This window comes from Protopterus annectens, chromosome 3.part0 (assembly GCF_019279795.1).
Source record: "Protopterus annectens isolate FY-2018-M chromosome 3.part0, PAN1.0, whole genome shotgun sequence".
Taxonomy (NCBI): Eukaryota; Metazoa; Chordata; order Ceratodontiformes; family Protopteridae; genus Protopterus; species Protopterus annectens.
Window position 1 is genome coordinate 752,162,063 of NC_056731.1, and position 72,089 is coordinate 752,234,151.

The 72,089-nt window shown below is 37.2% G+C and overlaps 1 protein-coding gene across 1 annotated transcript; it reads right to left on the reverse strand.

Annotated features, from left to right (window-relative positions):
• Positions 1-28,362: 28,362 nt before the first annotated feature.
• On the reverse strand, positions 28,363-36,429 carry LOC122796924 (extensin-2-like). Its single transcript, XM_044065691.1, has 2 exons — positions 36,339-36,429; positions 28,363-30,623 (listed from the first exon to the last, which is right to left on the reverse strand). Exons 1-2 carry the CDS (start codon positions 36,427-36,429, stop codon positions 28,363-28,365), a joined length of 2,352 nt encoding a protein of 783 aa, XP_043921626.1.
• Between the last annotated feature and the right edge of the window lie 35,660 nt (positions 36,430-72,089).

Sequence of the window (72,089 nt, forward strand, 5' to 3'; positions counted from 1 at the left end):
AGTAGAACCCAAAAGCTGTGACTACAGGGGACATCTGCAAATAATGTAACAACTGACTGCATCAACTTAGAACAGACGTGCAATAAATACAGCCCTATTGCAAATATTAAGACATATTTATTTAGAAAAACACAATGTTGCTTAACAATTTATTGGCACTGCTGTTTATTATTTGTGAAGTCTACACACAATATCTACCCATAAAGTGGGATACCTCACCCATATACTTTTTGTTCCTGGAGTGGGAGGAAAAGACAGCATTATGTGACTGAAACTGGCCTGGTGGCAGCCTTGAACCATAGTATGAGTTGAGCAATACATTATTCAGGCCATTAATTTTACATTCTATAGCTATTACAGTTTAATACATAACTGCAGTGACATTAGAACAGACATGCAATGAATACAGCCCTAATGCAAATACTAAGACAGATTTACTTAGCAAAACACAGTGCTGCTTAACACTTTCTTGGTACTGCTGTTTATTATCTGTGAAGTCTCCATGCAATATCTGCCCATAAAGTGGACTACCTCACACATATAACTTTTGTTCCTGAAGTGGGAGGAAAAGACAACATTATATGATTGGAACTGGTCTGGAGACAGCCTTGAACCATACTATGAGTTCAGTAATGCATTATTCAGGCCATTACTTTGGCATTATACAGTTATTACAATTTTACACTTGACTGCATCAACCTTACCGTACACGTACAATGCATAGAGCTCTAGTGCAGTTATGTTATAACACCACAATCCTGCTGTACACCTTTTCGCTTACTGTTATTGGTATTGTTTGGTGTTTATTGCAATACAGTTGTTGTTGTTCATTTATTGTACTACACGTCTAATTGCCCATTTATTGCACTACAGTTTGTACTGTTTGTTCTTTACTGCAGTACAAATTTTTATTCTTTATTGCTTATTGCACTACAGTTAGCATAATATATCTGTACTTACCACACTATTGGAGAAACTGGCCAGGCGCCCGGCATGGGACTGGATGTTGAGTGCCCTCTCAGCTGCAGCTGTTGGGAGAGAAGCACCTGATTATACATACTCGTTTTGCACAGATTCAGCTTGCATTTTAGTAAAATACTGGAAGAAATGCTTACATATGTTTGGGGCATGCCCCGTCCTTGCCTCTTGGACAGAGGTGTCCAAAGTTCCCCTCTTTTGTTGACAACACTGCTCACCAGTGCAGGAGATACCAGTAGCACTAGTAAGTTCCCTAGTCAACCAATCCCAGATCTCATTCTTACACTCTGAGCCCTGGTTATTGCCCTGGAGCAGCCTAGGTTTATAACTGGATATCAGGACCCCCCCCAGAAACCCTAGACTCCTGCACACCCCATCTCTGTGCCCGAAAGTGTGCACCCTTTCCAACACCATCTGGCATACTGTCAGTTAGATGGACTCCAATGAATGCTGCAGAATTCCCACCTATTGCATTTAATATAGGCTGTTTTCCTGTCCTTACACATAAATCAGCAGCATTCAAAAAAATGCCACTGTGCTTAGCATTCCACAAACCAACTAAGCGGAGCAGAACATTATGAAAACTCGCACAACCAAGGTTTTAGAGATGCTTAGCAACACACAAACTGAAGTGGCTGTTAATCATGTTTAAGTGGTGCTTAGCACTGCACAGCTCTTCCAAATGTAAAAGTTATGTTTTTAAATTAAAGAAAAATTTAGATTACATTAAACAAATGACATGTCTGCTAGGGAATCGAACCCAGGACCTACAAAGCTTCAGGCCATCACTCTACCCATTTAGCTACTTGGATAGTATGCAGACTAGTGTACCTTCACGTATGTTACTCAGCTACCATGGTGCACTGTGCAAATGGGCTTAAACAAAAGCAGAAATAAATAATTACTTACATCAGGTTTATATTTTTAGATGTGTAGCAGGTGTCTGATGTCTATGTGTAAGCGTGGCTTGGTATTGCTGCTCTTCGTTCCGCTTCATGCAAACAGACATTAAAAAAAAGAAAAAAAAAGCATTAAAAAACAGATTTCATAACTAATTACATCCGGTTTCTATTTTTAGATGTCTCTAAGAAAATAGAATCCAAGATGCCATCAACGTATTAGGAACTTGCATTTAATAGAAGCGTAAAAAAAAAAACCTCACTGTACAAACTCAATTAACAGACATGCAATTTTTAGATGTCTTGCAGGTGTCAGCTGTCTATGTGTATGTGCCGCATGGGATTGTTGCACTCTTCACCATGCTCACAAACAAAAATTACATTAAAAAAATCAACAACAGTTAGACATTTAAACACAAGCTATTAATTCACAGCACATTTCAACTGCAGCAGGGAACATTTCAGGGAGCTTCACCATGTACATAACATCTGACCAGCCTCAACATTTCTGCCTATATGGATTCAATATCACTGTTACTATGCTCTTCATTGGTAGTGCAGCACCATTTAATATGGCATGTGCACTACCCAGTGTGACTGTGTGCTGCTGTACGGGTACATTCATTCCCTCCATTCTCTGGGGAGGGCATTTTTTTAATTTTTTTCTAGTATAGTAGTTCAAAAAAGTATGTACAAATAAAGTATTCTATCCGTTTGACCATAATATAAGAATACTAAAAAACTCAAAAGACTGATATATAATAAATAAAATCATTAAGAGCTTCCTTGGTATCCTTCCATATAAAAAAAAAAAAAACAAATCATCCAGGTAATTGTTATAAAATCTAAATGACCCTTTAAAAGCACCATTTAAATGAAATTCCCTCTCCCATTTTACCATTATAATGCTGGAAAATAGTGAACCAACATTGGATCTCATAACCACCCCATTTAATTGCAAGTACATTTTCCCTTCAAAAGAGATAAAATTTTTTTTCAAAATAATCTTTTGTAGTTCCTCATACAGGCTAATTTTACTTTGTTCAGTGTTCTCTTCCTGTAAAAAAAAAATCACAAAACCATTCAATACCCTGTTGGTGTGGAATTATGGAGTAATGTTCTTTCACATCTACCATAAGCAAGAGGTCACTGACCCCAAATTCTAGATGGTTCATCTTTTCTAAAAAATCTCAGCACCTGTTTTTTTTCGTTTAAAAGATGGATACTTATGTATTATTGCAACCACATTCCAAACAACCCAATAATATGTAAGTAGCAATAACCATAGCTCTCAACCTTCCCTTTCTAAAACAAGAGACACTACCTCACGTAATCATAATCATAACTCTCAACCTCTTAGCTCAAGGAATCTGGACAAAGCCGTACATAATGGCGGGATGAAGGCCCAAAAATAAGGATAGATTTTAAACAGTGATCTTACAAACTTAAAAAGTTGCTAGAATAACAAGGCTTGTGTTAAAATGCATTTTGTAAATTATATGAAGTCTGAAAATCAAGTGTATGTCATTATGGAGTAATTTCATTTCTTAGATAATCCAAGAGATTAGCCAGAAAAACATAATTTTTATGAGGAACAGATAAAAATTTTTGAAACAAAAATCTGGACATTCTGCAAAAATGTGTACAGTTATACTATAGGTAGTGGCAGAGTGTCTTCTACTGACTCTGGTACTGCAACTCACACTTCCACTACCAAAACACCACCACGACTGTTCTGCAGTTCTTTGCAGCCAATTCACCCCAATACCTGTCTCACTGTTTCCACTACATTAACTTGTTTCCTTTCTGCTGTCATTGCACTCCATGCTACATAACTGGACTTTATCTGTTGAATGTATCATTTCCCCCTGTGCACTTGTGTGACAATATTGTACTCCAAAGAGTGGAATGGAAAAAATGAGGCAGAATGAATGTGGTTACAATAATATGTAAGTACCAAAAGATGTTTTAACTTTTGGTCCAGGAATTTCACACGTGAACTGGTAAGGGACCCCCTCCCATCCACAGTTGGTTTCATGGATGGATCTGTAATACTTTTATGCATTTTGGGGATCCAAAAGTAGCTGGGAAGATAGGGGAAGGCATAGAAATATAGTTAAAGTCATCAATAGTAATTTTGCCTTCAGTAAACATATAATTTAATATCCCTTTAACTTTTCTATGGGCCTGATTCAACTCATAATACTGGCTTAAGTATAGGTGTCAGGCCTTAAAATCCCTCCCATCCTTCTAATATATTCATTTTTTTCTCCAAAATTACCACACTACCCCTTTATCTGGTATTATGATCCTTAACTGTCATCTCCTTAACTCATCCAATTTTTTCTCTTCATTCTTCATGGTATTATATTCATCCTGTTTGAAACCTCTGTGCCCTAATGAGGCCGTAAGATCCATTTCACATATTTTTTCATATGTTTGCAAAATGGGGTGCAATGTTGGGTTATAAGTGTTGGCTATCCTTAAACCAGAAAACACAGATGAAAAAACATTAAATATAAGGTTAAAATTCAATTTATGTGTAAAATGTTTCAAGTTCATAATAACTGTAGCAATGTTTGTCCTTCTTGAAGGGACAAAGTTCATTCCCTTAGACAGTAAATTAGCAAGTTCAATATCAACTGTAAATGAAAAAAGTATAAATGCTAAAGTCACCCACATCATTAATAACTATGTTGGGGTAAGCTGTAACCAAATATCTAGTTTTCTCTACTAGTTCCATAGTAGGTTTCATTGCCAAACATTTGTTCTGCATTTGGGGGAATGTGCATAATAAGATTGCCTGCATTGATTCTGCCTCAAGGGGGTTCGTACATCTGTTATCCACCATTATCCCTTCTGATTCTTTTCTTTCAATCTATATAACTGCTGTAATGGTGGAAAATCTGATGTTTGGTTAACAAATGGCCTTTCAGGATCATTCGTCCTTGTAGGATCATTGTGGGGTGGTGGGTAGGCCTTTGTAGGTGTCCATTAGTGTTCAGCCCATCACCACTAGTTCTGTTACTCCATTGCCTTCATATTCCCTTTGTGGTTGCCCTTGGAGGCCTCTGAACTTCTTATAACCCCAAACCTGTGATGAGGGTGGAACAGGGTAAGCCACCCCATTAGCATAGACTTTGCAGTCCCTGTTAAGCTTTCTGTTTTTTCTCTCCTTTATTTTAACAAGCTGGTTGTCAATATGAGAAAAAATCTGTAAATGTTCCCCTTTATAAGAACTATAATTGATGTCATTGGTAATAGTATTATCTAAGGCAATGGTGTCTGCTGTCAAACCTTCAATATCCTTGGTGATATGTTTAATCCAAAATTAAAAAGCTTCAAGTAGAAAACACATATTTTTTGGAATGCATAAAATCCGATATAGTTCCAAAAGGGTTGATGTTTTGGAGATATCTGTTGGGCCTGGAAAAGGACTCACCTCTTTATGAGGAACTATTAGCCCTATTTAACTGTCAAGGGTTAAAATACATGGAATGTTTGATTAAGCATAACACCAAGGTTATTAAAGGCTTGACAGCAGATACCATTGCCTTATGACACTACTACCAACAACTTGAATCATAGCTCCAATAAAGGGGAACATTTACAGATTTTTCCCATATCAACAACTAGCTTGTTAAAATAAAGGAGAGGAAAACCAGAAAGCTTAACAGGGACCACAAAGACTCTGCTAATGGGTGGCCTACCCTGTTCCATCCTCATCACAGGTTTGGGGTTTTAAGATGTTTGGAGGCCTCCAAGGGCAACCATACGGGGAATATGAAGAGAGTGGGGGTAATGGAACTAGCGGTAATGGGCTGAACACTAATGGGCACCTACAGAGGCCTACCCACCACCTCCATGATGATCCTACGAGGACGAATGATCCTAAAAGGCTATTTAACAACCCATTGGATTTTCCACAATTACGGAGATCCGAGAGATTGAAAGAAAAGAATCAGAGGGGTCAATGGTGGGAAAAAAATGTATGAACTCCTCGTGGGAAGGAATCAATGGGGGCAATCTTATTATGCACATCCCCCCCAAGGCAGAACGAGCTTTTGGCAATGAAACCTACTATGGGACTAGTAGGGGAAGCTGGGTATTCAGCTATGGCTTACCCCAACATAGTTACTAATGATGGGGGTGACTTTAGCATTTATAATATTTCTTCATTTACAGTTGATATTGAACTTGCTAATTTACTGTCTAAGGGATTGAACTTTGTCCCTTCAAGAAAGACAAACATTGCTACAGTTATTATGGACTTGAAGCATTTTAATGAAAATTGAATTTTAACCTTATATTTAATGTTTTTTGTCTGTCTTTTCTGGTTTAAGGATAGCCAGAACTTATAACCCACCATTACACCCCATTTTACAAACATATGAAAAAATATGTGAAATAGATCTTAGGCCCTCATTAGGGCACAGAGGTTCCAAACAGGATGAATATAATACCACAAAAAATGAAGAGAAAAAGTTGGATGAATTAAGGAAATGACAATTAAGGGTCATGAAACCAGATAAAGGGGAAGTATGGCAATTATGGAGAAAAAAAGAATATATTAGAAGGATGGGAGGGATTTTAAGGCCTGACACCTATACTTAAACCAGTATTATGAGTTGAATCAGGCCCAGAGGAAAGTTAAAGGGCTATTGAATGATATGTTTATTGAAGGCAGAATTACTTTTGATGAATTTAACTATATTTCTATAACTTTTCCTATAATCCCAGCTATTTTTTGGGATCCCCAAAATTCATAAAAGTATTGCAGATCCATGTAAGAGACCAACTGTGGATGGGAGGGGGTCCCTTACCAGTGCCTGTGAAAATTCTTAGACCAAAAGTTAAAACATCTTTTAAAAGAAGAAAAACAGGTTTATAAAGACAGTTGGGGATATTCTAGAAAAGATGACCCATCTAGAATTTGGGATCAATGACTACTTGGTTACGGTAGATGTGAAAGACTTTACTCTGTAATTCCACACCAACAGGGTATTGAATGTTTTTGTGAAATTTTACAGGAAAAGAACATTGAACAAAGAAAAAATAATCTGTATAAGGAGCTACTGGAGATTATTCAGAAAAATAATTTTATTTCTTTTGAAGGGAAATATACTCACAATTAAATGGGTTGGTTTTGGGATGCAACATTAGTTCATCAGTTGCCAACATTATAGTGATAAAATGGGAAAGGAAATTTATTTTAAATGGTGCTTTTAAAGGGTCATTTAGAGTTTATAACAGGTATCTGGATAATTTGTTTTTGATATGCAATGACACCAGGGAAAGACTTACTGATTTTATACTATGCATTAATCAATCTACTGAGTTTTTCTTATTTACTGCACAGGTCGAAAAGGATAGCATACCTTATTCAGACATACTTCTTCAGAAAGACTATGTAAAAAGGACATATAGGTCTAAGGTATACCAGAAGCCCACCTTTTCTAACACTATTCTCGACTATTCTAGCATGTACCCAAATCATCAAAACAAAGCTATTGTGAAGGGACAGTATGTGAGAGCAGCTAGAATGGTTACTGAGGATGAGGACTTTATTAATGAATGTAAACTTATGAAAGGGATTTTTTGAATAGGGGTTACCGTAAAGGTATGACTGAAATATTAATGAATGAAGTAATTGAAAAAAGAAGGAAGAACATTTTTACTTCCATGTTATCATTGCAACATTGGGTAAATATTAGGGACAGAATGGTAGGAGAAGTTACTCCCTGCCCTTATCAGAGCTCCTTTATTACAAGCTTTAGCTTGGATTGTGAAATTATTAGGTGGGTGCTAAATAAAAATTGGATTATTATGAAGGAGGATGTGGACCTGCACACTAAGATGGGTGAACAACTTATGGTTGTATATAGGAAGGGTAGCAGTTTTAAGAATTTACTTGAAAGACCTATAAAAGTACATGATGGTAAGAGGAATGGCATGAGGAAGTGTGGGCAATGCCACTATTGTAAATGGATTAACATAGGAGTCAAATGTGTTATCGCTGATAGGAATTTTAGCATCAAGGGTAAATTTAATTGGGAAAACCCAGGGGGTTGTTTATGTAGCCCTCTGTCAAATATGTAAATCTTTCTACATAGGGAAAACTGAGTTTGAACTTAAAGTGCAAATCTATGAGCATTTATATGATATGAAGAAAGGGAACAATAGTAACACTCTGGCAAAACATCTAACATTACATCCAGAACATGATTTTAAATTTGTCATCATAGAGCAAGTATACCCATCAAAATGGTGGGTGCTTGGTCAGTACAGCTAGAAATAAAGTAGCTGTATTGGCAACTGATTTTTGATGCTTTTAACCCCTGGGGTTTGAATGATAATTGTAATATTACATGTTTATTGAAGAAAAAAGCACTTGAAAGATAAGTAAAACCTCATTGTTAGGGGACGTCCTTTTGTGTCCCATTCCATCTTTAAGTGGATGATTTATTATGCTACTAGGAGGTGCCTGATAGGCCCTGGCACTTTTTAGATGTTTTATTTCACCATTGTACTGTTTGATTGGGTAAATGGGATGATTATGGTTTAATTCAAGCACTATTTTAACTAAGAAGGGTAATGACTGCTAAACCTATTTTTTATGGTATTTATTAGGTAAATTTGTTTGTTACAGTTTTTTAAAATCGACCATGGTGTTACATAATATTATCTCTGGCCATAACATCCTGTATGTGCTCGATCCTGCCTGATCTTGGAAGCTAATCAAGGTCGGGCCTAGCTAGTACTTGGATGGGAAACTGCCTGGGAATACTAGTTTACCTAAAAATGAAAAGGAATTTTATGCATTTATTTGGGTTACTAACCAGTTTCTTTTACAGTTTTTTTCAAATATTTTATATGACTGTACTGCATTTTTGGTAGTCCAGATAGAGTATTTTTAGTAGAGAGTATTTGATTGCATTTTTTATGTAACAAGATTTGGCTTTTAACAGTATCAGGCTTTTTATAGTTTGTCTGGATGTGGGTATTTGGTGTGGGATTTTTATGAGGCTTTAAGGCAGGCTATGTGACTTAGAGAAGTTATTTAAGATGGTGTACATTGTTTTTTTAATTATCTGATGAAGTCTTGGGGGTAACCAGGATGAAAGTGCTTATTTATTTTTTACAGAGCTTTGCACATTTTAAAGACCGAGTTGGTTTATTAATAAAATATACATTTTAAAACTGTTTGGAGGTGCAGTTTACTTCACTGCAATCAATCAGTGGAGGTTAGGAAAGACTGGGAAGAGAGAAGTTGGATAAGAAATTCATAAAGAAACAATGGGAGCATATATGTATGTCTCCCAAATATGCAACAAAGTCTAGAAGATTTAGGATCTTTGTTTGGAAGTGTTTACATAGGTATTTTTATACCCCAAATAGACTCCAAATAATTTTTCCTCAGGTAGACAGCAAATGTTGGAGGTGTGATGGGGAAGAAAGAAATCATTTGGAACATAGTTTCTGGGAGTGTAATGAGCTGGCAGACTCTAAAGATTCCCTGCAGACTACTCTGTCAGATATACTGGATGAGCAGATTGGTGTAACTAAGGAAATTTTTTTTTTGAGCTATGATGCAGAATCAGAATTGCCTAGACATAGTAAGGCCTTGCTGAGTCTAATTATGGTAGCTGCCAAAAAAGCAACCAATGACTTTGAGAAGCCATTTGTCTGCAATAATCTGGTCCCACAATGAAAGATGTAGATTCAAAGAAAAGGCAAGAGTGCCAGGGTAGGAGGGGGAGAGAGAAGGAGTCCGAAGAGGTAGATTGTCATTCGGACTTAGCAGCCTATCCTTGGTTTACTGAGGCTTCCTCTTTCTTTCTGGGGGCTCTTTGCCACGGCTTTTTTAAAATTAGGTTTTTGTCACCTTGTGGTTTAAATTAGTTGTTTAAAAATGTGGGGCTGAGGTGGAAGGAAGTTTTATTTGCCTTAGAAAATGAAGGTTAGAAAATTGTGAGTCACCCTTCATCAAACATTTTAAGTACCTCACCTACAGAAGGGTCAAACAGAACTTCTTTGTCCAAGACAGAATTTAAATTCTCAGTTTTACTATCTTCAAGAAGATGCTGAGAACGTAGTTAAGCAAATAATCTCAAGACTGCCCTGCAGGCAGCAGTTCTGGTGATGGTATCAGAAGCATCATATGAATATGTCAAGGCATGTTTTACTACATGAGAAGCAAAAAAATAAAGAAGAATTCAAAGAATTCTTCACCTTTGAAGAGGGAAGGTTAACAGTTAACTTTTTTTTAAATTTTCAAAAGACAGAAGTAAAATGTTAACATGTGATCTTGGTGTTTTGGGATTCTGAATATTAAAGTAGAAGGAAGAATAATAAACTTTCTTCTCAGATTTGTCAAAAATTCTCTTATCCTTGTCACAGGGAATAGGATTAGCATTAGCAATTTGTCAGGCCAAAACAGCTGTGTATAAAGAATTCAAGGCAGGTTCTGCTGTAGGGTGAGAAAACATGCATTTATGGATCTGAGGCACTGTATAGCCTGTCGTATTTTCCAGGGGCAGGAGGTTAACTGTGCAGTAAAGTACGAGCTATAAGAAAATCATTCTCTAGGGCAGATGACAAACAGCTGCAGTTTTAGGAACATCCAACTGTAACAAATCATAATACATTGCTGGGAAATTGGAATTTTGTTCTGCTCATACAGAAAGACTTCTTTCACTTTACAAAAAGTCTCAGAAAAAGATCTTTTGGTGAGAAATCGATGCGGCACTTTCCTCAAAATTAGAATCTTCAGGTTGAGAAGAATTTCCTGAGGCACAACATTCTCGCTCCAAATCCCTACTGTTCTGAATGAAAATCAGAATCAGAAAGTGAGGGAACGTTTTCTTTTCTCCCTGAAGATGTAGCAGAAAGAGAAAAAAACAGAAATTAGTATTCTAGCAACCCCCCCAGCAAATCTTCTCTGTCTATAGAAATAGAGACAGGAAAAGGCACGTTTTTTGTTTCTTTTCTTTTTATTCCTGGAATACTCCTTGGAACAAAACAGCTTATAGCAGGCAGACTAACCCAGGCTTAGGCTCCCTTACCCAACTATCTGAAAGGCCTTCAGCAACCCCCCCCCCCCAAGCCTGACAAGAGTGGTTCTCCTACAGAGGGTTTCCCTACAGCTACAGAAGATGTGTCTATTCCCTGGTCCTTAATGACTGTAGATGATTTGCCACAGGGACCAGGGGTGGGGGAAAGATGAGTGATCTGAGGAACAAAAACTGGACACAGAAGAGTGACCCATCATCAGCTGAGGCACAACTGATATCCACAAAGTCTTTGACTACTTTCTTCCTCATACTAACAGAGGAAAGAAGAACAAGGAAGAGCAGTAACTGTCCATAGATTCAGCCTAGGGTGAAGCACTGAAGATTGGTAGCAGAGCCTGAAGGAGTCAATAAAATCTTTAAACAGTCAAAAGCAAGTTCAGGTAAGAAAAAAAAAAAAACACTAATAGTCTACACAAGCACAAAGTCTTGCTGCTGATACATAAAACCTAAACAACCTGTAGGAAAAAAGTAAGAATTTGTTTACACAAGCATTTACACAGAACATTCCATTAACAGAAAATGGCAGTCTTAAATTAAAAAGTTTCTCAGAAAAAATGTAACACGTTTTTACAAAAAAAAAAAATGTTTTCCTTTAACAAAATAAATTTAGTGGAAGATTTTCCCCAAAAAGGGATTTATCTGCCTAGTCTTGTAGGATTGCTAGCCAAATGACAATTCCACAGAGCCCCCTGAAAAGTGTTATTTGATGGCAAGAAAGCTCTGTGATTTTGGTGCTTTAACTGTTTTTATATTTGGAGCTCTGCTCAAGCTCCTGGCAGATAATGCATGTGGAGGGGCATCTTTAAGCTTTGTAAAGCCGGATGATGGCAAGAATAGACCCCAAATAGCTTAGACTACTGTAACAGGGATCAAATATTGAACATCAGGAAAATTCTAACCATTGCCATCTTGTGGTCACGGGTTTATGTCGTAGACAATTTAAGAAGGAGTTGTGTATACTGTTAAATATACAAAACTGGGTGATCCCTCTGGGAGAAATGCTAGGGTAGAGAAGGAACTTTTTCTGTACCTGCCAGATACTGATAAATCTAGGATTATTAAGGTCACTGATACTTCAAGAGTAGTCTCAGAGCCAAAGCATGGTCAAATGGGGCCCTAGGCAGGGTAATGGATCAGGGCTCCTCCACAGCAGCCCCCCTCCAGCAGCACCCCCCCCAGCTACTCCAGTATTTCATTACGTGGCTATTTCTCCTCATTTACCATAAACACTGTTTAGTGAATTTTGTGAAGGATATGAAGTCTGGAACTCAAATGCCCATCATTATTTAGTGAATTCTGTCCTCATAGATTTGTCACAATAAACCCCAAAATAACACACATTTTATGAAGAACAGACTAAAAATATGAGGCAAAATATGGACAATTGACAGACACCCCCCCCATTTTTACACACACACACACACACACACACACACACACACACACACACACACACACACACACACACACACACACACACACACACACACACACCTACCTACCAACTTCTTACATACACACATACACATCTACTTACCTACATCTTACATATATACACACACCTATCTACCTAACACTTAAAGAAACACACACACACTCACACCAACCTCTCATTTGACCATTCATGGTCCACATTTCAAACATCTTCTGGCATTCAGATTCCACATGTGTGGAAGACGAAGACATAGACAGCAGGTCGCACAGATGCAGAAGATGATAACAGGTATCACACACTTGTTGCATTTGTATGACTGGATGGAAAGGACATTTATCTTAATGAACACCCTTAAAGAAAAAAAAAAGCCAGTCAGGGCCCTCTCCCAGCCAGTGGGCCCTAGTCTTTCATGGACCATCACAGAATTTCTTCTGGCAGTTAAAAAACACTGCTTTAATGCACCATCTTGATTGTATTAAATTATATTCCTTATATAAAAATAGCACCATGCGTTAGAGAGTGTTTTAAATTTGCAGGTTTGAACATTTTTTCAGTAAGCAACAAAACATATAAACCAATAATTACAGAACATGTCAAACACAGAAGGCCACTCAAACTTCTGTGAATTTAATCAAAATCAGTCAATATACATAATCTCTGCAGAAGTAAAATTCATCTGAATTATTGCATATTAAAGAGATCTATAACTAATGCAGATGCTGCTGTTGGCAAATAACTTTACATTTCAGTGTTTTATGTATAGATTCAGTGTCTACTACCCTTAAAGAATACATTGCCAGTGTTACATTTAAAAAAAAAGGTAAGCTAGCAATATTGCAACAGGGAAAGGCTGTCAAACTGGGAACATATTCATAGTTAGTAGGCATCTCATCCAAAGGAGGACACACTCAGGTGTACAGCATCACATACCCCCTTAAAGGGCATTGAAATATCAGCACTCTATCTACATGATCTGGGAGTAGATCCCACAGCCTTCTGCAACAACGGTAAGTAAGCTACCTGCTATGCTACTAACTCTGCTTTAAAATTATATAGCACAAACACTGATGATGTCCATTTACTAAACAAAGCAGCTACACATTGAAAACAGACTTAGCATGAGCAACAGTAAACTTCTTTTCCCTTAAAACTCAACATTCTGTGAAAATCCACAGAAACTCATTCTGTGAAAATGTATAGAAACTCAATAGTCCTTGAAAATGTACTGAAGCTCAACAATTCTTCATGACAGTTTGGTAGTTGTAGAAGATTCAGGCTTTAGTCTTCTATAATCAAGGTACAGAGTTTGAGCCTGAATAAGTTAACCAACATGCTATCCCTAACCTGGGCATTTTGTTTACACATGCACGCGCACACACACACACACACACACACACACACACACACACACACACACACACACACACACACACACACACACATGCACACACTTCTTCTAACCACACACACACACACACACACACACACACACACACACACACACACACACACACACACACACACACACACACACAGACGCACACACACACTTCTTCTAACCTGTCTGTGTTTGCTTATCTTTCCAGACCATAAGGTCTCTGCTTTTACTTGTTATCCTCTATAACACTCAAACAGACATCAGTCCCATGCTCTGCTTTAATGTACTGTGTTTGCTTCTGATGCACAGACACTACTAAGCATACAACAGAGTGCATCCTTAAAGAAGAAATGTATTGTGATTACAAAGGCTCCAATGTGCTGTGCATGTGACTGATGCACAGACATTATTAAGGACCTTAAAGAAAACATGCATAGCAAACATAAAGTGGGTGTTTAAAAATGTAACATTTGTGGCAGCTCCTTGGCCTGTGAGCCCCCAAAAGCCAACCATGGGCCCCCCAAACCAGTGGGCCTAGGTCACCTAATGCTGGAGCTGGCTCGGGGGGGGGGGGTCTGTAGTATACTTCTCAAGAATTCTGGACAAAACCAAAATTAGTGGGTGGGCATATTATCTCTATTTCACTTTAAGAGTTAATACAACACGTTTTGCATCAACATGCATTTTCTGAGCCATAAGAAGTATACAAATCTAATGTCTGGCTTAATTAACTGACTGTAATCTTCCACAATTTACCAGAAAATCAAACATTTAATAGGAACAGGGAAAAATATGAGGCAAAATAAAAATGGTTCTGTAAAATCAGGGACAGTTGAGTGGAATGCTGTGCAGTATAAGTTCTACTAGTTGTATCTATCCATTAAATCAGCTACTAAATCAGTGCATCTGAGCTGCACTCTTTGCAAGATACTGGCATGTGGCCAAGACCACTGAACCCATAAGATGCATGCTGATTTGATGTCAGTGGCGTGATCTTACCAGTAAATGCTAATGAGGTTGATTTTAAGAATAAAAGAGTATGTACACTGACAGGTTTGAACAGTGTTAGTAATTGGGATAAGACAGCCAAGTAAAAGGATATTAGTATGGCTGGCAGGGCCCTGATTTCTTACGTTGCATAGTCCCCTATTTGTCACTTTTCAAGATCTATTGACTCTGGAGGTGTATGCAGCAACAATACAGTATTTTTAACCATTCAAGTAAGTCAGACCTGTACTTAATGATGTCAGATGGGTAAAATATTCTTGATGACAGAAAAGACATAGGAGAGTCAAATTAATATGTAGGTGTCTTGCAAGCATGTAAGCCCCTCCCCCATGGATGCATGCATTAATATTTTTGATTATTGTATTAATTATGGGCTTTTGAACAAAAGCTGCTACAACATTTATATTGTCTTAAATTATTTTGTTTAATTCATTGCACTAATCAATAACTGAATTCATTAATTGGGCTGGATTGTATAATATAGTCTAAACATGCTATATTTTAGTACAAGTTGCATTGTAGAAGTCTATTGCATTTTAGTAATTTATTTTTGCAGTACCCTCTTTACAGTCTCCAACAGTAAAGGACTTAACATTTGTCAGGTCATATAGTCTGCACTGTTGAAGTGACGATCAGAACCATCTAATCTTCAGCATCCATTGCGTAGTCATGTATTTTACTATGATACAGTCTCCTCTACAAGATCAGAATGTAAAGGATTTCAACATTTAGTTAAAAATTGTTACTCTGGCATTTAGCACAGAGGGCTAAAGCTCCGACTTGTTAACAAGCTGCTTCCTGTGGCAAGGGAGCAGATTTTCAAGTCTTCCATCTTTATTTAGTTACTGGGTAACAATGAGCAAATCATTTAACCAGACAGAGCCTTGCAGCAATTGAGAATTTAGGCTAGACTTCTTAATGGTCTCCAGGACTGCACACCTAATAACTATCAACCTGTTGTTATTTGCCAGCTATTCCCTATCACATAGCTGATCTAGTTCAGGAAATGTTATGGTGAAATCCTCAGCGCATCATTTTTTATTGTAACATAGGCAATTTATTTTTCAAGGGCAGGAGGCACTGCATTTATAGATGAAGCACTGAAATGCAAAGTTTTTTGCCAGCAGCAACCACTGCATTAGTAATCATTCTGTTTAATGGGGAATTATTCAGATGACTTTTATTTCTGCAAAGATTGTACATATTAAATACTGGAGTACTTTCCTGTGGTAATTTTTATCACAATCAGATGTGATATGTACACAGTCAATAAAGAGGATGTAATTGTTGAGTATAGATATTAGTGGATTACAATGACAATAGTCTGGGTGGACTTTTATGGATGAATGTTCTGAAATTGATACTTTTGTTATTATTGGTTCAAAATATTTGTTCCACTGCTTAGTGCAAAAAAAGTTCAAAATTACAAATTTAAAACACACTCTTAACAAATGTTGCTGCATTAAACAAGAAATATGATTTAACAACAGGAAGGTGAATCAAAGTACACATACATTTATGCATAGTTTTAAAAATGTGAGCAGGGAGCCTATGGTTTGAAAACAGACCAGGGTTCAAGGTACCCTTAATTCACCACTGGACAAATGTCATTTTTAATGAATGTGCATTTCAAAGCATTTTCAGTGAATGTGAGTTTCAAAAGAAGAAAAGTTTATCGTTGCTTATGCTAGGTCTGTTTCCTGGGTGGAACTGTTTTGTTTTCTTTAGCAAATGGAATTCAGTGTTTGTGTTATAAAATTTGAAATAAAAGTTTTCAATTAAATAAAAATTTCTGTAATCATTGAAAAAATAAATAAGAAAATAGCACGTATACTGACAGGTTTGACAAATAAAACCAAAAATAAAAATAAAAGACGTGGAAAAAACAGCACAGTGACAGGAAAGAGAACCAGCTTTATTCGTGACTAAGCGCTTGTGTATATAATCAAATGTTTTCAGAAGTGTTAAAGTCAGACATTTTGAACTCCCCTTTGGACAGGAACATTTTATTTGGGGTTTTTGCTATACAGGAGCAGTGGGATGAGAGGACTAAATTAATTTGGGGAGTTTTGAAGATTTCTCAGGTTTCCAAGTTCTTTTCCTGCAAACCCTCTACTTCCTTTAGAAGACAAAATGAGCAAACAGTGTCTCCTGCTAACAAGTAGATACCTAAGAAGAGATGGCAGGAGGCATAGCCGTCCTTAGGAATAGCTCAACTAGGCGGCCGTCTAACTTTCTCTAGCAGGTGTGCTTTTCCAGTAACCTGGACAGTGTAGGTAGACCAGAATGGGGGCAGCAGGTGGTGTGGAGGGGCACTGTGGAGTTCTTTTGCCTAGGGCACCAGTTGACCAAAAGCCAGTCCTGGCAGGAGGATACTAGTAACAATCCCAAAAAGCAAACAGTTGTTTTATTTTCAAAAAAGGGGCAGGCATTCTTCTCAGAATGATTATGCCAGAATCTCTGTCACATTCCTCCCCCCTCCTTCTGTAGCATCTCTGTCTCTTTAAATGAACCTAACCCTCATTGCTGCCTTTTAGAAGCTTAGTGCCTCAGACAAATTTATTTATTTTATATTCTATTTTAAAATTTTTGACCGGGCTAGTCTAACTGGATATATGTCCATTTTCAGTAGAGGCTCGGGGAGATAAGCTCCGAGGAAACAAACAAAATCACATATACAAAAATTAATGTATGCAATGAACATTGATGGGAACAAATGGGTTTTGAAGTTGATTCAGGAAAGTTACAGCTGGCAATGGAAAGAAAAGCCCCCTCCTTTCAGGGTGATCCCTTCTCACCATCTCAATTAAACACAGCTGTTTCCCCAAGTGCTCCGAGTAATAGAGCATGTTCCTGCAGAACAAATAGAAAAGGACTTTTACTCCAGAATGTTTCAGGTTGCAAAGCAGTAGCACTCTTGTGGACCAGTTCTGGATTTATCCTTTCTCAACCTGTTTTGTGAATATCCCAAAATTCAAAATGTTGACCCTTCAAATAGTGTTAGCCCTGCTCTTAAATCAGTGTGTTGTGGTAACCTTAGACCTCAGAGATGATTCCCACTATATTTCCATAGCATGCATCTTCAAATGATGTCTACGATTTTGAGTGTCTGGGTCACATTATTAATTATCTCCATTATCTTTGGCCTGTCGACTGCACCAAGAGTGTTTACAGAGTGTCTAGTCCCAATGGTGGCCCACTGCAGATTGCAGGGCATCCACATGTTTTCCTTATTTAGATGACTTGCTTATTTGTGTAGTCTTCTCCCAGTTGACAGTACTCCTTAATAAAGGTATCTTCTTTCCTAAACCATCTGGTATTCCAGATAAATATATAAAAATCCTCCCTTACTCCATCACACAGGATTGTGTTCCTAGGTTACCTGAAAGATACTGTGATGCAAAAGGATTTTCTTCTTCAAGAGAAGATGGATTTGTGGTTAGAAATCTTCCTGAACTTTTCTTGCTAGTCTCAGGCTACTGCCAGAGAATTTCTCAGCATATTATGCCTAATTGCTTTTATGATTCTCATGATTCCCTTGGCTGGGCTAAATATGAAAAAAGATTTAATGCTACTTCAAAAACATGTGGCCCAAAATTCTCATTCGCTGGAGTTTCAAATTCCAGTCATGGGTTTTATAAAGTTAGAACTACATTGTGTGGGGATCAGATGGTTCACAATCCAGTTCTCCCTTATTCTCCTACCACCCCAAGATAATCTTTATTAATCAATTCCTGAAATTTTGCATGGGGAGCAGTTTTCAATGAGGTAAAAGTTCCAAGGACTGTGGGATACCTCAAATAGACCAAAGAACATCAATATCAAAGAAAGGTGTGCTGTGATGCATGCCATAAAGTCTCTGCATCATTCTTTGGAGCCCAAGTCATCTCTAGATCATTACAGACAACACCAAGGTGATGTGGTACATAAACACACAAGGAGGCAACAGCTCATACACTCTATGACAGCTAGCAGTGATAGCTTGGGAATTGGAACTTCTGCACTTTCAAGCTCTTCAGACAAAATATAATGACAGACAAGCTTAGCAGGTCCTAGGGTGACTCTCATGAGTGAAAACTCAATGAAGAGGTCTTCCAGGATTTGATCCAGATGTGGGGAACACCTCAGGTTTGCCTCCTTTCTGTTTTCTCAGAGTCATCAGATGATGACTCTGGTTCTGTTTCTACTAACAGTACTGCTATAAAAAACAGCATATTACAAAAATCTGGATTACAATGGTCAAAAGTTAATAACAAACATGAAAAAGGAAATCTTAAGACGATTCAGAAAGTTGTGGTGAAGGAAAATGAAAGTCATGAATGAAACCTCTTTATTATTCTGCAACATGAACAATAAGGTTTCTTTAAAGAGACATATGTTAATTTTTGAATGGATCCAAACATTGTCCAGTGACATAATATGTTTATTAGACACAGGGTTATTAAATGCAGATGAAGTTCTACAGTGAAACTCTTTATGGAACAGTGGAATAGTCTGGTCTAAAGGATTAGACAAACATTCAAGAATACTTTTCATGTATCGTTCTTCTCTTATTAATGTATGTGATATCTAACATTTCATATCAGACAGACTTTTATTACTAGATATTAAAATATATGGTCAATATTAGAGTAATACTATGGTTTAGTATCACAATGCAGAATGAAGGTTTGGAGAACATGAGAATGTTGAATGTTAGTTGGGCGATTCCCATATTGCCAACCTTCAATTCTGTGAGTCTTCTGTTCAGTGAATGCATTGTGCATTCGCTCATAAGTGTGCAATGTTATGTATTGAGATCATAGGACAGTGCGGATCAGGAGATTTACCTTTATCTGCATTGTAGTGCGATCTTGGAGTTGGAATATATAAATGGCAGGGGATGTGGGGGGCAGGGGTGCTTGCCCCCCTGCAAAAACATTTCTGTCAGTGCTGTGCAGTACAGATCTGGTACGTCCATACTGCTGCAAAGGGGACAATGGACTTCAGAAATTGAATTTGACTTCACCCCAGTTAGGTTGTTGATATTCAAACCTAATTAATATACCGCACATTGAACATGTAAACCGCATTTTTGAATGGTTTACATTCTGATGTTCGATGTTTTGATACTAAACCTAATACTATTATATGCATATGTAGATATAAGAGAATGAACAAACATTTTTAATTTAATGGCACCTTTTCTATAAGTAGACTATCCAATTATAGTATGTGGAGATTTTAACTGCCACCTTGATGAAGGCCCCAGCAGTAAACATAAAGATATACGTGAATGCTTTAAAATAATGAACACTGCCTCTTTAAATATTATCAAACCAAATTACTTTATATATTTTCATGGTTTTTTAACTACCACCATAGACTATTGTTGGCATTCATTAACATTATCTTGTAGTTACTTTAAATCAATATTAACATCATTTACAGATCATAAAGCTATGGAATATGTCTTTGGTGTAAATACTATCGAACTTAAAGAGAAGGGCTTTCCAAGATTTACAAATGCATGTCTTTATTCAGTTATTTGGAAGGAGATCATTCAAGAATTATGTAATGATTACAGTACATTGTTAGAATTACATGAAGCCTGCTCTAACTGGTGGTCCGATTTCAAAGACAAGTTAGTGCTAGATATAAATTCTACATGTTCCACTAGCATTGAAAATTAAAAAGTGACACAAATAATACTTACATAATGTATCAGAAATATCCTTCTAATGACTTGTCTTAAGCAGTGATATATTTACATAAATTATTTGATTTAAATATGCAAATAATAACATCTAAGTTACACAATTTCAGATATTCTTTGAAAGGCAGAGAATTTTTCTTACCTTATATAGGAAAGAAATGTATACAAAAAGAATCAGATATACATTGTTTACAAACTGATAAAGGGGAGCAAGTAAATAGCAAACATGAAATTTTGTCAGCTGTACATAATTATTTATAACAATTATACAAAGATAAAAATAGACCAGACATTGAATGGCCTATTCTATCAATGTCTGCTACGTTTAAAGCATTTTTTGATGCTCCATTCAAAATTTCAGAGGTAAAACAGGCAATTACAGTAATGTCTTTAAAATACATGGTTCCAGGACCAGATGGGATTCCTTATGAATTTTACAAATCATTGAATGAAGAACAGTTACAAACACTGACTGGTGTATATAATGAATGGTTGCAAAAAGGAATAGATAGTTCAACTTTTTTAACTATTGACCTTCATTTTATTTGGAAAATGGGAGAAAAGTTTTTACTGTCTAATTGTAGAGCAATAGCAGTATGTAATGTTGATTATAAAATATGTTATAAAGTTTTACAAATGAGACTACACTTAAAGTTACATCATTTGGTAGATCCAAGTGTATATGGGATACCAGAGAGACCTTTAAAGGATCTTTTGTTAATACTAAAAAATCTGGGTTTATATGTTTCACAGTCATCTACAGTGACATTGTTTTCTTGGGATTTGCAGAAAGCATTTGACACCATATCCTATTCGGCTTTGTTTAATGTTATAAATGCATTTGGATTTAGTCCATTCTTTAAAAACTGCATTATTTCAATATACAAAAATTCTACAATTGCCTCAGGCATAAATGGCTGGATTGGGAAAACTTTTTATATGAAAAATGGCATCAGACAAGGATGTCTTTTGAGAAGCTACTTTTTGGCCTTAATGGTAGGAGCGGTATTTTATAAATATAGAGCTGTTATGAAAATATCTCCTTCTTCTTTCAACTGCAAAGGGGTTTTGGTCCCCAGAATGATGTCAGATAATGATATCACTATTGTAGCAGAAAATTGTCTTACATTACAAATATCATTACACACACTACTCCCTATATTTGAGGTAGTGGGCTTACATTTAAACAAAGTAAAATCTATTGGTGTCACAATGAATAAAGATAATATAAAAAATGTTCACGGATTAACATTTACAAAAGATGGTATAGAAATATTAGGTATTCCTTATGGTACTGAAATATATATATATATATATATATATATATATATATATATATATATATGTGTGTGTATATATATATATATATATATATATGTGTGTGTGTGTGTGTGTGTGTGTGTGTGTGTGTATATATATATATATATATATATATATATATATATATATATATATATGTATATATATATATATATATATATATAGAAAAAAATGCAAATACATTTTTCATAAAAGTTGTAAAACTTTAACATTTTGGAATACCTTTCCACTGTCTTACGCCAAAAGAGTATATTTATCAAATGGTGTTTTCCTTAGTAAACGTATTTAAACATTTTAAACATTTACAGTTTACTTATTTCAGATAGCTTGGACTAAAGAGTTGTTAACTGTGTTTTTTCAATTCTTTTGTAAAACAAAGATAAATCCTATTAGAATTGAGATAGTATATTCTTCTCCACAGCAAGGAGGTTAGTCATTGAAACATCCAGCATTATTTCTTCAGTTATTACATTTGTATTCTGTTTTTCAACATCTACATTTCAAATCCATTTATTTAGTAGGTAGAATTTTAATGAAGATTTTTGGGCAACTTGTCTTCAACGGAAAATAATTAGATGTTTTGTTATGAATGAGTTACAAGATATACACATTACTTCTCTTAAATATAGATTGAACAACATTCCAGTCACTGTACCAAGACAACAGTGGTATATACAGATAATAGAAAAAATATCAGGGTCTATATCATAAGATCGACATCTGAAAATGTTGACGCACATTTCGTTGACACGAAAATGTCAAACTGCAAGTGTCTCAAACGGCCAAATCACTGATTTCTTTCCAAGGGAAAGAAATCGGAAGGCCAACAAACAACACCACATAAAAACAAATATATTTAAGTGGGGGGCTTCACCCCCCACAACCCTCTAACTAAATATTCTAACTCAGAGACCGCACTACAGTCAGGGAAAGGGCAGGTGTAACAGAATGGCCAACCTTGGAAAGAAATTGATGATTTGGCCGTATGACAAACATGGAGTTTGACATTTTTGTGTTGACTAAAGGTGAGTCGACATTTTCAAATGTCAGTCTTATGATATAGACACAAATATCACATAATAGATGGTTATTCTACTTATTCTACAAATAAACTATGTGGTTTAAAAAAATGGACATTCCTTTGTTAAATAAATTCCACAATGGAAGATTTCATATGGAGATGATCTTTAAACAGATTACCATTGAAAAATGATTTAGTACATCAACCTTTTTCAGTTAGAAATGCTTTAGAAATGACTGTAATTAATGAAAAACAGCAGGACACATCTTTTTACATTGCTCTAGGTTAAAAGGTTTTTGGTCCTTAATACAAAATAAATTAAAAATTCCTTATTTGTTTCCATTAACTATCAAAAAGCATATATTTGGAGATTATGGAATATATTGGACTTCAGCAATAATAGAAACAGCTTTCTTTCTAGTTTCTACATTACATTTATCATGGATTGCAAGATGTGCAAAAGCAAGAACTTCCAAAGCTATGCCTGTACAGTTTTTAGTGACTAGAGCAACAGTGTGGTTAAACAAAACAGGTTGGATGTCTGAAATTAAATAAATAGAAAACAAATCAAACTTAATTTTATTTAAATTAAACAGTATTTAAATCAATGAACATTTAAGTCAATGAAACATTAATTTAAATAGTTTAGAAGAATTATTAAATGAAACAAAAATGTAAATATTTGTAAATAAACTTATGGATTAATCCTTTGAAAACACACAACTCAACAGATTCTGTTTCAGGACAGCTTGCAAGCATGTCTGGGGAACAAATGCTTTTTCATTCCCTTCGTTGAGGATGTTCCAGTATGCATTACCACCCTTTCTAATAATTTCCAGTGTAATGCTAAAGATTCAGAAAGACTTTCCAGAAATCATTGTGGTGACTCCATTCTGGCCAAGCAAAATTGGTTCTCCCTCCTTACGGAATAAGCCAGGGGCACTTACCACAAGCTTCCTCATAAACTGGATCTCTTTCCACAAGACAATGGGAGTTTGATACACCCTGACAGGAAAACATTTTAACTGACTGCCTGAATGATTCAATTTTGATACTTTTTAGGCATCTCTTTCATGAGGATATGCAGCATGTACTAACACAGGCAATAATGCCTACTACTAGAAAGTCATATATTGGCAATTGGAAGAAGTTTTCTAGTTGATGATTAGCCAATGACCAGAGACTCATCACAGATTTTGTACCACTGGTGCTCAATTATTTGCATGCATTGCTATCCTTTGGCCTCTTTTATTCCTCTATAAAGGCTGACCTTGCAGCCATTTCAGCATATTTGCTCTTGGACCCTCTTCTTTCTTCTGTTTTTATTGTAAACCTGTTTCTAAAAGTAGTCTTACACCAGAGACCTCTTCATAGACAGGTTGCTCCTCCTTGGGATCTTAGCTTTGTACTTTAAAGACTGACTATGCCACTCTCTGAACCTGCCTGTGGCTGACTTTAAGTTCATCACTTGGAAAACCACTCTTCTTATTGCTCTGACAGCTGTAAGAAGAGTATCTGAGTTGCAAGCTCTCATGATGGAAGAATCCTATCTGATTTTTTTCACAAATACAGGGTCAGTCTATGCACAAACTGCTCTTTCATTCCCAAGTGTATTCAGAGTTCATGTTGAATCAGGTCATCAATCTCCCTGTTTTCTATCCAGATACAGAAAACAAAGGAGAAAAGATTCTACATAGTCTAGATGTGCATAGGCAACTCAGGTACTATCTTGAAATAACTACCTTCTTCAGGAAAGCTAACCACTTATTTGTTTTCTGTTCTAGTTCTAGAAAAATGTCAACCTTTTGTCTAAACAGACTATTTCCAGATGCTTGTCTTCTGTTACTGTGTTTTATTACTCTCCTCATGACAAATACATTTCAGGCATTGTTAAGGCATGTTCTGTTTGAGCCTTAGATTCTGTAATGGCATACTGGAAAGGGGTGGACACTAGAAGCATTCTGAAGGCAGCAACTTGGTCCTCTGTTCAAACATTTACAAAGCACTACAAACTGGATTGCTTTTAACGGTCTAGAGCAGACTTTGCTAGAAGCATTCTCCTTGGGCTTCTGGTCTTGTATCCTTTTCCCAGGTTGGATAAGCTATGGTACTCTACCCAGCAGTGAGAATGAACTAATACACAAACAAATAAAAATGAACTTTGTATACCACTAGAACTATATACAACAAGGGGGGTGGTGGGTGAGTGCAGCTATTACAGCAGTGAGAATGCTGAACATTTACTCTTATGGGCACATGCAACTTAACACAATTGTACTTTGTCATCTTTCAGAGTACAGTTTATATTAATTTTTATTGAGATTGAATGTCCTTTTGTGTTGAAGTGACTAGTGGATATTCTAAGCAAAGGACTTTGAATAGTAAGAGGTCTTCGAGGGATGCCTCCAGGTGTATCTACAGTTAACTCCGACTGAAGCTTCTAGGAGTCAAATATTGTTTGTATATATTTGCATCAATAATTCAAAAAAAATGCTTTGTACAAGGTTTTCAAAGATTTCATCTTAATGCTTACAGAATGGCAATGACTTTTGTATGCAGTAGTACTTTAAGAAGTTTTGAGATCAGCTTTTTCCCACACATTGATATCAGTGAGTTTTAACCAGTTGATTGGTCCATTCAGATGTATCATGTGTTGTTAATTGTGTATTTAAGGAGTTTTTTTTTTACATTTGCTACCTTTTGATGTCTGTTTGAAGAAGTTCAGTCTTTTTGAATGAAAAGTGGATGTTAATAAAACACTTAACATTGGATTTTTTGCTGCTGGTTCTGCTGACGTGGATTTTGTTTTATTTATTTCAGTTTCTTTTAATTTTTCTGTTGCTTCAATTGCATTAATATTTTACCTCTGTCTAGTGCAGGTGAAGTTTTATGATATTAATTTATATAGCTATATTTTTTTACATTTTTCTAAATATCTCAACAACCAAGTAACACAGACAGAACTCCTAAGTATGATATGAAAGCTCTCAGCCAGATGAATAAAATGTTGTAGATAGTATCTGTGTAACTTGAGTGGCTGTTGAGATATTGTAAGTTGTTTACAAAATATTACAAATGTAATAGTTGCTGTGTTTACTGTGGCTTATACAATTCAGTTTAAGACCTGGAACCTAAAGAATATTACCACTATAAAAATAGTTTGTGCTGAAGAGTTTTCCATTTATACTTCTTTCATAATCTCTATGACTTGAAAGATATGAACATTTGATTGAAATGTGAAGACATCATTTGATTCTGTCAAAAGGCTTAGGCTCTGCCCATTGGAAGTTACAGTGCAAACTTCCACTGGAGTGAATGAGTTAATATTGCATATGCCAGGCACAGCCCTCCTCTCAGTATTTTTAAGATACAGAGCTGACAGAGTTGCTACAGTCTTTTACTCTAAAATTATGTTTGAAGCCCTTTGTGAAGAGTCTTTGCACCTTCTCCAATTTCGACAAATGACAAATGAGTAGTAGGTCACACAATAGGAAACGGTATTCCATAATTTTTTAATATGAACTATAAAACAGGAGATAATTGCTTGTCTGACATGGTTATCACCCATTAGAAGATGAGGTGAATAACTCCATATGCTTTGTGGATAGTCAAGAGGTTTAATATCAAATGCTTAAGCCGAATCAGGATAAGATGCATAGAACCATGCAGAGCAGAGGTCCAAAATTGATGAAGTTAAGCATACAAGATCTGCCTTTGACAAAACCATACTGGGTTAGATCATAAAGAAGAAGGTTATTAAAATCTGCCCATATAAGTTCAGGCTGATTATCTCCACCACTGTATTTAACATGCTTGTGAGACTGACGAGACTGTAATTACAGGGGATCACTGTGAAGTCCTGGTGTGTATTGGCACCACACTTGCCTGCTTTCAGATAGCAGGCACATGGGCACTTTTAATCCTGGGTTAAGAATGTGTGCAAGGGAGCATGCTAGGCTATTTTATTTTTATTTATATTTTACTTTACAGATCTTTACAGATGTTGTCATAATAAAAAAGAAAGAAAGAACAAAAGGAAGAAAATGAAAAATATTTGTTTAATTATTTGTTTGTTTGTCCAGTAAGGTAAAACACTGGCACTAGTGTACTATTTTCAGGTTCAGCCCAAAGAAAACAATAGACGAGCAATGTAACTGCATGTAGATGAAAAGTAAACAATGCATACAATGGAATATACATCATAGGCAAGCAAATGTTTTGAAAATGCATTGTAAACAACCAGTTAATAACCATGCAGTAGATATTGCAATATATGCAATTCATAATTGGAGAATGGAGGGTGAAGAAAGGAAGAGAGAAGGAGGAGCAGGAGGAGGAGTTATATGGGTTAAAGAATGGTATAAGTATAAAGTGTAGGAATGGTATAACTATAAAGTGTAGGAATGGTATAAGGATAAGGTGTAGGAATGGTATAAGTATAAAATGTAGGGATGGTATAAGTATAAGGTGTAGGAATGGTATAAGGATAAGGTGTATTAATGGTATAAGTATAAGGTGTAGGGATGGTATAAGGATAAGGTGTAGGAATGGTATAAGTATAAGGTGTAGGAATGGTATAAGTATAAGGTGTAGGAATGGTATAAGGATAAGGTGTAGGAATGGTATAAGTATAAGGTGTAGGAATGGTATAAGTATAAGGTGTAGGAATGGTATAAGGATAAGGTGTAGGAATGGTATAAGTATAAGGTGTAGGAATGGTATAAGTATAAGGTGTAGGAATGGTATAAGGATAAGGTGTAGGAATGGTATAAGTATAAGGTGTAGGAATGGTATAATGTGTAGGAATGGTATAAGGATAAGGTGTAGGAATGGTATAAGGATAAGGTGTAGGAATGGTATAAGTATAAGGTGTAGGAATGGTATAAGGATAAGGTGTAGGAATGGTATAAGTATAAGGTGTAGGAATGGTATAAGTATAAGGTGTAGGAATGGTATAAGGATAAGGTGTAGGAATGGTATAAGTATAAGGTGTAGGAATGGTATAAGGATAAGGTGTAGGAATGGTATAAGTATAAGGTGTAGGAATGGTATAAGGATAAGGTGTAGGAATGATATAAGTATAAGGCGTAGGACTGGTAGAAGTATAAGGTGTAGAAATGGTATAAGTATAATATGTAAGAATGATATAAGAATAAGGTGTAGGAATGGAATAAGGATAAGGTGTAGGAATGGTATAAGGATAAGGTGTAGGAATGGTATAAGGATAAGGTGTAGGAATGGTATAAGTATAAGGTGTAGGAATGGTATAAGTATAAGGTGTAGGAATGGTATAAGTATAAGGTGTAGGAATGGTATAAGTATAAGGTGTAGGAATGGTATAAGTATAAGGTGTAGGAATGGTATAAGTATAAGGTGTAGGAATGGTATAAGTATAAGGTGTAAGGATGGTATAAGGTGTAGGAATGGTATAAGTATAAGGTGTAGGAATGGTATAAGTATAAGGTGTAGGAATGGTATAAGGATAAGGTGTAGGAATGGTATAAGTATAAGGTGTAGGAATGGTATAAGGATAAGGTGTAGGAATGGTATAATTTTAACGTGTAGGAATGGTATAAGTATAAAGTGTAGGAATGGTATAAGTATAAGGTGTAGGAATGGTATAAGTATAAGGTGTAGGAATGGTATAAGGATAAGGTGTAGGAATGGTATAAGGATAAGGTGTAGGAATGGTATAAGTATAAGGTGTAGGAATGGTATAAGTATAAGGTGTAGGAATGGTATAAGTATAAGGTGTAGGAATGGTATAAGTATAAGGTGTAGGAATGGTATAAGTATAAGGTGTAGGAATGGTATAAGTATAAGGTGTAGGAATGGTATAAGGATAAGGTGTAGGAATGGTATAAGTATAAGGTGTAGGAATGGTATAAGGATAAGGTGTAGGAATGGTATAAGTATAAAGTGTAGGAATGGTATAAGTATAAGGTGTAGGAATGGTATAAGGATAAGGTGTAGGAATGGTATAAGTATAAGGTGTAGGAATGGTATAAGGATAAGGTGTAGGAATGGTATAAGGATAAGGTGTAGGAATGGTATAAGTATAAGGTGTAGGAATGGTATAAGTATAAGGTGTAGGAATGGTATAAGTATAAGGTGTAGGAATGGTATAAGTATAAGGTGTAGGAATGGTATAAGTATAATGTGTAGGAATGGTATAAGTATAACGTGTAGGAATGGTATAAGGATAAGGTGTAGGAATGGTATAAGTATAAGGTGTAGGAATGGTATAAGGATAAGGTGTAGGAATGGTATAAGTATAAGGTGTAGGAATGGTATAAGTATAAGGTGTAGGAATGGTATAAGGATAAGGTGTAGGAATGGTATAAGTATAAGGTGTAGGAATGGTATAAGGATAAGGTGTAGGAATGGTATAAGTATAAGGTGTAGGAATGGTATAAGTATAAGGTGTAGGAATGGTATAAGGATAAGGTGTAGGAATGGTATAAGTATAAGGTGTAGGAATGGTATAAGTATAAGGTGTAGGAATGGTATAAGTATAAGGTGTAGGAATGGTATAAGTATAAGGTGTAGGAATGGTATAAGTATAAGGTGTAGGAATGGTATAAGGATAAGGTGTAGGAATGGTATAAGTATAAGGTGTAGGAATGGTATAAGTATAAGGTGTAGGAATGGTATAAGTATAAGGTGTAGGAATGGTATAAGTATAAGGTGTAGGAATGGTATAAGGATAAGGTGTAGGAATGGTATAAGGATAAGGTGTAGGAATGGTATAAGTATAAAGTGTAGGAATGGTATTAGTATAAGGTGTGGGAATGGTATAAGTATAAGGTGTAGGAATGGTATAAGTATAAGGTGTAGGAATGGTATAAGGATAAGGTGTAGGAATGGTATAAGTATAAGGTGTAGGAATGGTATAAGTATAAGGTGTAGGAATGGTATAATGTGTAGGAATGGTATAAGTATAAGGTGTAGGAATGGTATAAGTATAAGGTGTAGGAATGGTATAAGGATAAGGTGTAGGAATGGTATAAGGATAAGGTGTAGGAATGGTATAAGTATAAGGTGTAGGAATGGTATAAGGATAAGGTGTAGGAATGGTATAAGTATAAGGTGTAGGAATGGTATAAGGATAAGGTGTAGGAATGGTATAAGGATAAGGTGTAGGAATGGTATAAGTATAAGGTGTAGGAATGGTATAAGTATAAGGTGTAGGAATGGTATAAGGATAAGGTGTAGGAATGGTATAAGTATAAGGTGTAGGAATGGTATAAGTATAAGGTGTAGGAATGGTATAAGGATAAGGTGTAGGAATGGTATAAGTATAAGGTGTAGGAATGGTATAAGTATAAGGTGTAGGAATGGTATAAGTATAAGGTGTAGGAATGGTATAAGGATAAGGTGTAGGAATGGTATAAGTATAAGGTGTAGGAATGGTATAAGTATAAGGTGTAGGAATGGTATAAGTATAAGGTGTAGGAATGGTATAAGTATAAAGTGTAGGAATGGTATAAGGATAAGGTGTAGGAATGGTATAAGTATAAGGTGTAGGAATGGTATAAGTATAAGGTGTAGGAATGGTATAAGTATAAAGTGTAGGAATGGTATAAGGATAAGGTGTAGGAATGGTATAAGTATAAAGTGTAGGAATGGTATAAGTATAAGGTGTAGGAATGGTATAAGGATAAGGTGTAGGAATGGTATAAGTATAAAGTGTAGGAATGGTATAAGGATAAGGTGTAGGAATGGTATAAGTATAAGGTGTAGGAATGGTATAAGTATAAGGTGTAGGAATGGTATAAGGATAAGGTGTAGGAATGGTATAAGTATAAGGTGTAACTATAAGGTGTAGGAATGGTATAAGGATAAGGTGTAGGAATGGTATAAGGATAAGGTGTAGGAATGGTATAAGTATAAAGTGTAGGAATGGTATAAGGATAAGGTGTAGGAATGGTATAAGGATAAGGTGTAGGAATGGTATAAGTATAAAGTGTAGGAATGGTATAAGTATAAAGTGTAGGAACGGTATAAGGATAAGGTGCAGGAATGGTATAAGGATAAGGTGTAGGAATGGTATAAGTATAAAGTGTAGGAATGGTATAAGGATAAAGTGTAGGAATGGTATAAGGATAAGGTGTAGGAATGGTATAAGTATAAGGTGTAGGAATGGTATAAGTATAAGGTGTAGGAATGGTATAAGGATAAGGTGTAGGAATGGTATAAATATAAGATGTAGGAATGGTATAAGTATAAGGTGTAGGAATGATATAAGTATAAAGTGTAGGAATGGTATAAGTATAAGGTGTAGGAATTGTATAAGGATAAGGTGTAGGAATGGTATAAGGATAAGGTGTAGGAATGGTATAAGTATAAAGTGTAGGAATGGTATAAGGATAAGGTGTAGGAATGGTATAAGGATAAGGTGTAGGAATGGTATAAGTATAAAGTGTAGGAATGGTATAAGGATAAGGTGTAGGAATGGTATAAGGATAAGGTGTAGTAATGGTATAAGTATAAAGTGTAGGAATGGTATAAGGATAAGGTGTAGGAATGGTATAAGGATAAGGTGTAGGGATGGTATAAGTATAAGGTGTAGGAATGGTATACATATAAGGTGTAGGAATGGTATAACTATAAGGTGTAGGAATGGTATAAGGATAAGGTGTAGGAATGGTATAAATATAAGGTATAGGAGTGGTATAAGGATAAGGTGTAGGAATGGTATAAGTATAAGATGTAGGAATGGTATAAGTATAATGTGTAGGAATGGTATAAGGATAAGGTGTAGGAATGGTATAAGTATAAGGTCTATGATTGTTTTATGTGAATTCATTCTTTATGTAGCCTCTCATATTGTACCTGTTTACATAACACACAGTTATAGGTTCATAGGTGTATACTAGGTTAATCACCACTAGGATGCTTATAAGCCTGGCTGTGCAACTCAAATGTGACCCGCAAAAGTGATTTATATAGGGGGTGATTTATCTACCGTCTCTCTCACTCAGAGACACAGACATCAGACCAGGGTGAATTTTCAGTCACAAATCCATTGGGCCAAGTTGCTCTTAGTGTTAAGGAGGAACTCAGTTTCACATGGATTGGGAGACTGCACCACAGATTGTAAATTCTCTGAGAAACGTATCTGCCACTCCAACATATTCTATTTATGCTGCAAGCAAAACTGAAGTCTTTTCATCTAGTAGTGCTGATGCTGTTTGTTGTATGGATGTGCAAAATGTTCATCATAACAGGTTCCAAGGATGCCTTGTATGCCACACAAGGATCACCTCACAGAAGTCCCTATGATACTGAATAAACTGACAGGGCTTTCAGGCGATCAGCATAGGACATTGTTTTTACTCTCTGTATCTTTTTCATAAGGAACCTTTGTGGACATTCCATTTGCTGCATGTGTCTGGGCAGGTACATACCAAAGGGGGCATTATACTCTATGATGTGTCTGATCACGACCGAATAAATTGGTACAATAACCTCTCTGGACCTAGATGACATGTCTTTACTTATAAGTTGAACAGCACAGAAGGATTTTCTAACTACCTTGCGCACATGTTGGTTGAAGGGTAGGTTACTATCTCCATGAGCTCCCAAATCCTTGACTTGTGAATCAACTTTTAGGGTGTTTTATTGATGACCTAGTTAACCGGGGTGGCCTACTTGACAAACAGTATTGTAGTGTGCTTCTTGGCATTGGGTTTTAAGCCATGGCTTTGGCATGAAGCTTTTGTGTGTATCAGGCCTTCCTGAAGGTTGTTCTCATCTTGTATATATACACACTTACACATACATGTTCATTAAAATAATGGGATCATGGAAACTACAAAGCCAATTAGTCTAGAATCATAGTATCATTGAAACTACAAAGCCAATTAGTCTAAACACTAGGCATACCTTGCCAAATACACACCTTCAGGCTTCACCTTCATTCTTAAGGTGGGTGAGACCATTTAGTCCCACTATAAACTAGAGGGTACCAATTAAGTCATGTACATTTCAACTGCGTGAGAATAAGGTGTTGCATTGTTTACCTTGTAGGAGAACTCTACCTTCCAACATGAGTTATTTGTTGATGTAGCATGAGGTTTCTGGTTCTAGTGTTAACTGCACTATAAGATTTACTGAGGAAAAGGAAGTCAAGGATAGGAGGATCTCTAATGGCGTGGTAAACAAGGTACAAATCTCCCCTCAGGAGTCTACAGAACATTGAGTACAGGGACGAGGCTTCCAACCTTTCTTGGTAACTAATGTTTTTTGGTTTTAGAGATCTTTTTTCATTGGGAGTCTTTAAAGACTTTTGAGTTTTCTAATATTTGTAGTGAGATATACACCAAAGGGAGTATTGTATTTTATAATGTGTCTGATTAGAGCTGAATGGAGGGGAATAATCACATCTTTGGATCTAGATGAAGAACCCTTTGCAATTAGTTGCAGCAAAAAGGATTTACAGACAACAATTGGTGCACGATGATCAAAGGACAGCGAAATATCTATCCATATTGACCGGGTCTCTGACCACTTTTTTGTTAGACAATGGGGTTTTAACAGTGTGAGCTGTAGTAAGTTTTTGCCTCTTGAAGGGTGCAGTACTACATTTCTTTTGGTGTTCAGACACAGCCCATTTTCCAAATACCAGGTGTTAACATATAACCTCGTTGTGAATTGAATTTACATATTCAAGGCTTTTGACAATTACACCCAGTCTGCAATCATCAGGAAATTTGGTTAACCAGAGGTCATGGTTGTCATTTTTGAGGTCAGAGAAATAGGTGCTAAACAGGACAGGACCCATTACAGTTTTCTGGGGAATACCACTGGCTAACTTGAATCTGTTTGAAGAGGCACCATCTATATGTACAATATGTACTTGCATCTGTAAGCCAATTGGCTTTCCAGTTTATCACATATGGATCAATGTTTAAAGCTGATAGCATCTTATCAGTTCCATCACACTGTGTTATTAAAAGCCTTGACATGATCAGGATAAGCAGTATGTACAGCACGACCACTGTTTATCACCTGAGTGACAATCTCAAAGAAATTCACAAGATTCATCAGGCACAATCTACCCTTAATAAAGCCAAATTGTTGTGGGGCAAGCTTAATGAGGTTTCTGATATCATAATAAGATTAGATCTGATGTTGTCTTTCCATCTGCCTCAACTATTGGGTAGTTTAGATCTGACTCAGTCCAAATTTGGCAACCTTTAGACTCTTGGATGCAAGGCTCAGGCTCCTCCATTTTACCCATAACCCCCTATGTCTTCACAGATTCTCAGATCTCATTTACAGCTAGTAAGATCCTTTAGATCCTTTTGATAAAGAGTAATCTAATGGGTTAGCTAAAAGTAATTTAAATGTATTTCTCTCATCCTTAGTAGTAGTTTTTCTCCTGTTATGACTTCTCCAACAGCTTTTTCCTTGTACTGTTTTACCCCACCCTTCCCTTCTCTCTACTCTCAAAAAACAAACAAAAAATGTAGAAGAGATAATAATTATGTTATATATCAAATTACTTTCTTTGTTTATATTAGGGACTGTTATGCTCTAGTGGTTTGTTGTAGTTGTTGTTGTCAATATTTAATAAGGGCCTTTCTGGTTAGTTTTAAGAGTGGGATCTAGTGTGCTTGTTACTGTCTCTTCTTCTATTTTTTTTTAACCTCTGGCATGTTGGACTGCCCCAAAATGTCTGACAAGGCTTCAGAGTTCAAAAGTGCAGTGTGTGTTGCCAAGTGATTCCTTCCCAGGATCCTCATTCTCAGTGCATTTAATGTCTGGAGGCAGCTCATCTTGATGAGGATTGCTCCCCCTGCTCTTCCTTTGAGCCTAGGTCTCTTTATGATTGCTGCACTAAGTTAGTGTTGAAGGGTCTTCTCCATGTCACAGTGTAATAATCTAGTTCAGATTCCACATCCATTAAAGAAATCAGGGGCAAGTCCAAAAAGGTTAAAGATAAAAACAAAGAGAAAGAAAAGCTAAAGGGGGGAAAAGAACACGGATAAACAAAATGACAAATCCAGGAAGAGATATCTCAGCTTTTCAGGAGCTTTGGGTCAGGCTGCTAAAATTCCAAGACAATCAGATCTGGTTCCCCTTTCAGGCTTGAATAGGATCCAGTCTCATCCTCCTCCTCCAAGGTCCTATCCAAAGCCAACCAGCCCCCGGCACTGATTGCCTTTCTTTGAGGAACAATCCCCTCATGATCTTACAGGCACCCATTGGTGACTTCTTCCTTCAGGTCCATATGATCATTGATGAGCCTTTCAGAATCCAGCATTGACAGTATGACAAGGAACTTCTTGAGGACCCAGATCCAGCTGGGATTTTTCCAGCATCTTCAGCTCTGGGAGCATCAGGTCCATCCATGACCACCCTCATTCTTATTTCTCCTTCTGCAGTCCAACTTTCAGATCCAGTTGCTCTGGAGCTGAGTGTTCCTAGGTGATGCCCCTGTATGAGCCAGTAGCATGGTTAGGTTTGACTCTGACAGTATCCCTTACCCACTTGACTCTGATACCATCAGATCTTGAGAAGTCTCAGAGCCAAGATGTCAGTGTAAATGCACAGAGGTCTAGATCAACTCAGAGATTATTGAATCTTCCTTCCACTAAAGACATCAGTTTGGACAGCTCGGTTCCAGTGTTGGCCTCAGAGATGAGTTGAATCAATTGTTAAGGGATTTTTCAATCCCAGGGTCCCTCCTCAGGTGTGGTTTTAGTTTCAACTTTCAAGGCTTTTGAGAGTGTTTTCTTAGGACACACTTGGCTCTGTCTCTGTCCCCTTTGGTTTCAGCAGCTCCAGCTTCACTTTATTCTGTTTGACAAGGATGGTCAGCTCCATTATGTCTTGAGGAAACTCATGAAGAATTTCTCCTTAAATTTTGAGCCTTCCCTAGAGCCCCCCACTTTGGAAGGACATAGGAAGCATTTCTGCAAGAGGAGGCATCTGGATTATCCCCAGGAGACCCTCCCTAATGTTACTGATTCTAAGCAAGGGGAGGACTCCCCATGATCACACTTGAAAGACATCTTCTTTGGAGACATACTGGAATTATTGCAACAACAAGGGGGATGGTCCACCGATGCATGTTCCCAGGAGGAATTAGTATTGCTAGAGGCAACTAACCTGTCTACTTCCTGGGTGGTCACACAGGCTGACAAGCTCATTGAGTTGATGTTGCAGTGGGCATTACAGGAGCTGGACATAGAAGAACCCATAGTATGAAAACCTGATAATATTTTGGTTTGTCAGAGCTGCAGACACCAGTGGAGCAAGGGACCCACTGTAGATGCCATCATAGTCATGGTAGCCACCAAGAAAGTTCTATCTGAAGAGAGCTCATCTGTCTATCTCCTAACATGGAGTCTAGGGCTTTTGATAGGTTTGGAAAGTGGATTTATGCTTCAGCAATGTTTACTTTACATGCATTGAACTATTTGGCTCAAAGAAACAGGTTGCAGAGAAGCTTGACTAAGGAACTGTCCAAGTCTGTCATGAGTGTCTTGCCTGTGGAGTCCTGCAAGACTATGGACTCACAGTTGGCCATCCTGTAGTCCATTTGTAATGTGTCCAGGCAGTTTTTATTGAAGGCAGCTGAGCGCACTTCTAGAGCAGCAGACACAGGCATTGCTCTATATCAACATGCCAGGATGCAACTCTGTAATTTTGCAGAGAGCTTCAAGATGTCTTTTTTGAATTCTTGTCTTGAGGACTCCACTCTGGGTCCAAATTTACAGAAACACTCACCAGAAGTAAATAAGATGGCAAACCTGTCTGCAGGGGGTATCCACTTTTCCACCTGCCAAAGGACTTCTCTCAGAAGCAAAAGGGTGGCAACAGACTGTGGTTCTGCATTTCACAGGTCTTTTCTCATGAAACATTTGGAGAAAGACTTCCCTGAGGCAGGGGGGGACCAGCTTCAATGGACATCACTTCTGTGGCAAAGGTGGCCCACAGAATCAAGATTTCAAGGCACTTTTGCCAACAAACCCTTCCAGTACTCCTGAAATGTGGCCCAAATGCTGCACTCTGGAGGCAGACAGGGGTGTTTGTCTTTTCACCCCAAAGAATGGAAAGCCATTACATAAAATTCTTGTGTGCAGAGAATCATAACCAGAGGCTACATAATTCCCTTTGTTCACCACCTCAAAACAAAGAAAACTTCCTGATGTTTCACCCAGTCAGAGGAAGGCAGCAGCTTTGGAAGTTTTAAAGCTGGTAGAGAAATAAATTATCCAGGAGGTCCCACCTGGCCAGCAAGGATTCAGTCTACTCGAGGTTCTTTTTGGTTCTGTAGAAAAATGGGGATGTCTAACTCATTCTGGACATCAGTCAACTAAACCAGTTCATAAGACAGACAACATTCCTGATGGTCATGGTTCAGTCCATTTTGCCTCTCTTGAGGAAGCACGACTGAATGTGCTCAGTGGACCTATAGGACACCTAATACCACATGAATGTAGCATGGCAGTCCAAAAGGTTCCTCTACTTTTGTCTATGAGCCAGTCACATTCATTTCAGGGCACTGACTTTTGGTCTCACCACAACCCCCCTCCCCCGGGAGTGTTCACCAAATGCATGGCACTGTTTGCAATACATTTCAGGCTGCAGAGGTTTCAGGTGTTCCCATACCTAGACAACTGGCTTATAACTGCTTCCATGAGGCCTCTATTTGTTCAACCTAGGAACCGTTTACTCCAGTTATGTCACCACTTGGGAAACACAGTCAATATGAAGAAATCCAAGCTCCATTTCAGATGATAAGAGTTTATTGGATGCCACGTGCATACCACCTCACAAATTGTCAAACTCAAAGATTCCTGTGTCTTTACCCTGCATCAACAAGCATCTGAAGTTCTATCTCATCTAAAATCCCCAGTAAAATCCATTCTTCATCTCTTGAGTTCAGTGGCAGCTTTAATAACTCTGGTTCCCTCATGTCAGGTTTTACATGAGAGTGTTGTAGTGGACCCACTCAGTCCAGTTGCCCATGCTGTCTCAACCCATGCAGTTTCCAATCACCCTAATGAGAATCTGCAGACAGCATATTCTCTGGTGGTTAACTCACCCACTTGTTCTTCTAGGTTTTCCCTCTATTATTCTATCTCCAGTGGCCACAGTTACAATTGATGCTTCCCTCCTGGGGTGGGGGTGGGGGTGGGGGAGGAGGGCATTTTATAGGGAAGACACATAAACATCACCAGAGGCCAAGATTTACATCATTGTACTGGAGATGAGGGTAGTCCTCTTGGCATTGAAGGCCTTTCAGAAATCTCTCCCCAGGGCTGTGATTGTGATTTAGATGGACAATATATTAGTAGTCTGGCACTTTAACACGCAAGGGGTAACCCGATCATATCCATTGTATTGGGAGGTCAGAAAGGTGTGGCAGTGGGCAATGTCTTCCCAACATTATCTTGTGGCAAAGCATTTTAGCAGACAAACTGAGCAGGTCCATTCTTCTGCCTCATGAATGGCCTCTCAATCAATCAGTGGATACTGAGATCTTCAGCTGCTGGGGCCAGCCTTGCTGCAATCTTTTTGCTACCCCATGCATCACCAAGTGCAGCAGATACTTTGCCCTGATCCCTAAGGAAGGAGAGTCTATAAGGGATGCTTTTATCAACACTTGCCTCCCAAGTCTCCTGTATGTATTTCAGCCCAGTTCTTTCATATCAAAGTTCCTTCAGAAAGTGATATGGTGCAAGGCAAATGTGATCCTCCACTCCCCTTTTTGGCTTTGACAGATATTGCTCCCTTTTCTTTGGACTCATTTAATACACCCTGTCTGGGTGGTGGAATCCTTTCCGGACCTGGTCTCTCACCCATCCCTCCAGCCTCACCTGGACGTCAAAGCCTTAAAAGGGACTACTTGGTTTCTCCACTTCCAATGATGGCTGAAAATTCTAAGCTTCCTTCCTCAGTGCTCCATATTCTGTATTTGCCCCAAAAAACAGCTCTAGATAAGTCTAAAAAAGTAAGTGGAAAAGGTTATCCATATGCACCCTATACAAGCATGTTAATAGCTGCATAGCAATAGCTGATCTCCTAGGAAGAAATAAAGAACTTACTCAAAAAGCAAGCTACCCTGGTGGAATCACAACATCTCAAGGCTGTATAACAAAAGGAAGAAATGGCAAAAATTAGGAGGTGTTGCACCCAGCAGTGCAAAAGTACTCTCATCAAACTAAGCAAAAACTCAGAGGACAAATAAAGTCTACCAAAGCCAAATTGTAGGCAAATTTGGCCTTTCAGACCAAGGACAACCACAAGGCATTCTTTAGCTATGCCTGCAACCTCAAAGACAATACACAATTGCATGCAGAACTCATTGTTAATGGAGCCACCTATACTGAACCAGAAGATATAGAAAGCCTACTGAAAGATACATTCAGGTCTTTTATTCCTCTCTCCACCTCAACCTCCCCTCAGGATGTGCCATCAAATATAACTCCTCCTACTATCACTAAAAAATTGGTTGTCAATGCTTTTTCTCTATGGTCAAGAACACTGCATCGATGGGCCCAGAGAATATCCCAGGATGCCTTCTAAGCAGAATGAAACTTTACTAATGATTGGTCCTGGGGCTGCTTTTTGGCATAATTGGCTGCTTTGGGTGGGCGGTTGGCATAATGCTTATAGTATTTGCCTTACAAAAATAAGGTGCAGGATTTGATTCTCACATGGGTAATTGGCTAGTCTTAAAATGACCCACAAGGGCAGTTAGTCTAGTACGAACCTATGAACCAATCAGACCTTCTGGAATTGTTTTTTAACCATAGCTTCCAAACAGGCTTTGTGCCTCACGAATGGAGAACAGCAACAGACATCCCGCTGCACAAAGGTGGGCCATTATAGCTCTCACTCATCTCATATGCAAAGCCATGGAAATAATTATCATGGAAAAGATGGATAATGGCATAGGAAATCTCCAGGCACTAGACCCAACCCAATTTGGTTTCATCAAGGGCAGGTCATTCCTACTCAAACTGGTGGACTTCTGTGAGAAGGTCACCAAAGCAATGGATGAGGATAAAATGGTTCATGCCATCTACCTTAACCTGACCAAGGCATTTGACACAATACCCCACTCAGGTATTGTTGATAAACTCAAGAGGTTAGGCATAAACCCTATGTCACCCAGTGGAGAGTCAGCTGGCATACATACTGGGTCCAAGAAGTTATAACTGGGGAGTCCACCTCTGCAAAGAGGCCAGTCACAAGCAGAATCCCTAAGGGACTGGTCCTGGGGCTGCTTTTCGGCATTTACTTCTCTGAGGTCAAGGCCAATGTCAAGAGCCTCTAGATGGCCAAATTTTCAGACAATTTCAAATTAAGAGCAGTCATATGAACCCCCAACAACACTAATGTTCTCCAGGAAGGGCCGACACAGACAAATAACTTGTGTCAGAGCCATGAACTAAAACTATATGGAAAGAAATGCATAGTAGCATTTTTTGAGAAGCCATCCACCCTTGGTACCTATCATACTGACAACACACTCCTAAGAGTCAACCCAATAGTCAGGGACTTGGGGACACAAATAGACAGTAATCTAGCCTTTGACCATCATGTGTCTACAGTAGTGAGGACATCATTAAATATTGTGCAACTTATAGACAAAGGTATGGCATCTAGGTACAAGGAGGTCATTGTTTCACTATATTCAGCATTCATCAGACCCATTATTGAGTACAATGCTCCCTATGGTATGTACCTAACCAGGCATATCCAACAACTGGAATTTCCACAGAGGTTCTTAACTAAAAAATACAAGGTGTAAGTAACATATCCTATGCAGACCACCTCAAAGCCCTATCCCTGTATTCTGTCTCCTGCAGGTTGTTGATGGGAGATCTATGCTGGGCATAAAAGGCATTATTGGACCCTACCCTGATGGACCTCCTGCATATCTGCAAAACAAACAGCACCAGAATTACCCATTCTAAAGATTTAAACATTTTCTGTGATATAAATAGGACCTGCTGGAGACATAGGTATACATCCCAGAGACCACTCTTTATATGGAGTGGGCTCACCATCCATGTGAAGCAGTATTACTTTCTTACCCAATGTAAGTTTGTCTTGGACAATTAGATGATGAACAGAAAATGCATCCCTGATTAAGCACCTATGTCTCTAATGGACACAGACAGTCTGTAAATGGTTCATTTTTCAGGCCCCTTCTTGAAAATGTCTCATCTCTCAAGCTTCTGCTTACACTTATCAAGGGTACCAGAATTTGTTAGAGATTTGGGATACATGGCTAGGTTTTAAAAGGCCATAATGGTTATTAGGGTCTATATTATGTTATTGAATACTTACAACATCAAACGTTATATGGTCGACACCATATATGTTCGAAGTTGCAAGTATTCGAAAATTAAAGTGGAAATCTCTGGAACAAAAGATGGCTGCTGTTCTATAAACACTGCTACTGCATAGCTCTCCAAAACTTATTGATTAATAATCAACCTAGAAGGAAGACCTGCGCCTTTTCAAAATAAATACTCTGAGTGAACAACTACAATTAACCTCCAGATACCCTAAGAAGGAGAGATTAAAATAGAAGAAGCTTTAATTACACAAGGATTGCAGAGGATTAACTGGATCTGAGAAACAAAGGAAGGGAACCGTGTGCTCAGAGCTTACTGCAAATCCACCTTCAACTTGAGACGTTTTATCATCACCAAATGTTCAAAGAAGATAAAAAAAAAAATGGACTTCACAACAACAAAAACCAAACTCTCTGAGTTACTATTACTGGAAAAAGATTTAAATGCTAAAAAACAGAAAACAGCAAGACAACAAGATGCTGCAAAATCTAGGACAATAAATAAAACAGATCAAATGGCAAACATGGATGATTTAAAAATAGCTTTACTACCTATTCAAGAGGCAATTAAAGACCTGTCTATTCAACTGCAGACTTTTGGATCTTCCATTAATCAAATCTTGCAAAGAATGGATAACTCTGAAACCAAACTAGTGGAAAATGAGGAAAAATTAGCCTTACTATCCAAAAAATCGGAATCCCATGAAGCAGACATACAAACCATGCAGGCAAAAATCATAGACCTCGAGGCAAGATCCAGAAGAAATAATATAATCATAAGAGGCATGCCGGAAAATATACAGCATAATGATCTGATCCATTCCATAACTGATGTGTTTGCAGCACTTCTAAATGACCAAAAAACAGCACACCAAATAGTAATTGAGAGAGCGCACAGAGCCCTGAGAGAAACACAAACCACTGATACACCAAGACCAATATACGTCAAGTTGCTGAACTTCCAAGATGTTAACAAAATATTAACAAGCACAAAGAAACATGGGGGGGTCTATACTATGGAATAATAACAGAATCTTCCTAACCCAAGACCTGCCTCTTCAAGTCAGACAAGCTAGACAGCTGCTATCCCCTTACTGTAAGTTTCTGATAGATAGAAAACAAAAATTTCAAATGAAATACCCAAATTCTCTAATATTCTATGTAGAGGGGATCAAATACAAAGTCGCTAACAGAAAAGAAGCAAAATCTAACTTTTTGAAGGTTTTCAAGAAAGTTCCCGACCTGGTCAGCTGAGTGCACCCTCCGATGGACCTGGCATGGCTTCCAAATGCTGTTTCATATCGTGAAAACAGTCGAGGACTTACTTTTCCCTGAATTTACCTTGTCCAGTTTCAAGGCCCCACTTTTACAGTGGCGCGAACTGAAATCTTGCTATGCGAGTTACGTGAACCTCGCTAAGAAAACTACACCATCGAGGACTGTCCAGCGTTCCCATGCGAGGAACTGTAAACTGATTTCCGGCTTTTGAGGGCTCTCTGAGGAGGTGGCACTCCCGGAAGTCCGAAAACATAGAATCAATCCCCCGTCGAGAAGCTAAGCAACCAGCTTAGCTACGTTGAAGAACATAAAAACTGAAGAAACTGTAAATAAAAGAAAAAATCATTGCAGTTATTCAGGTAGTCAACATTACAACTAGCAGACATGCTTTCTAATCCTTTCATATAGACTCCCTCTAAACAAAGTGACTCGTACAATAAATCACTTACACATGAAACAATTCAAGCTACTCACAAACATACAAGACCAGACACCAAACCTCCTTCAGTGCTAAATGTATCAGATGCATCAATTATATTACCCCTTCATTCCAATAAGCAAATAATGGTAAAAAATTCTGAGGTAATTCGCTGTTGGTAACCAAAACACCATTTACAGTGGATTTCTTCAATACTATCATTGTGGCAAATGTATAAGCCAATACATTGTTTTTAAGCATAAAGGTGCCAAGTAATCAAAACACTTACAAAACAATTTTGAAACAATACCGGCACTTCATATACATTTAAACTCTCCAAACTCAATTACATATTTTTTGCAGAGCTTTATAAAACAGTGATTAGCATCACAGCTTAAAGTTTGTTTTTTTTACACACGATTATACTAAAATCAGTTTGGTGGAATAAATTAAAATGTTCTAGTAATGTTAAACTTCTAACTGGCCTGTCTCTTAGTGGGGAGTATTTTGTATATAACTATCTCCAAATAGTTCAAAGCATATCAATTTCATATTTTCATGCGTGAGTTACAAAAACAGTGATGTGCTGAATTATGAAACATCATGAGAGGAAAAGAACATCAGTAATTACAAAAATGGGTGCATAAACTAAAAATCTATGATCAGAAACTATTGCTCCCAGTATTGTAAAATGTACATAACTTTTTTGGTACCCACCTAAATGTTTGTACAAATGGAGATACATAATCACACAGGATTGTATGCTTATGCACACTAAAAAATACATCAGAGTCTTATAGGTAATTAAAAACAATTGTTAAGTATAGAATGGATGGAAAATGAAGAGATGTTAAGACTCTTAGTGTTAATACGAGACATAATCAGTTAATAACCTAGAGTAACGAGGTAAACAGTTGTTAGAAGTTCAATTACTTTTAGTAACAAGTAGATTAGAAAGAGGCAATCTGTACTAATTTAAAAACAGGTTTGGGTTATAAAGGTTATGCAATCTTAGACAACTCATTTCAAAGCTCATATAAGGAGATACAATTGTTATAGCAGTGTTATTGGGGAATGAGTGGGTTAGACTTTGTATTAATTAGGGTAGATGTTACAGGGCTATTACATTTTCCTTACCTTTCAAATATTAACAGTTTTGGTATACATATACTAAGAATACAAATATTTTCAGAATCTAAATTGGGACATGCCCTGTTTAATTCCTGGTCCAGGAGTATAGTGGGTAGGCACAGGGAAGGGACGGGAATGAAAGAATGCTTTCGTATCATATTCTCCTTAGAAATAATTGCAACCCAACACAGGTACACAAACATTCAAGATCACTACTACAAAAAGAAAGAAAAGTCTCATGATGTGGGAAATAGATTCATGGAATATTAAAGGGCTTCAAAACATCAAAAAAAAAAAAACTGTTTCTACATGTAGTTCTGAAGGCGAGAGCAAGCTGCATATTAATCCAAGAAACCCATTTAACTACAGAGCAATGATCAGAAATAAAAAGGAAGAAATGGATAAGAGAAATTATAGCTTCTGAGGGTAGAACCAATAGCGCAGGAGTAGCTATAATCATTAAGGACCAGTATCAAGATAAAATTCTAGAATCCAAAACAGATAAAGAAGGCAGATGGTGCTATGTAATCCTATCAACTCCTACCTATGATAAACCTATTCTACTGTTTAATCTATATGCACCCTGTTATAACCAACATGTTTTTTTTTGCCTCATTGAATCCTATTTTAAATCAATATAAAAACCATTACATAATAATTGGAGGTGACTGGAATGCATATCAAAATCCTAAGAAAGACAAATCAAGTCCACAGGCAGCATACAACAAACAAGCAATGTTTGCATTAAATGAACTAAAATATGATTTTAACATATATGACCCTTTCACCTACGGTAACAACCCAGATAATCCAAATAACTTTACATTTTACTCAAGTTGCCATAAAATGTGGTCGAGAATTGACTTTTTTCTTATTTCAGAAAAACTGAAAAATTTTGACCCCTCAGTATCAGTGCACACTCGGTTTCTATCTGATCACTCCAAAATAACTTTGAACATTATTAAAAACACCAAAAGTAGCATACCTATAAGGGGTTACAATTGGACGTTAAACCCTAATCTTTTAATTAAAAGGGACATAATCCAGGAAGTTCAAGACATACTTAAAATAGCTACAGCCAACTTAGGAAAATAAAATCACTCTCCCGACATTGAATGGGCATCAATCAAAACTCAAATAAGAGGTATCTTTCTCCAAAAAGCCTCTTATTATAAGAAGATTCAAACTAGTGAAATCCAGCAACTGGAGGCTAAAAGTAAATCATTAGAACAGGATCTAATTAAAAACTATACCATTCAAACGGAAAAGGATCTATTGAAATGTCAGAAAGACCTTTTTATGATTCACAACAACAATCTATCATTTCAGGTATCTAAAATTATGGCAAACTATGCTAACCATATTCAAACGCCATCACGGGCGCTAGCAAGAATGATTAATCAATCCAAGACACCTTCTCAAATTACTGAAATACTATATAAAAATAAAAGTTATACAAAAACTGAGGATATTATCAGCATTTTTGAAACCATATACTCACAAATATAAGGAGAACAAGAACACTTAAACATAAGAAATATTGGGAGAAATTTTCTTCAAAAACTTAATTTCCCGAGAATTAATGAAGAACAGAAAAGAAAACTAATAGAACCAATAACCATTGACGAAATAATAACTACAATTAGAAAACTAAAACCACATAAATCTCCAGGCCCTGATGGACTCACAACAGAATTCTATAAAACATTTCATAGTGCATTGGCACAAATCTTAGCTCATACACTAAACTACATTATGAACAACAAAATTAACGACATTCACTTTACTGCATCCAAAACAATATTCATACCTAAGGAAAAAACTGATCTACAGAACCCGGACAACCATAGACCCATATCACTACTTAACTTAGATACCAAAATCCTAACATCTATCATGGCCAACAGACTGAAAAAAATTACAGATATTATCATCTCAAATGAACAATCTGGTTTCTTAACAACTAGACAGACCACTGACAATACACTAACTCTACACACATTAATTTCCTATGCCAATCAATATAATCTAAATATATATGCACTGATTATAGATGCGCAGAAGGCCTTTGATAGAGTTAACATAAAATTTTTACTACAAATTTTACCATACTTTAATATTCCTCAAGAATTTATTCTAACCCTGCAAGTACTATATAACAATCCTTATACAGCTCTATATATAAATAAAACCTGGTCTAATAGAATACATATCAAAAATGGTACTAGACAAGGATGCCCCCTATCTCCCTTATTGTTTAACTTATATTTAGAACCCCTATTCTTACATATCAAACAAAACATATACCATAATGCTCCAATATTATTTAACACAACAATATCCTTGTCAGCTTTCGGTGATGATCTCAATGTATATTGCACAACACCAGTCTCAGACACTGAGAAAATAATGTTGGCTATTAAAGACTTTTCTTCAATATCAAACTATAAAATAAATATAAAAAAAAACAACATTTTTCCGTTAAAATCACCAAAACCCTTTTCACTTTTACCACTGATAGGACAAATAAAATCTGAAGAAAGAATTAAATATTTAGGAATTATATTCTCCACAGATAACAAAAATTTCTATCTTAATAACATTAAACAAAAGTGGGACCACATTCTACTGGATCTCAAGAGATGGATAAATCTGAAACTACCAGTATTAGCAAAAGTTTCAATTATCAAAATGAACATTTTGCCTAGATTATTATACATTTTTATGTCTTCACAGTTACTAATACCCAAGAAAATTTTTAAGCAAATTCACATGAAATTCGCTAAATTCATTTGGGACCCGAAAAAATGTAGAATTTCATATGACAAACTGATGACACCAAAAAGTAAAGGTGGTTTAGACCTTCCAAATTTCGAATATTACTACTTGATTATTAATGCAAATAGAACACTAAGAATTGCAAATTTCAATTCACAAGAAATTAGTTGGTCTCCACACTGGGTAAAACTAAACTTTAAATATATTCAAAGTTTGAATATAAACCCTAAAGTGCTACCTTTCTTAAATAGTGAAAATATCAAACCACATAACTTAATGGAACCCCTCAAAAACTCTGTTTTACTAACACAGAACCTATTCAAAATGATGGGTCTTTTTCAACATATGATGATTTTACAGTCCATTCATAAAAAACCCTAATCTGAAAATTAATAATAAAATAATAGACCTGGAAAAATTTCCACTTTTATCTCATATCACAATTCAAGATTTACACCCATATTTAAATTGTTCAGCTCAAGAAATAAGAACTCAGTTGGGCCTTCCAAAGATGTATCTGACAATACTAAGACAGATTAAAGAATTATGTATAGGTTATTTAAAGGATACTAAGATTAATAAAGAGGATCTGAGGAGTTGCAACCTACTATAGCAAACTCTTTTACAAAATAAGAAATGTATATCATACTCATACAAACTAATAAAAGAACTTAAATTTCAAGATGATATACTCATATCTAAATATTGGAGAGATAAACTACCAGCGTTAGACAATCACAGAATAGAGCAAGCGATTAATCTAACTGTAAAATACACAACACTTCAAAAACTAACATTTACCCAACTCATGATATATAACAATGCTTACTTCACATGTCTTAGACTACATAAAATTAACCCCAAGAACTCACAAATGTGTCCATTTTGTAAGGATGAAACAGCTGACCTTCTGCACATGTTCTGGAGTTGTAAATGTGTTTTCAAACTTTGGAATTCACTAAAATTACAACTTCAAAAAATGGGATACCAAATGTCAACACTCAATTGGGAATTTACAATTTTACATATATCACCAAATAATTTATCAAATATCCAGAAATCCACTCTCATAAATATTTTCTTATTAATAAAACTTTACATAGCAACCAACTGGTTAACACCATCTACGCTTTCATGGAACAGCTTTAGGACTTTAGCGATAAAACATATTTTAGCTCACAAATACATATTAAATAAACATAGCCAAAAACATATGAGTTTGAAACTTTGGGAACAAATTTTCAACATTATACTTGCATGAATCAGCGAATAGAGGTTACACTGATAATACACACAATTATCACCCACAACAAGATGTAGTAGTACATGATAGGAAGGGTAATACAAAAAGTGAAAGAAAGTTGTATCCTTTGTAATACCACTAAATGTTGAAAGCATTCTTGTAAATAGTGTAAATATGATGTAAGTGTTATTAATGTTTATACCAACTGTATAAAACCTGTACTGACTCCTGTGAAATGTTGTGTTATGAATGGAAAAATAATAAAAATATTATTGAAAAAAAAAAAAGTGGAAATCTCTGTAGAGAAGATTTCCATTTACTCACTGTAGTGCGATCTCACAACTGGTATATTTAAAGAGTGGGGGGTGTGGGATGCAGGCTTGCTCCCTGCTTAAAACATTTGGGGATGTTTTTCCTTTTTTTAATTTTTTTATTTCATTTTCGAATACTTGTGACTTTTGTGGGTATTCAATAATGTAATATAGACCCTATTACTGTAGTACATGCTTATGAACCTATGGACTTCCTCCAAGGGCCTTGACCCTTTCTTCGCTCCTTAACCTTCTATTTTGTAGTTTTTGGCAAGCTTGTTTTAAGAATGTGCTCATTCTTCCTCTATTAAGAATCAACTGGCAGGTATTTTCAGTTTTCATGTGGGAGAATACCATATTCCTTTTACCTTATTGAAGTTATGTAAGGCTTTTTCATGAAGGGCTTTCCTTATTAGACTACCATTAAGACACCCAGTTACACCTTGGGGTATTGCAATTTTACTTCAGGCTCTAACCAACCCCATTTTGAACCTGCAGCTTCAGTGAAACTCACATTTCTTTCTTGAAAAATGCTTTTCCTTGTAGCAGTTACTATTAGGAGGATTTCAGAACTATGGGCTCTGTCATGTAAGTGTTTTTATTTGGTTTTCCAAAAGGAGAGGGTTTTGCTTCAACTGGCCTTAATTTGTTACCCAAGGTCTTGGAATCTGCCCTAAATCAGATCATTAATTTGGAACTTTTTTCACTAATATTTCAAAGGAGAATATATCTTACATATGTTGGATATCCATAGCTAGTTGAGATTTTATGTATATCACACCAAGAATTTCAGGAAAACCAATCAAATCTTTCCTTCTTTTTCTAAAGCTAAATTAGGAGATACTGTTTCCAAAGTCACACTATCCAGGTAGCTGTCTGACTGTATTTCTTTGGTTTACAAAGCCAAGGAACTGTCTTTACCTCACAAACCTAAAATTCATTCTACTAGAGCAGTTGCAGCATTTGCAACCTTCGTTGCTAGAGTGCCTATTGATGACAGCTGTGCTGCAGCTCTTTGGTCTACTGTATATACATTAATTTCCCATTATAATCTGAACCTGCAGTCTTGGTCCTAGACTTCATTTGGCTGTACCATTCTCTGCAATATTTTTCAATGAGACTTCCTGGGGTTTTTATTAGCTGAGGACACCGTCACAATAGTTGAGGTGGAGGGAAAATGCAACATCAGATATGAAAGTTATGTACTTGCCATAACACTAGATCTGTGTTGTCTTCCTCCATCTATCTCAACCTTCCCTCCCTCCTTCCATCTCTTTACCTAATTGTGACATATATGGCTCCCAAGTCATCATATTGGACTTGTCCAGAGCCTTGTCTTGTTCACACTCTGGCATTCTATCATGTTTACTTCAGGTACCCATTTTTCCCTTTTATATAGTTCAGGTAAGATTTTTTTTCATATAGATGGGCAAACTTGATCAGAGGATCTGGGAAGACAGAGGTGGAGTTTATGGGTAGAGCCTGAGCCTTGGATCAAAGAGTCTAAAAGTTGCTAACTTTAGATCCATTAAATCCCATATACCCAATAGTTGCGATGGATAGAAGAAGTCAATATAGATCTAGTGTTATGAAAAATATATAACTTTTGTTTATAGCATGTTCCATAGGTTTACAGATCAGATTAGTAAGGCAGATTGGGCCTGTAATTTCATAGATCAGTGGTGGATCCACCCACGGGGGGCATTATACTGTATGCCAGGATTCAGGAATACAGTCTGTAGCCAAGTTTAGATTAAACAGTTTAAGGATAGCGGTTTGGCTAGTGGATGTCTGATACTGTTAAATAAATAACCCGGTATGTTATCCAAAACAACACAGAATGTATTTTTGGTCTTAAAGAGCACCTTAAGAACATGTTCCTTTGTAATCAAGGATTCTGGAATGATTGGGGTATGGTTAAGGGTTTGGGAGAAAATGTTTGTAGAAAACTTATTGGCAACTGCATTTGCAATGTTGATTGAATTAGACTTGTGGGGTCCCATTTTGGAAAAGTTAAGAACAATGTGGAGTGTTATTTCTCACTTTTATGACATAGCTAAAGAAGGACTTGTGGTTATCCATTGACTCAGATGTGAATCTCTATCCATGAATACAGACTAGTATCCTTTGCCTCAAATACCAGTCTCCTTTCATGGGCTGATTTGCTAGCCCTTATAGTATTTTTTGTGCTCCTTTATACCATTCTCAGAATGATGACTTCAGTTTTTATGGTTTGTCTAAAGGTTTTTTTTTCCCTTTTGGTATAAAGATTTTTATGTCAACTAACCACCAAGAGCATTTATTTTTACATTTTCCATTATACTTGGCTCTTATAAGGGCTGTTGTATCAATACATGTGCCCAAAAGGGCATGAAAAAAGTAGCATATTTGGCAGTACCTTCAGGATTGACTGTGGTAATGCCTTGGGTGAATTTTTCAGATTTCATCATATAATTGTATAACATTCATGTTTTGTGTAGACTTTAAAAATGGAGGAATTGATTTTAATGGGAAAAGAAAGTTTTGAGAATAAATGTTTGATGATCTAATTTAACTGGTGAGAGGAAGACTGAAGGAATGAAACAGAAAGAGCCATATGTGAGGACCAGATCAATACTATTTTAACTTTTAGAAAGCTGAAGGATACATTGATCCAGAAAAAAATATGTTTATTCTTTGCAAAACATCTGAGCATACCTGATGGAGAGGTAGTTGAAGTCAACAAGGATTACAAAGTAGCTGATTATAGGAATTTCATCTAACACTGCCAGGAATTGTGCATGTTCACTGTCATAAAAGGAGATACTGCCAACCCAGCTATCTGGAATTTTGTAAATAATTACATGTCATTTATGAATATCAACATGATCCATATGCTTGTGTTACAAATGTATTAGAACTGTATGTCATATAAGGTGGTTTGTACAGATGTGCTGAGGAGGTATTTTACAAAGTGCTGTTTAAAGATGTAACCACAGCATGCCCTACTGGATTAGAACAGAAATATATCTGCACTATTGTAACTGTTTAGATGTATATATTTTAACAATATAAACTGGAACACAAGAGATTAACTTCAGAAAAATAGATGAAATTAAATTACCTTATGGCCACATAATAAAAGGATGTTATCTTTCAGTTTCAGTGCAGTAACAGACACAATGTCTAGAACTAAAAGTTTTCTGTATTGTCTTGGAAGTGTTTTATTGTTTTGTTACATCCAGGATCTGCCTTAGATCTAGAAAAAGCCCTTGTCTATGTATTTTCACAGGTAGATGTTAAATGCTACCAGCTGCATCAGTGGGGGTTTACCTAGGATAGAGTCAGATGACAAGAAATTATGTCATTCTGCAAGCTATCACAGCAGTAATATTTGAGATATTAATTTAAGAACTATCTGAGAGAGATAGAATTCTGTATTTTGTCTTTGACCTGACAACATCAAGATCCACTCACCACATCTGCCTTGCTTGCTGTGAAGTAAGTTATTAGGGTACAGCAATTCTCTTAGATACAGACAGGAATATAGCAAAGCTTAGCGTAGATGTTTTTTTCTTTATTTATTTGAGACTGTCCTGCAATGTTATTTTAAATATTTCCTGTGATTCTGAACTCTGATGTAACTGTAAGCATATACCGAGCATTTTCTTGTTCTTTTATTATTTATTAATATTTAAACCTTTCATTGTGGCAGATCTGTGTAGAGACATATTTATGTTCTGAGAGTACTTGCATATTTATTTGGTGACACTGTGTGGGCCACTCCTAATCGCCTTGCTCTTGGTCAAACTACCATTTGTATCAATAGTAACATTACACAGTAAGATTAGACACCCTTTGTTAAGGGTCATAAAGTAGCTGATAAGGAGAGACTAGTGGCAGGGGAAACTACCTTATAGACTGGGCAGAGGGGGGCATAGCTAGTTAACCTGTGCCAGCCTTTCCTAGGTCTGTGTGTGTATAACTCAAACCTCAAAGACCGTGCATGTCAGGTAGAGCACTGGTTGGTCAGAGAGGGTGCAGGAGGTCTTGACTTGGCCACTCAGCTGAGATCTCAACTCTATAGCTGTGCTAGTGGAGTGTCTTATTGGGGATCTCTAGAAAGAGGGAGAAACCAGCACTGGACTGACAGTGGTCTCTCTGTGCTCTTAAGGGAAATTACACTTGATGCAGAGAGCTGCATCTGAAAATACTATGTGTGTAACTTGTAATCCTCCCAATGTACATCCCCCACTGGTACTCACCTGGACACACAAAGAGAAATCTGTAGCAGATTAAAAGCTGGTACACAGAGGGAGAGCTGTAGCAGGTTGTAAGTTGGTAACTGACTTTATTACACTGTAGTTCCAAGAGCTCCCTATTGAGGTCTCCAGATCCTATATGGAAAACCACCAGTTTCCACCAGGCTTGACACATAACCAGATATGTATCAGATGAAGAAACACCACATCAGGTAGTTTGTTATTAAGACTCCTGGTAATGAATGGAACCACCTTAACATTGTCTAATTTAGAATTTACCAGGTTTACTATGATGATATGTTCATTAGATGAACCCAGCCTAGAAAAAAAGGTACTATGTGGCAGCAAAGACTTTAGCCAGTATATGACTCCTTGGAAAAGCGATGCGGGTCATCTTTCATGAAGCAAGTTTGGCTGTCAACCATCTCATCCCAGGCTGATGCATACTGGATCTCTCTTGATCGACATCACCTATTCAGCCAATTATTAAAGCCAACTGTTTTCTCTTTGTATCTTAGAATAATTCTCAATGAGGGAAGTATTCAATTCAGAAACAGATTCTAACTTGCATCTTATACATGTATAGAAAGTGCCAGCATGTCTCTCTGCATAGCCCTAAGAATTCTACACACCAAGGTGTTTAGTCCCACATAGACTAGTATGATGTCATAGCAATATTTCTCTTGGGAAAGGGTTTTAAGAGCCCTAGTAAAATCAGTGATCCTGGTACCCAAAATGTCCCTAACTGTAACCCTGTCCTTGTCCAGCTTAATTAGTTTGGAATTAGTTAGTCTGTCAAATGCATCACCAATCACTAAAACATTTTTGTGAGAAGCTTGTGTAAGAGTATTAGATTTGGGGTGATTTGCTGTTGGTGACTTGATGATGTAGGTATGCATTTAGCAGCTGAACTGTTGGATTTGTGCTGGTGCCTGTTCTTACTAGTTTTAAGCAATTTACAAAAAACTCAAAGCCTTATTCAAAGCCAGAAGAAGTCTGATTTTTTATGACTAAGGTCATACAATTTGGAACAGCTGAATGGACTGACATCATTTAAGTGATTGTTGAGCCATTGAAAAAAATGGTTGAAATGACTTGTGCAGACAATGGAGTTTTCTTTTCTCCCCTCTATTGTGTGACTTCAGAGTAAGTATATTTAAGTTTGGGGGGTATGGGGGTGTCCCTCACCCTCTGCAAAAATATTTTACCATAGCGGTTTGACAGAAGTTGTTTTGACCATTTGCTTTTCAGTGGATCTGCACTCATTTAAAGAATTGCCAATCTGTTGACATAAGTCTGTACAATTTCTCCCAAAAGTATGACTCCACGTTAGCTTTGAATATATTTATGTTTTCAGACAGCTTAACTGATCCTGGTAGTAAGTTTCACCGTCTTCCAGTCATACAGTAAAAATTATTCCTTTAAAACTTGTTTCAGATATGGGAATATTCATTATAAAATTGTTATTCCTATTTTCTATCCCATGATGCAAAATACCATTCCCAGTGTTTAAGCTAGAATTTCATATTGGTAGCATTTGCAAATAATAATAAGATAATCTGTTAGTAAATGATAGATAATTGAATCCATGTTTAATATCTTTAATCTATCCTAATAATGCAAGTATTTAATTCCCATTATTTTCCTGCAGATGGTCTCTGGATCCTTTCTAATCTCTTTTTTGATGTGATGTTATACATACAATCCACACCACAGTATTCATTGTGCAATCCGATGACTGATTTATAGAATGGAATCAAGATTTTGGCTTATCTTCTAGAAGTTGTGTGTAGCAGATCTTTCATTACTATGTAAAATTCCCTAATATTAGGCACAATACTGGCTTCAAAGTTTAAAGGATTGTCAGTTGTAACTAAAAGATCCCTAACAGTAGCAGTCACAGGTGAGACGGCATTGTTCAATGCATACGTATTCAAGACTATTTCTAACAAAATTTACCACCTTATATTTTGAGGTGTTGAAATAATCTATTTTAGTCTTTTGATCAGTGATAAGTCTTGTCTAGAATTCTTTGGAGGATCTCTTTGTTCCTTCAAAATAGTAATAATGTGCCATCACTAACTTCGCCAACCCATATTTTTTGCATTTCTGTGAACTAAATATAAACACAAAACAAGACATTGCCAAGAACTAACTCTTTGCATACCGCAGTCTCCAAAACCTTACTTTTGATCAGGTTTACTGTATAATGAGTATTGAGGATGTAATTACCCATTCATATTATAATATACCCATTGATGTTATGCTGTATCATAGCATTAATTATCTCAGAATGTGGCACATAATCAAAAGCTTTATCCAAGTCTAGATGGTCAATGTCTGCACTTAACTCACTGTCCCATGAGAGTCAAAATAAATTAAATGAAAATTTGTCAAATTAATCAAACAAGAGCAACCCCATTAAAAATATGCTGACTTATGTCAAGCATCTGTATTGTTACTGAAAGTATTAAAAGGAGAATAGTTCTTTCAAATAATTTTCCAAGTAAGCAAATGAGGCTAACAGAATGAAAATTAACAACATTATTTTCATCATCACCTTTAGGAATAAATTCCACGTAGGCTTCCCTCAATTTACTTGGAGTATAATCTGTGTTAAACATTCATTCATAGGTTCAACGATACTTACAAGGCTACTGATCTAAGAGGATCTTAAGAAACCTAGCCTTATATTCCATTGGAAGTTTTTGGCTCTTATATATTGCAAATTAATGACCCAGAGACAAACCAGACAAGAATATGCTGTGACATTTTTACTTTTACCCTATCAATAAGGATTGGGATCCTACACCAGGACTGAATTTATGGTTATCCATCCATTCATCCAAATTACATTTGAATAGAGTAAATGAAGTACTCTGGTTTAAGTGGCGTGGAAGATTGTTTCATAGTAGTGGTATTCTCTGTGATGCATAGCTATCCTTCCAACATTTTCTATTTATGTTGCATAAGAGACTAAGATCCTTTGAGCAGCTGATTATGCTACCATTGGACTTGCAAATGTATAATAGGCCCAGCAGGTTAGGCTCTGCCAAAGCTCTACATGTGAGGCAGTGGTCACCTCTGACTACCCTATATGATACAGAGAAGAGTCACAAGGCTTTGAGATGGTCTGCATAGTTTTTGTGATTCAGGGCTTTGATTATTTTTTAGTGAGAAAGTGCTATGGTCACTACAGTTGTGACAAATGTTTTGATAGGTGCATACTGATTGGGGCATTATATTCAATGATCCGCCTAATGAGATTAGAGTACAGTTGAATGATTACAGCCCTGGACTTGGATGCCATACCTTTAGATATCAGCTCTGCAATGAAAAAGGACTTCCTTACAGTATTGGAAACCTGGTGATCAAAGGACAGTTCACTGTTAACGTAGGATCCTAGATCCCTAACTATGAGATTCATTTTCAGTGGTGTGTTGTTAATGTGGTATTTACAAGGAGAGTCATGCTTGCCGAAGGGTACAGTAATATATTTCTTGGCATTTAGTTTTAGTCTATGGTTTTCTTTGAGGGAAGGTCCTCTTGGAGGAATTTGGTATCCTCTGGGGAGTTGTCTGCAAACATGGTCAACTATAAACCCTTAACATTTGTTTTGACCTCTGAGATGTAAATGACAATGAAAAGTGACCCACTGACTGAATCCTGCGGTACACCACTAATGACATATCTTTTCCAGGAGGTAGAGCCACCCATCCTAATTTGCTGGGTTCTATTTTGTGAGCCAATTTACTATTCACGGAGTTACATGGGGATTAACATGTAGCTGGGAGATTTTATCTATGTTAAATGACTGTGGGATGGTGTTGTATAGATGTTGCTCATTTTCACATGTTAATAAACACTTACTCTACTGTGGGACTGTAATCACCTTCATGTTTTGAACTTCATCTGTGGTATTGTTCACAGGTTTTCTTTTCCTGAGCTTTGTGTCCATCTGTAACAGTTCCCATCCATCTGTAACAGTTCCCATCCATGCTGCAATATTGATTTACAGCTGAGCTGAATACTGTAGTCAGAGTTAACTTGTCCTACTATATTGTACTATTGCTTTTTTGGAAAAGCTTAGCAATCTGATATTATCTTAATATCTTTTCCATCTGGACATGTATGGCCAGATTTCATATCATTCCTTAGGACTTGTGGAATAAGAATAAATCTTGCACAATACCTGCTTTATCTGGCCTTTAGGTCTTTGATTCCTTTTGTCCACCTGCATATTAGGTACTTTGATGAGTTTACATTGTCCTCCAACAAGCTTAGCTCTCTCTGATATTTCTGCTAATAGTATGCTTGTCCTCCTTGATCTGCCTTCATATGCATGTATTTCATTTTTTATATTTCACTCCCTGGAATTTTGATTTTTTTCTGGGCAACTGGGAAATTTTTCCTTTGTTTGTTTATTTTTCTTTGTTCCTTTGTTATTGCTCCTGAATTTTCTCAGTCCTTAGTTGTTGGTTCTGTACTATCTCCCTAAGGTATTCATGCATACCTTGAAACTTCAAATCATTCACCCAAAGTTCTGCTTTTTGCTGGCCATTTCTTCTCCTGGACAAATACTTCAGTATCACTTTTTATTTCCAGTTTCTGGACACTTACTTTTATTTTTCTGTCTTTTTTGTCTCTATGCCTGGTTGGAGTTTAAGATTAAGTGGGCATTTTAGATCAGCTTCTGTCAGGAGGTTCTCTATGGGAATCTGACATTGGTATTATAGGCAGTTGTGTTGATCTCAGTTCAATGAGTTAGTATCGCTGATTACAGCTTTAAGCGAGCATTAACATTGCTGTTTTCCCCATTTTTGTGAAATGAATGTGGGGAGTCATCTTACATGGGGGTGCAGGGCAGCTTGTGCTCATTTAAAAAAAAATGGTGATTGCCGAGGGTGGAATTCAATGATTTACATTTGATTCGTCAGGACTTGTGCAACTGTTTGTCGATGAATCAGGATGAAGCCATTCCAAACTAGACTATTTTGGACTGCACACATTAGGCTTTCTGATATGTTATTTGGTGTCATGGAACTAGTGTTTCTGACCTTAATGACAGCAGATATGACGGGGGTGGGGGGGGGGCTGTAGGATGTAGAAGTTCAGCATTTCTTTTTTTCTTGGGTGAGCCTTATGTTGTGAAACACAGCGCCAGCAGCAGTGGGAAGAAACAGTAAACAAATACATTAAGCAGGCTGTGAGCACTATAGTCATGCAAGCAGTACAGTTTTGTGAGCACTATAGTTACATGAGTTACAGAGCAGGCTGGACAACTTATTCTGAGCTTAAATAAGGAAAACGGAATGTAAAAACTAGTTTTTATGAATAAATTGCTAAAGAACTAACACGCATGTATGTATGTATGTATGAATTTATGCATGTATGTATGTATGCATTTTTGACCAGGGTTGAACACTGATCTAATCAGATCATCTTCAGGCTCAGTCCTGTGAATGCAGCCAAAGTCAATCAGAAAAACAAAACATGGCACATATTTATTTAGAAGAGAATTTCTATAAAAAGTTCTTGATATTGAGAGAAGGGGAAGATGAGGGGGAGGTAGATCTATTTAAGGGCAATGAGGAAAATCCTATGAAAGGAAAAACTGAGTAGGTTGACAGAGACAGAACTTGCAAAGATGTGTCTGTTAGCACAGGGCATCAATAACAGGTTAAGAAGAAGTGTGGGTAATGTACTGATGAAAAGAAAAATTACAGTGAATTGAAGGTTAATCCTTGTGCTGGTCTGAACAATACATTCTTCAGACCAGATTTCTGTTAGAGGGAAACAAATCAAACTTGACCACTTGAATAATAATAATTAAACCAGTGGCCTTAATTTCTGACAAAAGAATGGAAGCATTTTATAAAGACAGTGTTTTAACACCATGAAAATAATTACACCTCAGTACACAGCTTTGGTTTTTTCAAAGTAGCACAGATCTAGTACTAAACATTTCCTAAAAGCCATGCCAGTGGTGGGTCAGCATTAAGTAAGTGAAACAGTCCTAAATTATTTATTTATTTTTATTTATTTATTTTACATTTGTTGACTGGGATAGTCCAATTGGATATATGTCCATTTTCAGCGGAGGCCCTGGGAGAAAATCTCTAGACATACATACAAAAGACTATTATATATACAGATGTTAAAAATAATTAACAAGTTCATAGGTTAGTACTAGGCTAACTGCCCTTGCGAGCCACTGATAAGCCTAGCCAATTACCCCTTGTGAGACTCTCAAACCCCTGCTGCTTTGTGTTGTGTGTAGCAAACACCAACACCATAGGGCCCAAACCCTCAGAACAGTATTTCATTCAACATACGGAGATTCAACCTCAATCAATCTAACAATATGATACAATGCTAATAGGTTATAGACATACACTTAGGATGCAGTCAAGGTGCAGCAAGAAGTCCTGTTTTAGCACATGAACATAAGGTAGGAGTTAGTCAGGATCGGCGCATGGACATAGCCAATGTGGTTTAAAGTAATGTATTAGATTTTTTTGAATTGTGTTAGAGAGAGCTCTGAAGTAAGTTCAACAGGAAGTGAGTTCCAAGTTTTGCCCATAGAGTTGGCAAACAGAGATTCCCCGGTTAAGCTGTTAATTTTGAATGTTTAAACTAAGAGTTTGTTGGATGAGCATAGTGCACCAAGGTTACTGTAGGGAGTGATAAGGTTAAAAAGTACAGGCGTATTTTCAGGTTGATAGAGAACCTTGTATGCCACTATTAGTTGGTTGACCTGAAGTAGATTAGGTAATTTCAGTCACACTAGAGAGTTTAGGTTAAGGCAGTGATGCGTTTTGTAGGCTGCACCAGTAGAGAATCTGGCAATGTGATTATAGCAACTTGAAAGTTTGTTAAGGTTAGTTTTACTCAAGTTTGTGAATAAAGGGGAGACATAAAGGAGGGTGGAGAGTAGATGCGTTTGGGCAATAGCAGTTCTAGATAGTGGAGTTAGGTAGGGTTTAATCCTGTAAAGTGAGTCAAGTTTTTCATTAAGTGTTTTAATAGTTTGATTAATATGCATGTCAGACTTAAGGTTATTGTCAACTATTACACCTAAGAGTTTGGTAGAGGGGTCTGGAGAAATGATGGTGCCAATGTTAGATTTTATAGTAAAGGCAGGTAAAGAGGATCTACTAGTGGGGGAGAAAAGCAATAATTTTGTTTTGTAGGATTTAATATTAGCCGCTGGTTAAGGAGCCAGTTTTCCACTGTGTTAAAAGTAGTTTGGGATAATATCTGATGGTCAGTAGGGGAGGTGGCCGAACATATTAAAGTCAAATCATCCACATATTGTACACAGGCTGTATTTGGGATGACCTTGTACATGTCATTAATAAAGATGGAAAATAGGAGAGGTCCTAATATGGATCCCTGGGGGACTCCAAAGGTGATAGGTAGGAGGGTAGATAGTTTGTCCTGCCATAGGACAGCTTGGTGTCTATCACTCAGATATGACTGGAACCACTTGAGAATATGGTTGTCTAGGGAGACAGTTTTCAGTGTGAGAATGAGGAGATGATGTTTAACCATGTCAAAGGCCTTAGAAAGATCAAGAAAGCGGGCTGAGGAAAGTTTATTATTGTTACAATTTTGGATGATGACGTTAACAAAGGAGAGGAGGGCCGAGGTGGTGCTATGGAATGGTCTAAAGCCATGCTGAGTGTTAGTCAGGAGATTGTTCTTGATAAGGTAGTACATGAGTTGTTTGTGTATACATTTCTCCATAATTTTTACTAGGAGTGACAGGATAGCTATGGGTCTGTAGTTTGACAATTCAGTGGAGTTGCCCCCTTTATGGAGTGGGATTACATGGGATATCTTCCAGACGGAGGGGATGGTAGCCTTAGATATTGTTCTATTGATCAGGATGGAAATGCTATGACATATGCAGCTTTTTGAAGATACTCAGCTGGGGGGAGAGCCACAGACAGAGTGGTTGGTTTTAATTTCTTGAGTAGTGTACGGATAAGTGAAGTGGAAACTCGTTGAACATTAAAGGAGTCTTGCGAGCTAGGTAAAGCGTCAGTTGGGTTTGGGCAACCGGGAGATAGTTGGCTAGGTAGCTGCTGGATGGTTTCTGCAAACAAGCTATTAAAGGTATTGGCAACTACTTCTGGAGGTTTTTGTTTAGTAGCCGAGGGGGAAGGAGTGGCGGATTGTCCAGGGTGCAGGACATTGTTTATATCTGCCCAAAACATTTGAGGTTGGTTTTGGTGTTTCTGCTGTAGATGGCAGTAATAGTTTTTTTTTGTCTATCATAATGGATTTTTTTGTATCATTCCTTAGCTGTATATATCTAAGTTGATCTGTGGGGGCTTTTGTCACATGCCAGGTTGCCCAGGCTTTTTTTCTAAGTGACATTTTTTGTCTGGTTTCTTTTGAGAGCCATGGGGCAACTTTGGTTTCAGTTCTAATCGAGCGTGCTGGTGCATGGGTGTCAATTAGGAGGTGACATATTTTAAAAGGGGTGATATTAGGGATTAGTTCTAAAATTAGATAGAGAGGATGGTTGTTATCTTTCCATATTTCCATATTCCTGCAGATGTTGTCATCCTAGGAGACATATAATGAAAATAATAAATAGGAGCTTGGAGACAAAGTTAACACAAGCTCTTAGAAATTTAATAGGGAGTCAACGTGCCTAGTGGGACATGACTTTCCTGCATTCCTTCAATGCTTCTGAAATACATGTGTGAATGGTCATTGTGGAACCTGGGTTTTGTGTGTGTGTGTGTGTGTGTGTGTGTGTGTGTGTGTGTGTGTGTGTGTGTGTGTGTGTGTGTGTGTGTGTGTGTGTGTGTGTGTGTAGTACATGTGTGAGGGTGTCAGCCTTGGTTGCTGAGAGAATAGTCATTGCTGTTACTGAAAAAGTTTGCTTAATGATTTAGAAATGAAAGATGAGCCCTTAGTCCTCATGATATTATTGTAGATCTGAGTATGTCAGTGCACTTTCCCCTGGCTGTAACAAATAATGTGCTTTTAGAGTACTCAAGATATGTAGAAAAGTTTACCTTTTTTATTAAGACATTAAGTTCTACATCTGAAATAAACTGAAATGAAAGGTCTTTATAAACATGCACCTCAAACTTTTGGTTCTTAAGCTAGAGTCATGCTAAGTGCATTCCCCATTCACTACACAGTTTTCAGTTCCCTAACATATTAACATATCACAGTTGGCAAGCTCCTTGTCGTTTCTCAGCCCTATTTTTTGTCTAGCAGCACGATGCCTGCTATGTCTTCTTTGCAGACCAGAGACAACAAACAAAACTGACATCTGACTCCTGGTATAGCTTTTAAAGCATTTATCTTGCAGAAAAAGGCAACGAGACAGAAAGAATAAGAAAGGTGTAGGAAATTGAAGATGGTGAGGCCCATACAGTTTTGTGAGAGGAATGGATACAACTAAAGATGGCAAACTCACTTTTAGTGCATGGAGTACCACAGTTATGCTCCAAAAACAAGCCAAACGACATGCTTATTAATCATCAATCTGATGTCAGAAAGGTGCCAAAATGCTGTTAAAACTAGGCCTTGTGCTGGGGATTGATATTAAACAGGGCCAGCTGGCAGGCAGTAACAGCAGAAAGTACATGAGTTTTAAAGCTGTTGGATACTTCACTCTGTCATACTTATAAACATAAAATTGTGGCAGAATGAAGTACCTAACAATGTTTAGAGCAGGTTTTTCTTCAGAAGGATGATTCATTTTTGCCTGCACATTACTGAGTTATCCCACACTTGTTTTAAATGGTGGTACATAGCAGATAAAGTTCCAAGCACTACAAATAATTATCATCTATCTAGTCATCATAACCGTTATTATGTGTCTTTGACATGGATGCCAAAATCCTCCTCTCAAGCTTTGCATTCATGTTTTAAACACAAGTTCAGTCACCTAGGAAGAGAGACATTGCCCTGTAGTACATTTGGTTGGGGACACATAGCTGAAGTAACATTTATATGCAGAGAAATATGGGTGCTGTGAATTCCCTGTGGACAAAGAGTGTGTTGTCATGCTCCCAGCTTTAATAACCATGTGCATCGTGGCAGAAGAAGTAATGAGGGTTGTGCTCAGTGTGCAGTACATGTGTATGTTACTACAACATGTAGAAGTGTGCTGCAGCGTGGAGGAAATCATGCATGCTACTATAGTCACACTTATGCACCAGTATGCATTTTAGGTAATGTTCCCTAGACATTGTGAAGGGGGCAGTGGTTCACTCACACCAATTATAAAGGCACTGCCCATTATGCAGTGCATTTCTACTGCCACTGACATGCCCACTGGCCAGCCTGCTGCTGATGCCTGTCATACTGCTTGTTGTCTCATATTGCCTTGGGGGGCCCACAGACATTATTTTCTTCCTGTGCCTTTAGTCACTGAAGTTGTGGGCGTGGCACTGCATTCTTCTCTTATCTGATAAGGAATTCACAACAGCCATATTTCTCAGCAGCCGAATGTCACTTCAGACATGTGTCCTCAACCCAATGTACCACAGAGAAATGTCTCACTGCCTAGGTACCTGAACCCTTCAAGCACACAAGAAGTTTGTTATGACTAGAAACCTATTATAATCTTATATTTGTAGTACTATGCAAATTGTGCAAGGAAGCAGCAGACAAAATTGACAGGCTGGAACTTTATTCTACTTTTGATGCAATGTGATACTGTTAAGGCACTTCTCACTAACTGTAGAAGGCAAAATAGCATGGTAGGTGCAAGATATGTGCAAGTTCTGGATTACTGTAATTCATACTATCAACTACAGAGTTATTCCTAGTTATAGAATTTGTGGTACTTATGTATTATCGCAATCACATTCCAAAGCCACCTTAGCGGAAACAAAGGCAGAAAATAATAACTGGAAATGCCAGAAAACTGTTCAGACAGAAGTGGTTTATGGCATAAAATAGCATCAGATTGCCGCGGAATTAAGGTTATGGTTGAATGTTTTTATCGGTCATATCTAAACTCTGTGAAAGGTCTGAATTAAGCATTTTAATTCATAATGAATTATACATCATTAGACAAGCACAAACAAAAGGTTATTGTGCAGAATGCTGTCAAATCTGCAGCATTTGGTCTATCCAAAAATAAAGAAATCACACCCAAACCTCCAAGATGGTTTGTAGATGTCCTTTTGACAACTTCTGCAACTGTTGGCAGTGTAAAAGACACCCCTCCACATATCTAGATCCTTAATTTTCAATGGTTGTTGTTTCCTTCTTTTCTACAACAGCTTTCTTTGCTGATGGTTCCAAACAATGCATATTTACGTTGCACCATTACCCTGAGATGGTTTAATACATTCATAGTAAATGGTTATTTTTTTGAGTACACGCAAGGGTTTGGGAGACTTTTAAAGCAATACAGCACAGGACAAAGACTGCCCTGTACCCCCCCCCCCCCCACCCACCCAACACGCACACGTTGACTGATTTGGCCCCTGATTTAACAGAACTCAACCTGCTAGACAAGAAGTGTGGAGAAAGTCTAAAAGTACAGACAAATTGAAAATATTTTGGATATACAGTTACTAAGCTGCTATCAGCAGTTACGTATTCTCCAGATGTTTGTAATGTGGTTGTGATAATAGGTACGTACTGAATTTGTCAGGCATGCATTGTTTCATCTGTGGAGCACATTTCAGTTTTGGTTATAGTAAGTCCAGGGCTGGGTGTGCCTAAATGCACTCTCACTCTCTCTCACTCTCTCTCTCTCTCTCTCTCTCTCTCTCTATATATATATATATATATATATATATATATATACACACACACACACACACACACACACACACACACACACACACACACACACACACACACACACGCACACACACACACACACATACATATATATGCATATAGATATATATCAGGGAAGTGCAGGGATTGAAAGGAGGGAAGGCTAATAAAGCTTTAAGGCTTTTCTACCTTTTTTATCAGCTGCTTATTGAAATGTTGGCACTTGAAATGCCAAATACTGATGCTCTGAAAAAACAAAAGACAGAAAATACAGAAGAAGAGTGAATTTCAAAAATCACTCTATGCCTTTAAACTTCTTTCTGCAGGGGGACAAAGCATGTGCCCTCAACGTGGTGCAAGTTCCCCGCATCTCCTGAATTTACATGTACTAACTCTGAAATTGCCATGCCTACGAGAAAAAGGAATATTCTGAAAAATGGCCATCTCAGACTTAATATATGTTAGAATTTTTTTTTTTCTTTTTTGGCCGTTCAGTCTCAACAACCTTTTTATCCATACAAATGAAAGTACTAAGCATTGACACCGATCTTACCAATATAAAGTCTGTTCAGTGTTTTGTTTTGTTTTTGGTGAGACAGATTTGGAATGGAATGGTAGACTGTATCACATGAACCAGGAGTTTGATGTGTAATGTTTTTTTCAAGGAAACTCAAGCATTACTCTGTGGTGAAAGAAAAACAGTATCAGGACAGAAAGTATGATTAAACAGAAATGAAGTGACCATTGCTTATCAAATCCTTAAAAGACAGAGTCTAATATGAGGACAGTAAATGAACTCATGTGATAGAATTATGTTTTAAACTTAGGACAGAATGAAAGGATGGCTCTTCAAGGATAAGCAGTGTGTCTAGTTTGGAATTTTGAGTTTGTTTGAGGATTTACAGTAGAGGTGATGAGGCCTTGGTGAAGGAAATCGGTGCTGCTCAGGACAGTAGATCAATGTGTATATGGATACATAACACAGGGAAGATATAATACATAGATATGTAATGTGTGGGGTGGATTGAGGAATAAGAGGGAAGGTATAAGGAAAAGATGAAGCAGAAATACACATAGTGAACTGCGGGTTATGGTTATTAAAGAAGGAAAGTAAAAGAAATAAACTAATAAGGTTAATACAGCAGATGGGAGAGCAGTTTAGGCAGCAGAAAAAAGTGGTGAGAAAGGAAGACTTTTAATTATAGATGACCTTTGCAAATAGGACTATGAATTGGTTATTTGATTAACTAGGGTTTTTTGGCCATGTTAAAATGCAATTACCATTGTAAAAAGGTCCATTTGTTGGAGAGAAGTATAAGTGAAACTGTTGCCACTACAAGCCTAGAAGTTAGTTTTAAAATAACTATTTCATGTCTTTTTCTTAGTACATTCAGTGCTAGCCTCCATGGCGGTTGCATCTATGTATTATTCATTTATATTTTGTTTACTTTGTTTTTCCAACTAGGATCATACCCATTTTCAGAGGGGACTTTGGGAGAAAAGCCCTAAGAACAATCATACAATTCCTCCTTACATTCTGTCACTTAAAACCAGAATAAACAACTCCAAAAACATACATACATACACCATCAATGACGCATCCATTAATGTAATGTGCATGACCCTGAATATGCCCTTGCAAATATGTCTTTCAGATGTCTCCATTGCATCCTTTCAGGTCAAGATGCTGCCATCACCAAGAAATGCTCTTATGCAATGACTCATTTAAAAAAGGTAAGAAAATATGTTTAGCAAGTAATTTGCAATAGTGCTAATGACCAAAGGGCCCATCTCTTATGCTGCTTTACTCAGACTCATAACAATTTATTAATTCAAGCATTGTCTTCATATGTGAACTGTACTAGCCACAGGGAAACTAATATAATTATTAGGGCCAGTGGTGATCATTAGTAAATGTTTATGTGTCAGATAAGTGGCCAAAGAGTAGGCAATATCAAGGGTACAATTAATGAAAGAGTGGTCTATGCAGAAGATAAGCCTCAGAGTATGTACAGGATACATACCTCTCAACATCTTAGATCTGGACAAAGCCATAAATGAAAGTGGGATAGAGGCCCAAAAATAGGGACAGTTTTTAAATATTGCACGAACAAACTTAGAAAGTTGATAGAATAACAGGTTTTGCATTAGCATGAAATTTCTGAAAGTTAAGAAGTCTGAAGCTCAAATGTCTGTCACTAATTTATAACTTTAATCTTTAACGTTTTGCCACTAATTTGCCAGAAAACCACAAGTTTATGAAAATGGAGCAAAAATATGAGACAAAAATATGGACATTCTGTGAAAATCTGTACATCAGAGAGGTATGACAGGATAAGAGGTCAGTGGTAAAAGCATAAACACTAATAAATTAGGGCCTGTTATCCATGCCGTGTGATTCTTTCTCACCAGACTATTTGAGGTGTATCAAAAAGAAAGTCAAGGAAAATATGAAAAACAGTCAGTAACACATTTCTGGAGCACTTACATTGTACGTGAGAGCAGATGAAGTCCATAGCATCCTCAAAGAAAATCAACTGTTATTCTGAATTGGTTCACATTAGCCACCATAGACATCAGTGCAAATCATACAAAAACTGTCCTTTATCAATTGTTGAAAAAAAGAAGTATGTGTTGATCCAAGTATGCCATTCATTCATACTGTGTTAATTATTAAAAGTAAGGGTAAATGCAAAAAGTAAAAAAAAAAAAAAACACCCTTATGCTTAGCACCCTCATTAAAAATATAGCTAAATGCCTTCAAAAAAAGGAACTTTTGTGATAATTATAAATGAAACTGATGACAATATACTAAAAGAGAAGCTTCAGTTATAATTTCAACTGTTTCACTTTCAGGCTGCCACATTAAGTCCTCTGCTTCATCACTAAAGTTTCCAAATCTAATAATTCCTTTCATTTTGCTGCTTGGATTCACAGTCACCCTCCACTCTTCATGCTATATGGAATGCAGGCGGTATCTTGGATATTCGAGAGAAGAATGTGTTACTGGTAAACATAACTCCTCACTGGGCACTCCTTACTGAGCACATAGCAGGCAGTGTTGAATGAAGCAATGAACAGCATCTCACAATACACTTCAGTTTTGCCTGCTGTGCTGTGTGCTCAGTGAGGAGTTATGTTTAACCACTGTGCCAGTGAAGGAGTGGGGAGCAGAAATCCAAGAATGTAGTGTGTGATCAGCAGATGATCTAATCATCATTTTACAATAAGTGCTCATGTAATATCTGTAAGACCTACAGGTGTTGCTTGTTATACTCAGTGGTAAGAAGCAGATACTATGACATATAAGATATTCCAAGTGTGTTATCAAATCTAGGAATTGTTTCCCTTTGCAATAATCAAAATAAGATTGTAAAATGAGTTGGGCCAGTAGATGATAATACTCCTATAAAATGGCCAAAAATGTTTGCATTAGTGTATCTCTTTCATTAGTTAGATATACAGTATTATACAGAGTTACATTTTTCTATTTTTGCTGGCATGTAGTTCCTCTACCATATTATATTTGCTCAATGGCAGAAGAAGACAGAAAGCCTTCTGTGAAGAAGGCTGTACCAGAGGCTGATGGTAGAATGTAACTATTGTTGTACATGAGGTCACTGTTATCAGAGCCCTAATTAGAGCAGAGCAAAGGAGGAGGCTACTCAGGGTGCAAGGTGTCAGTGGGTGAAATCTGCAGATCAGCAGGTGACTTTGTTACAGGACTGCAGTATGAACGTTACTCTATGGATGCTAATATTGCATTTATGGCTGTGCTGAAGCACTGAAGTGCATAGAGCAAGTTAAATGTGTGTGGTAGGAGCAAGGTGTAACTGGGTGGGTGCCAAATCAACTAGCTGTGGTTTTGACTCTAGCAGATCAAACAGCTGCACTGTAACTAGGCTGTAGGTATGGAAGAGCTCTGGCTGGACATGCTGAAAGTGCTGGCAACTGATGGGGTGTCATGGCTAACATAGCTTTTCAATGTTATGTGGAAGACTGCAACAGTAATTCTGGGTTGGCAGGCATGGATAGTAACTCCATTTTATTTATTATTTATTTTATTTTACATTTGTTGACCGGGATAGTCTGACTGGATGCATGTCCATTTTCAGCGGAGGCCCAGGTAGAAAAGCTCCAAGGGTAAGCAGATACAGCATTACATAATACCAGCATTACATATTACAAACAGACTATTTACAGAGATTACATAAGTAAGCAAGTTAAACAAGTTCCACAGGTTACAGTTAGTCCTGAGCACGTCAGGATTAAACTAAATTACACAGTAAACTGGTTAACAGATTTTTACACATTCGAGTTAGCCAGGCTTGATACATTGACATAGCCAGTTAAGTGACAAATGTTGTTTGAGTCTAGTTTTAAATTCACCTAAGGTGGAAAGTAAGGTAATATCAGCTGGAAGAGAGTTCCAGGATCTACTTACAGAGTTTGCAAAGACAGAATCACCAGCTGTGTTATTAATTTTGCTAGTCTGAATTAGTAGTTTGTTAGAGGATTGAAGCGGTCTAGGATTGTTATAGGGGGTGATAATATTTTTAAGTGCAGGATTATTGTCTGGATTATAGAGGATTTTATAGGCCATAATCAGATGGTTATACTGGATTAGGCTATGTAGTTCAAGCCAACCAAGCTTTAGATTTAGATTGATGCAATGATGTGTCCTAAAAGGCAGCCCAGTGGCAAACCTGGCAATGTGGTTGTAGCAAATTGAGAGTTTGTTAAGGACAGTCGTGTTCAAATTCGAGAGTAGAGGGGATGCATACAGAAGGGTTGAAAGAAGGTGAGAGCGAGCCATGGCAATTTTAGCTGGAGGGGTTAGGAAGGCTTTTATTCTGTAAAGTGACCCTAGTTTTTTATTGATGGTTTTGATAGTTTGGTTAACATGTAGGTCAAATTTGAGATTATTGTCTATGATGACACCTAATAGTTTTGTAGATGGGTCAGGGGAGATTATTGTGCCATCATTTGATTTTATGGTAAAGGTGAAAGCGGTAGACCTACGTGTTGGTGAAAATAACAGCATTTTAGTTTTTTTGGGATTTAGGATCAGACGATGTTCAGAAAGCCAGTTTTCTATTGTATTAAATGTGGTCTAGGTAGCTGACCATAACTCTACTGGAGATGTGGCTGAGCAAATCAGAGTAGAGTCATCAGCATATTGGATACAGCTGACTTTTGGGATGACAGTATAAAGGTCGTTAATGAAGATGGAGAACAGCAAGTGCCCTAGTATAGAGCCTTGTGGTACTCTGAGGGTGTTAGGTAGAAGGTTAGAGAGTTTGTTCTGCCAGAGGACAGCCTGCTGTCGACCATTCAGGTAGGATTGAAACCATTGGAGCCCTCCAGTATCTAGACAGAATGTTTGCAGGGTGTGGATTAAAAGTTGGTCATCAACCATATCGAATGCCTTGGAAAGATCCAAGAAGAGGGCTGAGGATATATAATTATTGTTGCAATTATGGTTTATGGTGTTAGTAAAGGCTAGGAGGGCTGAAGTAGTGCTGTGATGAGGACGGAAGCCATGCTGAGTGTCTGCCATAAGGCGATTTTGGATTAGGTGGTGCATGAGTTGTCTATGAATACATTTTTCCATAATCTTTGCAAGTGGAGAGAGTATAGCTATTGGCCTATAACTGGAGAATTCAGTAGAGCTGCCTCCTTTGTGAAGTGGGATTACATAGGATATTTTCCAGATGGTGGGAATTTTAGCTTCTACTATGGTTCGATTGATTAGTATTGAGACGGGGTAAGCAATAGCATCAGCTGATTTTTGTAGTTACTCGGCAGGGAGTTGATCAGCAGAAAGTGTCATGGGTTTTAATTTTTTGATCAAGGTACGGATAAGTGAAGGGGCGACTTGATGGAAGCTGAACTCAAGTAGGTTTCTAGGGGTGCTACTTTCTGGACCAGGGAAGCTAGGAGGTAGTTGGCTAGCTAGGGCTTGAATTGTCTCAGTAAAGAATTGGTTAAAACTATCAGAAACATCTTCAGGGGTTTTATCAATAGTAGCAGCAGGGATTGGGGATGAAGTTTGTCCAGGATGTAGTAGGTTATTTAAACCTGCCCAAAACTTCTGAGGGTTATTTTGATTTACTGTCTGTAAATTACAGTAGTATTGTTTTTTTGTCTTGTAAAATTGATTTTTTGGCTTTGTTCCTGGATTGCCTGTATTTAATGTGATCTTGAGGATCTTTAGAAGAACGCCATAAAGCCCATGCTTTGTTTCTAAGGGTAATTTTGAGTTTAGACTCTATAGAAAGCCATGGTGCAGTTTTTGCCTTGGTTCTCTTTGAACGAACAGGTGCATGCTAATCGAGGATCTCAAGGAATTTGTTGTTAAAGTATGCTACTGCTTCCTCTAAGGGGAGGTGTTTTAGAATAGACCAATTACATGAGTTTAGTTCTTGTTGGAATTTGGCAGGGTCAAAGTGTTTATTGTTTCTAACCTTTCTGAGTAAGGGTTGTTGGGAATTAATGGTTTTGTGCTTAATTACATATGTGAGAAGGTGATCGCTTAGGCCATTAAGGAGAGTACCAGAGGTGTACAGTATAGGGTGGCTGTTTATGAGTACCCATTCAAGTATACTTTCTTTTGGTTGGGTTTACCTATCCTGGTATGGGTGGATATGATTTGTGTAAATGCATGCAGGTTAATATGGGTGGTTGGGGATTCTAAGGAACAGGTGCCCCAGTCTATGTTAAAGTCTCCAAGTAGTAGGGTTTCTTGGGGGTAGTGACATGATAACCAGTGCAGGATATCTTCAAATGTAGATATATTGTTACCTGGGGAATGTACATACAGATGATATTAATGCATTTATTTTTATTAAGTTGCAATTTGGTGGCAAGAATCTCAGAGTTATTAATCTGAGGAGGTTGTATTACATCTATGGTGACATTCAACTCAGATTTATAGAGTACAGCTACCCCACCCCCCTTCCTCGAAGCACGATCCAGCCTGTGTATGTTGTACCCAGGTGGTAACACTTCATTGTCTTTAGTGTTAGGTTTTAACCAGGTTTCAGATAAACAGAGAATCTCAGGGGAGTGGACATCCAGAAGTGCATGCAATTCATGTACCTTGTTATTAATGCTTCTAATATTGAGATGACAGACTAGGAGAGAGTTAGTTGGCCTATTAATTGTAGGTTTGTAGCTTAGATTACAAGTAGAGGGGGTATGTGTATCTGAAGTGAGTGGGCCAGGGTTTGGGTGAATATCACCACCAAGTATTAGGTTGAGTCTATACTTGGTGATAAACTTCAGGAATTTGTTTATTAGTTTGTGGTAGTGTTTGGATCTAGAGCTAATGTGCCTGGGGTTGAGATGTTGAAAGACTGAACAAGATGTTGGATAGGATTTGGTACTATAAATATGGTTGAAGGTGGAAGGATTTACAGCTGGGGTGATAGTATGGCCTTTTGGGACCTGAAATCCCGTAAGAAACTGGTTTTCATACAAGGTAAGGAGGTATGGTGTGAACAAGAGGGGTAGTAAAGAGGAGTATATCATTATATGTGATTCAGCTAGTGAGTGAGGGAACTGTTTTACCTGGTGATGCAACACCTGAAGATAGAGTGGTGAGGTAAAGGTACTGGAAGGGGGATGGGAGAATGCCAGATGAAAGCTAATAGGTGCTATTAAATGTAGGTAGTAGAATAGGGGTGGGTGGAATTATCCCAGATGAAAGCAGATAGGATCTAGAAAGTGCGCGAGTGGCTATAGTACTTTAAATTTAGAGGTACTGGGGGGGGGGCAGG

Bases quoted from the DNA above. Each gene is read 5' to 3' on its own strand.
- LOC122796924 (XM_044065691.1), bottom strand. From the start codon at position 36,429: ATGCCTGTGTCTGCTGCTCTAGAAGTGCGCTCAGCTGCCTTCAATAAA. The intron at 30,624-36,338 runs GTGAGTCCATAG...TACACCTTATAG, and splicing joins GGACTACAGGATGGCCAACT to TTACACCTTATACTTATACC.